The 72,089-nt window shown below is 39.2% G+C and overlaps 1 protein-coding gene across 1 annotated transcript; it reads right to left on the bottom strand.

Moving 5' to 3' along the window:
• Window positions 1-18,063: 18,063 nt before the first annotated feature.
• LOC129085333 (all-trans-retinol dehydrogenase [NAD(+)] ADH7-like) lies at window positions 18,064-38,970 on the bottom strand. Its single transcript, XM_054591697.1, has 9 exons — window positions 38,872-38,970; window positions 34,983-35,084; window positions 32,905-33,043; window positions 32,517-32,604; window positions 32,203-32,419; window positions 24,686-24,946; window positions 23,084-23,219; window positions 20,110-20,248; window positions 18,064-18,203 (listed from the first exon to the last, which is right to left on the bottom strand). The coding sequence occupies exons 1-9, from the start codon at window positions 38,887-38,889 to the stop codon at window positions 18,179-18,181; spliced, it is 1,125 nt and encodes a 374-aa protein (XP_054447672.1). The 5' UTR covers window positions 38,890-38,970; the 3' UTR covers window positions 18,064-18,178.
• Window positions 38,971-72,089: the final 33,119 nt, after the last annotated feature.

Raw genomic sequence — 72,089 nt, 5'->3', positions numbered from 1 at the left:
GTAAACATTCATGTGAGAATCAGATGTCCCTTCTTCCTTTCATATAGCACCTGGGAAGGCTTTGATTAAGCTCATAGGCTGTGTATGGAAACAATTTCACCACTAATGACTCAACCAGAAGTTGAGCCTGTGATCCAATTAAGGCCAAAATTTTATTATTTTAATATATATTTTATTGATTATGCTATTACAGTTGTCCCATTTGTTTCTCCCTTTTATTCCCCTCTGCCTGGCACCTCTCCCCAATCAGCATTCCCACCCCTCCTTAGTTCATGTTCATGGATCGTACATATAAGTTCTTTGGCTTCTCCATTTTCTATATTATTCTTAACCTCCTCCTGCCTATTTTGTACTTACTATTTATGCTTTTTATCCCCTGTACCTTTTCCTCTATTTCCCTCCTCTGATCTCCATTTCTGTGATTCTGTTCCCATTCTAGTTGTTTGATTAGTTTGTTTTTGTTTTTGGGTTCAGTTGTTGAAAGCTATGAGTTTGTTGTCACTTTACTGTTCGTAGTTTTTGATCTTATTTTTCTTAGATAAGTCCCTTAACATTTCATATAATAAGGGCTTGGTGATGATGAACTCCTTTAATTTGACCTTATCTGGGAAGCAATTTATCTGCCCTTCTATTCTAAATGAGAGCTTGCTGGATAGAGTAACCTTGGATGTAGGTTCTTCCCTTTCACGACTTTGAATACTTCTTGCCAGCCCCTTCTTGCCTGAAAGGTTTCTTTTGAGAAATCAGCTGATAATCTTACGGGAACTCCTTTGTAGGTTAACTGTCTCCTTTTCACCTGCTACTTTTAATATTCTCTCCTTATCTTTAATTTTGGGTAATTTAATTATGATGTGTCTTGGTGTGTGCTTCCTTGGGTCCAAATTCTTTGGGACTCTCTGGGCTTCCTGGATCTCCTGGAAGTCTATTTTCTTGGCCAGATTGGGGCAGTTCTCCTTTATTATCTTTTCAAATAAGTTTTCAATTTCTTGCTCTTCCTCTTCTCCTTCTGGCACCCCTCTGATTCAGATGTTGGATTGTTTAAAGTTGTCCCAGAGCCTCTCATTTCTTTGAATTCTTGTTTCTTCATTCTGTTCTGGTTGAATGTTTATTTCTTTCTTCTGCTCCAAATTGTTGATTTGAGGCCCAGGTTCCTTCCCTTTACTGCTGGTTCCCTGTATATTTTTCTTTATTTCACTCTGCAGAGCTTTCACTTTTTCCTCCATTTTGTGACCATACTCAGTCAATTCAGTGAGCATTGTGATTACCAGTCTTTTTGAACTGTGCATCTGATAGGTTGGCTATCTGTTCATCACTTAGTTCTGTTTTTGGAGCTTTGATGTGTTCTTTCATTTGGGCCATTTTTCTTTGTCTTGGTGTACCTGTTACATTGGAAGCAGTGGAGCCTTAAGTATTTGCCAGGGCAGGGCAACCCACGTCTTTGTGTTGTGACGCTATATGTGAAGGAAGGGTCCAAAAGGTAATAATGCCTCTTGCTTGGCTCTCTGCTGGCTTTCAGTAACTTTCCCCACTACCCACAAGCAAATTGGGCCCTTCTAGTTCTAGTATCCTGTGGATCTCTCCAACAGACTCTCTTGTGAGGCTGGGAGTTTCTCCTGCTGCTCTATCCCCCCTCAGATTTTTATTTCCAGAGGTTTTGACCTCTGGGTTGCATGGTCTGTCTTGCTCCCCAGCTGTTCCTCATGGTATATCTGCACTCAACTCTGGGACTGCCCAGCCTTCCAGCCACTACCTTGTTTCGCATCCTCTCCACCCTGGCTGCCCACCTCTGCCTCTCCTACCAGTCTGGATGAATGTTTCTTCTTTAACTCTTTGGTTGTTGGACTTCCATACAGTTTGTTTTTCTGGCAGTTCTGGTTATTTTTTGTTTTTAAATTTGTTGTTGTCCTTCTTTTGGTTGTGCAAGGAAGCAAAGTATATTTATCTATGCCTCCATCTTGGCTGGAAGTCTTATTTTGCCAAGGCCACAATTTTATTAAAAATGATATGAAGCCCACAGGGCTTTGTAGGGGAAGATCTAAAGAAGGAGACACCCTCCATCCTACACTCCTTCTCGCTGCTTCTCAGGACGTCTCTGTGGTTCTCTTTAGCATCTGTTGGAACCTCTTTCTGGCTCTGATCATAAAGATTCAGAGTCCGCTGATGGCCTAACTGTCCTCCCTAATTTTATCGTGCCCCGTCATCATCCTGGCAGGAGATAGGGCATGGAGCTATGCCCATTTTATAGACAGGAAACCGAGTGTCAAACTTAAGGAAAATGATCACTTGGACCTTTCCCCTTTTCTCTTTGGACCTCCCAAAGAGTAGATACTGATGAGTATCTACTGCCTGTGGATGAAAAGGGCCCACCACATACTAAAACTGACAAGCTTTGGGGAGGCCTGTGTGGTGGCCTCACAAACATAGAGACAAAAGTAACCACACAGGATTGTCTGAAATTAGAACTTTCTAACCAAAATCAGGTAATGGTAGACAGTCATGTCCTAGGCCAGAATCTTCCCTGACAACAGTCAGTGTTTACCTTAACTGAGCCTGTCCATCATTTTTTCACATCTATGATGACATATTTTTGGAATGTCAGAGTAATTTCATTTTTTTCAGGACCTCTCATAGCACAACCACTGCACCAGACTGATTTTTAATGTTCCTTGGACTAGAACAGGATTAACAAATCTAACTAAAGATTTCCCTGACCCTCTCAAGGATCCTGATGGGTTTGCAAAGAAAGGTAATTTAACTGTTAAAACATATAATCCTGGATATTCTGACCTATTCCAATTAATACACCTAATGGTTTCTGAGAGCAAGGCAACAGAATGGCTACATAATGTTCATTGGCATACTCCCATAGGGGAATTTTTAAAAAACAGAGAGAGATCAGGAAAAATGCAGGGAATTAGCTCACCAGCTTTACCAAGCCGTATCTGAGATTTCCCCCAGAAAATAGACTGGACCAAGATCCCATAATATAAAAGCAATCCTGATGAATGAGTGCTGGATTTCTTTGAAATTTTTGAAAAAAACTTTTAAACAATACTCAGGTCTGTCTCTAGACAGTTTTAAAGATCATCAAAATGATCTCTTGCTAAATTTGGCATTTTGAAAGGACTAGAGGTAGACCTTGTAACTTTAACCAAATAACACAAATTAAACTGGCAGGCCACATATACTGATGAACTGGATATTCTGGCTGATCAACTGTCAAAACTATTCATAGGAGAGAAAAAGATAAAGCTGCCAAAATTATGAATTTACAGCTCCACAAATTAAGCAATCAAGTCAGATCTACTCAGAGGTCTCTTAGACAAGGGGAAAGAGGAAGCTGTTTTCATTGTAAAAAGCCAGGGCATCATAAGAAGGATTAAAAAAAACAAACACCTCAAATGGGATTTATGAAGAGAAAACAAAGAGAGGCAAGCATAAGGATGCTCTGAGGACTATGAGAGGGTATTTCCCCTTCTCTTTACTAATTCTTTGGGAGAAACTGAAATTACCATAAAAGGAGAAATTACTAAGGCCCTTGTAGATGCTGGGGCTACTTTATCTGTTCTTAACCCTATCCAACGAAGTTGCCCTCTCCATCAGAGTAAAGCTTCTGTCTAAATGGTGGGGGTATCTAACCAACCAACCACTCTTTTAAAATCAGAACTTGTCCCCTTTCAACTAGGGAGTGTTAAAGGGAAACATATATTTTTACTGGTCAAATTGGCCATGATTAACCTGATAGAGAGACATTTTCTTGAAACACATGATGCCCACATATCCTTTTACTAGAAGGGTAAAATGTATGTAGAACTAAATGAATCAGATACTGAAGTAATTGGGAAAATAATAATTTTAAAGGAGCTTCCAGAAGAGGAAAACAATCTTGAAACTGAACAATTGTTGAAGGATGTTCCAATGCAAATTTGGGCCCTTTCCTGTAGATACTGGCAAGATCAAGTCAGCCACTTCTATGAAAATAACTACTGATAATAGTTTGCCTCTATCTAATATTCACCAATATCTATTAATACCTGATGCACTATCTGTAAGTAAGCCTATTATACAAGATTATTTAAAAAGGAGACTTATAATTCCATGTAAAAGCCTCTGTAATTCTCTTATCCTTCCAATAAATAAACCAAATGGAAAAGGATGAAAATTTGTAGGATCTCAGTTATAAATAAGACATTCCCAGACTTCCTGTGGTTCCAAAGCCATACACCTTATTAACAGCCATTCCTGTAGACTACCAAGAATTTTCAGTAATAAATTTATGTAGTGCCCTTTTCAGCATTCCAGAAGAAAAAAGCAATCAATATCTCTTTGTTTTCACCTGAGAAGATTGCTAGTTTCCTTGGACTGTAATGTCCCAGGGATATACAGAAAATCCCACCTATTTTTCCCAGATATTAAAAGCCAATTTAAATGATGTTAAATTTCTTAGAGTTCTACTCTTATCCAATATGTGAACAATTTAATACTAGACTCCCAAAAGGGCACAACTTACCTATTAAAACAGCCAGCCATAAAAAGGCACAAGGTCCCAAAGGATAAACTTCAATTTTGCTTACCTCAAGTAAAATATCTTGGTCATCTCATATCTAAAGATGGGCTACTGACAAACGCTGAAAGACTCAGAGGAATCCTATCTTTTTGTTTTCCCCAAAAGAGAAAGCAGCTTAGAGGATTCCTAACCTGACTGAATATTGTCACAATTGGGTTCCAAAATTTTCATTAATAGCCCAGCCTCTATATGTCCTATTAAAGTCAGATCAACCTGATCCAATTAAATGGAACACTGAAGGAAAACAAACTGTAGACTTTAAAGAAAGCATTATCCAAAGCTCCTGCTCTTGAACATCCTAGTTATAAACTTCCCTTCTTCCTTTTCATACATGAAAATAAAGGAAATGCTCTAGGAATTCTAACTCAGAAACATGGAGATCTTCGTAGACTTATAGCATATTATAGTCAGCAACTAGACTCAGTAGCAAAGGGACTCCCTCCCTGTATGAAAGCCCCCTCTGCTATAGCCATGTTATGTAAACAAACAGAATAGATAGTTATGGGCTGTTCTTTAACTATTTATGTTCCCCATTCTGTTGAATCTTTACTGAACTCTGATCATACTCAACACTTCTCTGTCAGTCGATTGGCTTCTTATGAAGCCCTCCTGATCTCTGCACCTAATATTACTTTAACTTGGTGTAATTGCTTAACCGTGCAACTTTGCTACCCCCTTTACAGGATGAAGACACCCACAAATGTGTTTTGCTTACTAACCACTTTCTTTTTCCGAGGAATGACTTACAGAAAACTATTTGTAATGGTGACTTAATTTGGTTTACAGATGGATCTTATTTGAAAGATGAATAGGGACATTACCAAGCTGGATATACAATAACTTCCATGTGCACATAATTGAAAGTTCTTATTACGTGAGGTAAAATCTGCCTGGCAAGCTGAACCAATTGCTCTATTTGGGCTTGTCAATTGTCCAAAAAACGAGTAGCCAATATGTGCATTGATAGTCACTATGCATTTGATGTAGTTCATGACTTTGAATGTTATGGAAGCAGCGAGGCTTCTTAAGTTCCTCAGGGAAGCCCATAAAAAAATGGAAAATTGGTCATGGAATTATTAGATGCCATACAGCAACCAAAACAATTGGCAGCAGGTGTTCTGTCTGTGAAATTATAACTCAGGAAGACCACTCCATGGATCTCAAGGACATTTTTCTATTTTCTTTCAGTCTATGTGAGTGTGGCAATTGGACTTTATCCAAATACCACCATTTCAGTGATACAAATACGTATTAGTTATGATTTATATGTTTTCTCACTGGGTTGAGGTATTCTCTTGCAGGAGAGCCACAGCCTTAACAGTTGATAAATTGTTTTAGAGGAAATAATTCCCAGTTTGGGAATTCCCTCTGCATTACATAGTGAACAAGGGACTCATTTCACTGAGCAAACAATAAAATCCATCAGTAACATTTGGCCTATTCTATAGCATTTTCATTGTGCCTATCATCCCCAGTCCTCTAGATTGGTGGAATATACCAATGGTACAATCAAAATTAAACTAGTCAAAATTTCAGAAGGCTTTACTCTCCCCTGAACAAAAACTCTCCCTATAGTCCTCCTCAACCTGAGATCTACTCCTTTTGGTAAACAAACTTGCTCCTTATGAAATAGTTACTGACCACCTTATGCATTTGGATGTAGGGGCATATGAACTGACTTTGCTAAAGCGAAGAAGACATTCTACATTATTGTCAAGGGCTCATTAACCAGCTTAAAGAAACTCATAAATTAGTAGCCAGTTCATTTCACAGTGTGCTCCTGAGAGACAAAGATTTCAAAGACCATGGCTTAGACCAGGAGATTTGGTCTATTGGAAAAGACTTCAAATAAAAGTATCTACAGCCTCATCAGAGCACACCTTACCAGGTATTAATAACTAACCCATGTGCAGCCAAAATCAAAGGAGTTAATGCATGGGCTCACATTTCTCATTTAAAGAAGGCACCTGAAGGCAAATGGGCATCTACTCCTTCCTGTCGCTGACACTCTCCTCTGTCTATAGCAGAAAGCAAAGACTTTTCAAGGACTAGAAGTTGCTGACATCAAAAGTAGACATTTATCCCAAGACATCAACAAGGCCTGTGTGCTCACAAGTTGATGTTGTTCAAACTTTGTTCTTATATTACCTAATTGTTATTGATTGAATATACACAGAATGATTTTATATTGTTATTATTCACCTTATGTTTTACTAATGGAAAGAATATCTGTTTCCCAGCCCCCCTCTCTTATTAGATATGAAATATTTAACTCGAGTGCCTGTTAATGTTTTCTGTTTACTAGACAATGATTTTCTGATTATCAGTTATAATAATGAAATTATTGCTTTGTTGTCCAAACATTGCTCTTCTCCTACTATTAATATAAGTTTTGGTACATCTTTTTCTGAATGTATCTATTACAAAAGACCCTCCTTGGGCAAATACCTCTAAGAAATTGCTCTGATAATTCCCCTTGTAGAATTATATATGGATCCAATCAATGTAGATGAGTATTTTTTAATGCAGATTTTATTTATTTATTTATTTTTAAATGTCAAGATCTGTTATAAAATATTAAAAAATTTAAATCCATTATAAATTCTCAGCAATTAAAACAACATGATGACAGCACAGAAATAATCAAGTAGGTCAATGAAATAAAATGAACATTCTAGAAACAAATGTATATATCTAACAATGTAATATGTAATTAAAATGATATTTCAAATAAATGGGGATAATAAGTCTTATTCAACAAATACGGTGCATGGACCACTATGACTTGAAATAAAACAACTATAGAGCCCTATTTCACATATTGTACAACAAGTATTCAGGTGAGTTAAAAATCAATATGTAAAATCTAAGGAGTTTTAGGAGAAAACACAAAATACTATTTTTCTTACCCTGAAGTAAAATATACAAACCCAGAAGCTATAAAGTAAAATATTGACAATATGACTATATTAAACATTTAAGACTATACAGTAATACGAATAAAACAGTTAAAGGACAAGTAATAGAATAGGAAAGTATTTGCAACGCATCTAAAAAAGGGTTAATAGTTTTTTGGGGGGCGGGGGGTGTAAATTCTACAAACATTTAGTCAAAAAATAGATAAAGAATGCCAAAAAGTCATTAAAAGCTTTTTAAAAATAGTACCTCTATTACTTGAAATAAAAGAAATGTAGAGCCCTATTTCACACAGTATACAAGAAATATTCAGGAGAGTTAAAAATCAATATGTAGAATCTAAAGAGTTGTATAAGAAAATAGAACTAGTATTTTTAATGACTTGAAGTAAAATATTCAACCCCAGAAGTGATAAAGTAAATATTGACAATATGATTATATTAAACATTTAACTATATAGTAATATACATATAAAAAAAGTTAAAGGACAAGGAATAGAATAGAAAAGTATTTGTAACACATCTAAAACATGGTTAATAGGTGTTTTTGTTTCTTGGTTTTTTTATGGAAAATAGTTCTACAAACCTTTAATCAATAAATGGGGAAAGAATACCAAAAAGTCATTTAAAAATTTTTTAAAAAAAATATAATAGAAATAGGCAAGAAATATACTAAAACAGGCTTAGTTTCAACAAATAGTAAAGGAACAATTAAGATAACACATCACTGTCACAGTCAGATTAATAAGTATTAAAAATCTTGGTAATATCAAGTATTGGTGACTGTGAAAGGAACTGGGTATTCCTAGAAACTTTTTCTTCATCTTCTTAAAGCAGTCCCCTTAGCATATTTTGCAGTGCTGGTTTGGTGGAGGTGTAGTCTTTTAGCCATCTTTTGTCAGGAAAACCCCTTATTTTGCCTTCCATTTTAATTGAGAACCCTGCTGGGTAGAGCAGTCTTTGTTGCAGGACCTTACTTTTCATGACTTGGAATATTTCTTGCCATTCCCTTCTGGCCTGCAGTGTTTCTGTTGAGAAGTCAGCTGCTAGCTGTACTGGGGCTCCCTTATACGTTACTATCTCTTTCTCTCTTGCTTCCTTTAGGATTCTCTGTTTGTCTTTATATTTGCCATTTTAATAATGATGTGTCTTGGAGTGCGTCTCAGTGAGTTTCTCTTGAATGGGACCCTCTGTGCTTCCTGGACTTGTGTGACTTTTTCTCTCCTCCAATTAGGGAAGTTTTCCATCATTACTTTTTCAAACAGGTTCTCTATCCCTTGCTTCTCTTCTTCTTCTGGTATCCCTATTATCCGGATATTATTATGTTGCAGGTTGTCCTGTATTTCTCTAAAAGTCTCTTCATTCTTTTTTAGTCTTTTTTCATTTTCTTGCTCTTTCTGGGAGCTTTTTTCTACCTTGTCCTCCAGCTCAAGGCGATACTTGAGGAGAGACTGGGGATGGAGACCTTGGGGAGAGAATGGAGAGAGTAGCCAGTGGGATCCCAGTGTGGACTCCTCCCCCTTATGGCAGCAGTGTGAGAGGACCCAATAACCCCGCCCCCAGGAGGGATTCTGCCCCATCCTGAGCTGTCTAAGGTGCCCTGCTGAGTGCAGAGTGAATAGATTAACAGCTGAAGGAGACAGCCACAAACAGTAAATTACTGGAAGTCTTGAACAGACTGCCTAAGGCCACACATGGTCAACATCTGACATCATCAGAGGCAGATCCAGAAAGAAAAAGACAGTGGTCTCCTACCTTAGAAGTTCACACCACAAAGATGGGAAATCAAGACAGATAAATTTAAGAAGCAGAAGCAAAAGAGGAGTCTCACAAATAATGGGAAGACAAAGAAACAACCCCCAGTTGAAGGGAAAGAGAGAATCCCCACAAAGAGAACTAAATGAAATAGAAGCAAGTCAACTATCAGATACTGAGTTTCAAACAACGGTTCTAAGGAAGCTCAATGAGCTCAGTGAGCTCAGAGAGAATTATCAAAAACTACAGGGAAACTATGAGGAACTTACTGCAAACTATATCAGCATGAGAAAGGACATAGAAACTATCAAAAAGAGACAAGAGGAAATGAAGAATACCATTTCTGAATTGAAGAACACAATAGAAGGAATCCAAAGCAGGCCGAATGAAGCTGAGGACCGAATCAGCGAGCTGGAGGACAAGGTAGAAAAAAGCTCCCAGAAAGAGCAAGAAAATGAAAAAAGACTAAAAAAGAATGAAGAGACTTTTAGAGAAATACAGGACAACCTGCAACATAATAATATCCGGATAATAGGGATACCAGAAGAAGAAGAGAAGCAAGGGATAGAGAACCTGTTTGAAAAAGTAATGATGGAAAACTTCCCTAATTGGAGGAGAGAAAAAGTCACACAAGTCCAGGAAGCACAGAGGGTCCCATTCAAGAGAAACTCACTGAGACGCACTCCAAGACACATCATTATTAAAATGGCAAATATAAAGACAAACAGAGAATCCTAAAGGAAGCAAGAGAGAAAGAGATAGTAACGTATAAGGGAGCCCCAGTACAGCTAGCAGCTGACTTCTCAACAGAAACACTGCAGGCCAGAAGGGAATGGCAAGAAATATTCCAAGTCATGAAAAGTAAGGTCCTGCAACAAAGACTGCTCTACCCAGCAGGGTTCTCAATTAAAATGGAAGGCAAAATAAGGGGTTTTCCTGACAAAAGATGGCTAAAAGACTACACCTCCACCAAACCAGCACTGCAAAATATGCTAAGGGGACTGCTTTAAGAAGATGAAGAAAAAGTTTCTAGGAATACCCAGTTCCTTTCACAGTCACCAATACTTGATATTACCAAGATTTTTAATACTTATTAATCTGACTGTGACAGTGATGTGTTATCTTAATTGTTCCTTTACTATTTGTTGAAACTAAGCCTGTTTTAGTATATTTCTTGCCTATTTCTATTATATTTTTTAAAAAAATTTTTAAATGACTTTTTGGTATTCTTTCCCCATTTATTGATTAAAGGTTTGTAGAACTATTTTCCATAAAAAAACCAAGAAACAAAAACACCTATTAACCATGTTTTAGATGTGTTACAAATACTTTTCTATTCTATTCCTTGTCCTTTAACTTTTTTTATATGTATATTACTATATAGTTAAATGTTTAATATAATCATATTGTCAATATTTACTTTATCACTTCTGGGGTTGAATATTTTACTTCAAGTCATTAAAAATACTAGTTCTATTTTCTTATACAACTCTTTAGATTCTACATATTGATTTTTAACTCTCCTGAATATTTCTTGTATACTGTGTGAAATAGGGCTCTACATTTCTTTTATTTCAAGTAATAGAGGTATTTCAAGTAATACCTTATTTGTTGAATAAGCCTCATTTTACCCATTGATTTGAAATATCAACTTAATCATACATATATTAATCAGATTTATACATTTGTCTCTAGAATGCTCATTATATTTCATTGATCTACTTGATTATTTCTGTGCTGGTGTCAGGTGGTTTAGTTGCTGAGACTTTATAATGGTTTTAAATTTTTTTAATATTTTATAATCAACTTTGACACTTAAAAAATAAATAAATAAAATCAATCTACACTTAAGAAAGAAAGAGAAAAAGATAGAACTCCTACCTTTTGCGACAACATGGATGGAAGCAGAGACTATTAAGCTAAGTGAAATAAGCCAGTTGGTGAAAGACTATTACCATATGATCTCACCTATAAGTGGACTCTATTTAACAAAATAAACTAATGAACAAAATAAACCACAGGCACAGAAACATGGAGCAGACTGAAAGTGACCAGAGGGGATGGGGAAAGAGGACAATGTTGGAAAGAAAGGGAAGGGACTAGACAAAGAACATGTATGAAAGACCCATGGACATGGACAACAGAGTGGGAATTGACTGTGGGAGTCAGGGGTGGGGGTGGGATGGGTGGAGGGGGCTAAAGGGGGAAAAATTGAGACAACTGTAATAGAATAAACATGATTTATAGATAAAAAATTAAAAAGATTAAAAAATAAATAAACAAAACAGTCATGTGACATTTAGGACTTGACCTACCATTACTATTAACATAGCAACTGGACATGTGGTAGGCAGTGAGTGGGTTAAATAAGATGGAGTGCTGAATGTATTGCACCAAGTGAGAGGGCAGCAGGAAAGAGAGTTTGGAATGTTTATTCCCTGTCTTCTTCATCACCTGCCCTGGTGTGGCAGTCACTGTTTCTTCTGCCTGTGGCCACTGCTCCTGTCAGGAAGCCCCTCTGCTATATCACTCCAGCTCCTGCTAGATTCTGATAACCCTCCCCTGCCCTTGACTCTCAGACCTTGGAGTGATCACAGTTTTCCACTGCAGTGAGACCTCAGATACTTCCTCACTCCTTGTTGGAGTGACCCAGCTGACACCTCTAAAAAACCCTGAATTAATCTTTCTTCAATTAAACTCTAAATTGATTAAATCTACTCTTCTCTGTTAGGATCCTGCCTGGTACAGAAACTGCCCTCAAATTGTTCACCAGACAATTCAAGATGCTATAACTACTCAGGGTGAGCAGAACTGTGATGAAAATTTTAGGTTCTGGCTAACTGGGTTAGAAGTTCACCAACATAAAGAACAAAGAGAAGAATATAAAATGAAAATTATCACAACCATCCAAGCAAACAGGGGTCACTGAGCTAAGCCATTCTTTCAGTCTACATTTATTTATCTAGAACTATAGCAGGCAAGGAATAGCGTGGGGAATTGGGAAATTTAACATGGGAGAATGAGATCAAGTCAGTGGGATTAAAAAGTAATAAATGTAAATTAAGTATAAACAGGAAGACTTGGAGTCCCAGTGGGGATATAAGTGCTCTCTCTAATAATCCCTCAGTCTATGAAGAAGTTTGTAAGCTAGAAGCTGATTTACATACTGAGTAACAGACCACTTTCTGTACATTTTCTTTCATTCCTAAAAGTAGTTCTGAGTCATGCATGGCAAAAGTGGGGGAGATGTGCTTTGTGTAAGTTGCACAACTGGTCCCTCATTGCAGATGTCTCCCTCAAGCACAAAATTTTCAGCTGTGGCTCCATTTTCCTTGACTCTATTTGAGAAAGAGAAACCGACAAGGCACTGAAAAAGTGTCCCAAGGCACATCCACTTATTTCTGAATCTCCTGCCTTAACTATGAACTGGCTCATAACTTTTTAGCTTAGCTAGATACTGCCACCTGCAGCCCTTTTCTAAGTTGTGAAGAGGAAACCAGTCTTCATGGCATCAAGAGCCTTTTACTTATGTATTTATTTCAGAAACATTATTGGACATCTACTCTTGTTAGCCTCTTGGCTGGCAGCTGGAGGTAAATGACGGAACAAACACTTAAGCAGAATACTGCGATATAAGGTATTGCACACAATGAGAGAATGATATCTCGGCAAGCAGAGAGAACACAGAGGGGCACTGAGATCAGAGATCTCCTGGGGAATAAGACTAACTGAATCCTAAAGAATGAGCGGGAATTTGTAGAGAGAAGGGGACATGATGGGAGAATATTCTAGGAAAAGGAATGCCAAGAGAGAAAGTAAGGAAGAAAAAGAGACCTGAGCACGGCAGGTGCAAGGGGAGTGCAAGCATTTTAGTATTGCATGAGCATGGTGGGGAGTTCAGGAGGCATTGAGAGGTCAGCTGACCCATCAAAAAGGGCCTTTGATTTATGGTCATATCCTGGGAAAGAAGAGGAGCCCTTGAGTGATTTTTAAGTTGAATGACATTATCAGATTTGCCTTCAGGATACCTCAACTGGGGACTGAGGAGGAGATAAGTCTGAGGGGAACAGGACAGGAGCAGGGTACATGGAATTTCTCAAAGTTCTCTTGGAGGAAAGTAATAGGATGGCAAAACTTCTCTTTAAGTAATGGGAATTTTCTAAAGAATAGGGAAAATTTAGTTAGTCATACAGATTATGTTTTTGGTGAGTACTGAGTAAACTTAACTTTAAAAACTCAGTAAATCTAAATAGAAGAATGTTGCTAAGTGTTACTAAGCATGTTTCTAATGGATGGTAAAGTAGTTAAATTCATGGCATTTAGACGCTGAATCCTTTGTCTAGGTTTTCAGGGGAAATAAGACCATGAAAGACAAATAGGCTTCTTCTTAAGGCAAAGGGCGCAATAAGAAAGGTTTCCTGTTCTGATGGAATGGAGGAGACCACATCAATAAGACCTCAGCCCTGGCCACAGAGTGCACCTGTGCTTGGCATTAATCTATCCTTTCAGGGGGTGGCCAAATCCTCTCACTCCCATGGGAAGAGCGACCCAAGTAGAACTGGTCCACCGTGCAAAGGGCATTCTTTGTCCATCCTGCATATTACACATCGTGTCCATGCCAGGATCCTGAGGGATCCTGCTCTGAGGCTTGAGGTGAGAGAATGGGCTACCAGGAAGTTAGTGTTACTTTCTACTTTGCTCTAAGAAGGTTTTTCTGCATTGTATTTTTTTAATTAAAAAAAATTTTTATTGTTGACATTATTGTAGATGTCTCAATTTACCTCCCCATTTCATCTTTTGCTCCCCACTTCTACATTTTAAATAACAACGAGTGCTGAATTTGGGCATTCTCATAGATGGGTTTTGAGGATTTGAATGAGTCAGTCCAAAGTTATGTACAATAAGCAGGGACATGTGCTAGACGTTTTTTGCAGAATTTGGGCAGGAGATGAGGGAACAGACCAGAGAGACCATACTAGCTAGGAAGAGGGAGAGGGAATTGATCATTTAAGTTTAAGAGGTAGAACCAAGAGGTCTTGATGATTCAGTAGATGTGGAAGCTGGTGCGGGGGAGGATTCCAGCATGATCGTCAGCTCTCCAGTTTGAGTGGCTGGTGGGGTCACAAACTAAAATGGAGAACCCAGGAAGCAGACCAACTTTGGAGGCAATGAAGAGTCTAGTTTGGTCATGTTAGTTTGAGTTACCTACCGAGCATCTAGGTGGTTATTCTTTGTAGTTGGAAAGTTAATTCATATGGGTAAGATCAAAATGCCAAGCTATTCATAGGGCAAAGTCGTAGAGCATGGACTCTGGAATATTTCCATGACATAATTTTTAAAAGGAGAAAAATATTATTGGTTAAAAGTAGAGAGACCTCATATGAGAGGTCTCCTGAGTGAGGTGGGGAGATATCAGGCAATGATTAGATATATCCCTTTTTAGGGACTCTCACTATTTCTACAAACATTACCTAATGCACTGATGTCAAAGTAATATGCCTCACCTCCTCCATAAAAATCTTTAGTCTGATAGCCCGGGGATAATTGAGCCTCTGAAATAGACCTTCAGTTTTGAGTCTTAGCCCAGTTTCTCCCTTTTACTCTTTCTACAATTAGAGGGAATAATTTCTATAAAATGAGATATTTCTAATGGCTTGATGACACAATAAAACAACTGGAAGGAAGAGATGAGCCTTAAATATATCTTCAATAAGATAAACCTCAAAATATGGGAAAATTTGGTTTTAAAAAAGTAACAGGTGTTGTGATGATAATTTTTTAAAGTTTCTGATGGAAAATAGACCAAATTAGATTATAATTCTGCCATACCAGGCTTCCTAAAAGCAGGTAGGGATGAAATAGGGCCTCCTCAATGTGCTAGAGCTAAGTCTTAGAGCCCAGTCCTCTCTCTTTCTCAATGAGTTAGTCCTCAATGAAGTTGACTCATTTGAGAGTTTCTCTTATCCAAGTGCTTTCTAGGACCTTGGTGGTGTCCTAGAGAGAGCAAATTTCTATTATTCTTGTTTGCCAGAATGAAAACTCTAGCACAGGTCCCCTATTTTGCAAAAATAAACTGTAAGTGCTTTAGCACCTTTTATTCTTAGGGAGAGACACCCCAATCTTCTTTTCCAAAGTAAAAAGAAATCGAGTTTATGAATGTTCAATAGCCTCCATTCCAATCAGAACCTTTGAAAGTTAAGGCTGGATGGGATCTCAGAAAAGCACTGCTGAGAGTTTTATTTTTTAAATATTTATTTATCTTTAGAGAGGGGAAAAGAGGGAGAAAGAGAGGAAGAGAAACATCATCAGTTGGTTGACTCTCTTACATGCTCAACCAGGACCCAGCCTGCAACCTAGACATGTGCCCTGACCGGGAAACAAACAGGCGATCTTTTACTTTGTAGGACAATGTCCAACCAAATGATCCACATTGGTCAGGGCAGGTGCTGTTTTAAATGCAAACCTTCTGAATCAGGCCACCACATTATGCTTTTGACTAAAATTGCGATCCACAATCAGAGTACAGTATTAACACTTTGTCTTTTTTGGTAGGAAAATTGGTTTAACAAAAGACTTTGTTGAATGAACAGTACTAAATTTCAGATAGTTAGATAAGTATATGATTCTCTCATGAGGCCTCCATTAGCTAATTATTACAGAGGAATATAAAAACTCCTAGATATAGAAAGGAGCAAGAGACAAAAAAGGACACTCTGGTGAAAGGAGCTTTTCAGACTGGAGTTGAGGTCGTGGGGAAAGAACATTCTTGGGAAAGCCGTGTAGTGTGTTTCTTCCTCTGGATAAAAATCATTTCATATTAGTCTTGGTGATAAGTAAAGCATGCTCTTTTCTGGACATATGTCTGAGGGAACTGACTACTGAGGTAGATACATGTAAAAAAAAAAATCTGTAAGGAATTAGTATTTTTCAGCTTCATAAACCTAAACAATTTTATTAATGTTCTGAGGCAAAGTGCTGGCCTTTTTACAATTCCCAGTAGGAGATGGTCATCTTTTCCAAAATTCTGGCCTTTGGGCATGTGGTTCCTTCAACTGGAAGAATTTTGCCCCTCTCTTCAGCAGGTCTGCTCCAGCTCACCCTTCGGATGTGAGCTTAAATTGACCTTCTCAGAGTGGCCTTCCAAGGCACCTTAGAGAAAGTTAAACACTCCTTCCCTTCTAGTCTTTTTTTTCCCCCGGCTAACATAATACCTGCCCTATTTAACACGTCATAAATTTAAGTGATACGTTTATATACAGGGTGGGCAAAAGTAGGTTTCCAGTTGAATACAAATAAATAATAAATAATAATACAAAAATAAACTCTGTTTTATGTGCTCATAATTGTAAACCTACTTTTGCCTCACCTCTGCTTTTGCTCACCCCTGTATTTGTTTACTGTCTTATTAAACGGGCCTGTTAGAACACAGTGTGCTCTGTGCAGGCAGAGGCTGTGTCAGTTTGATTCACCATGGTGAGCTAGGTGTGTACCTAACTCAGTGCTCAGTCCAAGGCTGAAATGGAAAACAAAGGTGCCAAATGAATGAATGTCTTTCACACATGATTTAAGTGATTAAATTCTAGATTATTTTTTAAACAAGCTAGATATTTTGTTTAACATTCCTTTAGCTATTTCTTGCTCATTTATCCTTTGATTTAACATTTAAGAACTCAGTTTGAAACTACTTCATGGTTTCCTTGACTACAAAAAAAAAAAAAAGTACACAAAAATTATTAGTTTCCTAATCTCTCCTGAGAACCAATGTTTTCAGATGATTTGGAAAACTTCATAGGCAGGTTTCCCTGGCAAGGTGCTGAATGAAGTTGTTTCTGTTCACTATTTGACCATGACAAACTCAGAAGTGAGAAATGATTCCTCAAAGTTTCACACTACATATTAAATATATAAAGTTGTGATATGTGTAACATTTATAAAAATAGAATTTACAGGAAGTTCTAGGCATAAAGTGGAGTTCATTTCAAAAACTGTGCTCTGTGAATATAAATGTTTATTCTTTCTTGGATTTATTTCTTTTGATATAACTATATCTGTATATAACTTTAGATATCCTTACTTAATATGCCTTTTGAAATATGAGATAAAATACATAAACATTAATTAACTTTACATATTTTTCTAGTAAACAATATTTTTTTTACAAGGCAGTTTTTCTATCATTAATTAAATCCTAGCTTCCTAGGGTCCTAACTATACATGTTGCTAATAGGTAATGGAAATGTCTCGCAATGATTCTTAAGTGGAGACTAAACATATATATGCATATATATGTATAATTTATCTATATATATGATATATATATTTATAAACTGTGACTCTTTGTAAATGCTTTGAAGATTGCCATAGTTAAATTTAGCTGATGTTGAAGGTACTTTACAAAATAATTTCACATACTTTTCAGGTATTTGAGCTACTTTTAGAAATAAACCTCAATTTAACAAACTGGTAAAAGCAAAAATAACTTTTACATATTGTGTTCAAACCACTTTTCATTGGGAAATGTTCATTGTGCAAAATGGCTTGAAATTACTTAGACATTTTTTAATCTCTCAAGGTAGGACTGTCCAAGCTATATTATATCCTTCTATCAAAATCACCAATTACTGCTATACTTACTTTCCTTATTTTTCTTATAAAGTACTTCATAAGTTTTCAGGTGCTTTAATACTTTATCCATAGACAATTAACAGTTCATTAACAATTGAAATTGTTCTCTTCAAACAAAATATATCACCGCAAAACATTTTGTAAAATATTGAAGTTTGAAACATTTTATTTATTTAATAAAGATTCTATATCTTCACCAAATCTTCTGTTCCTGCTTATATATATGAAGAAGCTCCACAGTCTCAGCAGAGGGATGTGTGAAAGGGCGGCTCCAGGTCACCATCACGCAACGGCAGACCGCCTGCCACTTAGAATTTCAAAACATCAGGATGACTCGAATGCTGAAATGTAAAATAATCATTTTTAGTGATTTGTGCCCATACTTTTCAAACAAGAACAGTTTAAGCAATTATCCATGCTACCTATTATAGAAAACTTCAGGTAAATTCTGTTGCTGGAAATCCTCCTGCACCAATTAATTTTCTTTCTCACGGGTCTATGATGAGAGTTTCTGAGCTGATTCTTGAAGCCTCAGCACAACTGCACCAGGTTGACTGGGGAAAGAGATTTTCTGGCCGTAGAGAAAGCATGAATAAGCCTGGGAAAGTGTGAACAGGAAAGGCAATCCATTGTGCTCAGACTTCTGGATGCCTAGAAGATTGTGGAAGTAGATGAGACCTACTCCCTGACTTTATCCTCACAGCCTGGCACTGAGGCTGCAGCCCAGTGGGTGCTAAATTCTCTGCTTTGGAATGACTGGCTATATTAACAAATGAAAAGTAAAGGCTTTCAAAACCATGTAAAGGCATTGATGTTTGGGACAACTTGAGTTTTAGTAGCTTAATGAAGGCCTGAGCACTTTGGTAAAGTACAGAAGGCAGGAGACCTTTTCCGCTACTGTATTAACATGCCCAGGGAAGAGATGATTGGACTGAACTAGGTAATGCTCTGGGCAATGAGAGGGAGGCAAGATGGAGGAGAGCCTGGGGGTTGCATCCTCAGGGCTCAGCATCAGTTTGCATGTGGTGGGCGAGAGTGAAGAAGTCAAATGCGATGCTCTGTCAGTAAAAGCAGAAACATGGCATTATTTGAGGTAATAATGTAGGAGGTACTGGTGGAAGACTTATCTGGGGCTAAGTTGGTGCAAGTGTAACACTCAAGTGAAGCCACGCAGGAAGTACATGTAAACCTAAGCTCTTTGTGTCCGAGGATAAAGGTCAGTTTGTGATACTAGAAGCAAAATTTCTGAGAGCAGAATTTCTGTTTCTTTGGACAACAGTTAATAAGTATGTTTCAAATTGGTCATACTGAGCTATTTGTTTAGCTTCACTGAGTAGAGGCTTGTTCTGACAGTTTAACCCATTGTTTTCTTGCTTAAAACAGGTTTAAATGTATGTTAAAAGTACACTAACCTGGTAGTCCAGGCCAGATGTAGAGACACAAGACAACATTGAAAAAGCACTTGGGGAAAACTTGTAAGAGTTTGGATCTCATGTTAACAGTTCCTTTTGCTAATGAAATCCAAATATTTGGTGTATGGTGGATGTCCAATAATATTTACAGACTCCAGTGAGTGAAATTTCATGTCATCTTTGTAGAAGGCTCTCTGACTGCTGTTGCAAACATCATAGTTAATGTTTGTGTGACTTTTTTGTATTCTACATCTGCTGTTGCCCAATCCTCAGAAGCAACAAGAGTAGTGACAATAACATCCATGTTTGCCAGGAACCTGCCAGTTCAGTCAGAGGAATTCACAGGCTCTGCATTGAGTTTACAGCCTGGTGCCGCCTCTACAAGGTACAGCAAGTTATTTACTTGTCTTTCACAATCTTAGTTTGTTCAACTACAAATGGTAGAAACAACATGGGACCTTCACGATTAGAAGAAAGCTCATTTGAAAGAGCACTTTGAAAATTGTAAAGGAAATTTTGTGGTATTACTTGAAAAAGCTAGCATCTTTATGATGAAATAAAAATAGCCATGATGAAGTCAGTCCACTGCAGAAAACAAAAGCCCAGTTTAAAAATTGTTTAATACAAGACAATGATATACTAAGTCTATAAAAAAAGTAATCAGCTATATCTTGCTAGTTAAAAAATTTAGAAATAGGGGAACAATGGGGGGCATCTGTAATAGTGTCAACAATAAAAAATCAGAAATAAAATATAAGAGAAACAGGTATATTTATAAACAGTAAAATTTAAAAGTAGCCTGTGTAAGACAAGATCACCATAAAAAGCCAAGTACCTTTGCCCTGAATAGAGCAGTTCAAATCCATCCTGGATTTTTTTAAAAGGTAAAACATGGGTTATCAACTGGTCCAGGTCATATTTCCCTTTCAGGAAGTCAGTCACTATTTTTGGAACATCATCCCTGCTTTTCCAACCTGTAAATAAGCACATATTTCTCTTCAGACTTTATTAAATAATATTTATATTTTATTATATTTGTAGCTTATCTCTTCTGCATTTTTACCTTTTCCCCATGCTGAACTCCTCAACATCACACAAATAGGCTATTCTTCCACCTTAGGAATCTGTTTTCAATTGCACACAAATAAACTATTCTCCCAAGGGCCAAAAAAAAAACCCCCACAGAAAACCTTTCATGACCCAACATCTCCTTCAAGCTGCCCCAAATCTCTGTTCCTTTTTCAGAAAAACTTCTTTATTTTACAGAAAAAAATCATCTCCAGTTCATTGCTTCCAGTTCCACCATCCCTCCTGCCATTCCCTCTTGAGCCCACTGGGCACCTGCAGTTGCAGCTCTCGTTAAGGCCACCATGACAGAGAAAAGGGTCAATGGGAGGCTGAAGCTTGTGCCCTCCCTCACCGTTATCTCGGGCACAAAAATGAGAGGCTGCTAGGTACATAGGTGGTTCTTTAGGGCTGGCCCCTTAGAGGAAATAAGACTTGAACTGACGAACAAACAACAAGAGATATGAGTTGAGCCACCTCATTTCAACTATTTGTGTGATATGGAGACATAATGAATTATTAGAAATAGAGTGAGTTATTTAGTGAATACCTGTTGGGTATACGCTAGTACCAGGCACCAGGCTGGGAATACAGCAAAGCAAAAAATACCAGGTTCCTGCTACCAGGAAGCATGGGAACCCTCACTCTTTACTTCAGAGAGACTGACAATGAACAACCAAAGGCAGAGGACATCTTCCAGTGACACAGACGAGAAGAAAAATAGAGCAAGGGCCATGGGCAGTGCTGCTGGGACCGAACAGGTGAGGGGCAGGGAGGGAATGCTATTTTATAAAGCTCAGGGAAGGCCTGCCTGATAAGGTGACATTCAGACCAAAACATAAAGGAAATGAGCTAGGCAGGAATCTTGGGAAAGAACATTTCAGGGAGAGGGCAGAGTAAATGCAAAGGCGTTGAGGTGGAGTGCTGGCAAGTGAGAACGGCAAGAAGGCCAGTGTGGCTGGAGCAGAGTGAGAACAGAAGAATAGCAGCACCTGGGGTCGGGGGGCAGATCATATGGACTCTGGCCATTGCATGTTTGGGGATTTTATTCTGAACAAGAAAAGAAGTCATTAGAGCAGCAATTTGCAAACTTTTTCCTATCATGGCACACATAAACCAATTACTAAAATTCTCCAGCACACCCAAAAATGCCAATCTAAGAAAAACAAGAGTTATAATTTTGATAGATTTACAAGAAAAAATAATAGTAATTACCTGCCCTTTTTGCTGTAAAGTGACTTTTTAGAAAATCAGGTGCCTATACTTGTATGTAGGATTTCTGGTACCAAAAAATAAAAAGTCAGATGCAACTTTATTATGCTGCGTGACCAATAAGATCCAGCTCTGTTACAGGACAACTATTGTTGTGTTGGCTATCGTCATTTTTCTGACAACCTAAGGGAAAAGAGGTCAGTGCCTCTGGCTACATAGTCAGGTATTGCATGTTTTAAAAATTCTTGCAGTGCACCAGTGTGCTATGCACACTGCTTGAAAATGGTTGCATTAGAGAATTTTGAGAGAGGCGTGGCCTGACCTCACTTCCTCTGAAACAGTTATGCTCTAGTTGTTCTGTGGGGAATGTTCTATGTAGGGGCCAAGGACAAGAGCAGGGAGACCATTTAAGAAGTTACTATGATGACGGAAGGAGCTGATGGTGACCTGGACAAGTGATGGTGAGAAATGGTCATGTCCTGGGTATACTTTGAAGAGAAAGCCAACAGGATTTGCTGAACTATTCACTGTGTGAAAGAAAGAGTGCAATCCAAGGTTTGGGCCTGATCAACAGGAACAATGGAGCTGTCATTCACTGAGATGGGAAGACTGGGGGAAGAGTAGGTTGGGGTCTAGGGTGGAGGTGGTGGCAGCAGGAGAGGTTTGGGGCAGGTTAGGTTTTCACATCTATCAAATATGCCAGTCAGGTGGGCAATTGGTTATATGAGTCTGTAGCTCAGCTGGAGGTCGAGGCAGAAGATATAAACTTAAATCCATGAGAGCAGAGGCAATTACCTTGAAAGTAGATGTAAATAGGAAAAGGTCTGAGGACTGAGCCTAGGACACACAAAAGTTGGAAATCTGAGGATGTGGAGGCTCCAGCAAATATTCCTGGAAGGAATGACCATGGAGGAGAAGGAACAGAACAAGAACAACAAACAACAAAGTAATATCTAGAAACGAAGTGAACAGAGTGAGAAAAAGGGAGCTACCAGCTGTACCAAATCATGCTGATAGCTCATATTAGACCAGGACTAAGAATTGAACATTTTTTTTGTCAGTAATTCTAGTGTGTATCTCAATTGTTCCTATAAAATGCAACAACTCCTTTTTGTTTATTTTGAATATGAGTCCAGAATTTTTTGTTGATGTTATTCTCAATTGAATAAATTCTATTTTTCATACATGTTCTTGCATACATGAGGAAATGGATTTATCCAGCACTTCCTTTTCCATAAAACCATTCCCATGGAAATATTGCCAGTGTCTCTCGTTCAGGCATTTGAGAAACTTGAGTTGCAAATGCTCATATTAAAAATGTGCCCACCAATATTAACACTATCTCCAGGTGAGGAGGGGTAGACAATGATCTTTTGTAACATTGTGGTCACAGCCTCATGTTAGATCACTTCATATCTATCTTTGGAACAAAGAACTTTAAGGGAGATATGATGAGACAATAGTTTCTCTCACTTGTTAAAGTGACAGAATTAAAGCCATCCCTCCTAGGACAGAGGCTCTGCCACTCTTACCTCCAAACACGCATCCCTTCCATGTGCGTCCAGAGAAGAGCAGGAATGGGTCATATGTAAGCTTGGTGTCTGATGGAGGAGCACCTACCACCACGCTAGTCCCATAGTTCTCATGGCAGGATGCGAGGGCATCAACCTGTTTAAAATGGAGACTATTTTTTTCTTCTGTCTCATAATATCTCACGGGCTCACAAGTGCCCAACATACTCTCACAGCTCCAGTAGTTGTAATAGTTTAAGTTTCCAAGTCATGGTGTTAAATTAGGCCCACATGCCTTTTGTTTTCTGCTCGTGTTATAAAATTCTCAAGACAATGCTAGTCTACATTTAGTCTTTCATACATTTGTGCTTTAAAGCAGACAGCAGAAATTCTTGTGGTCAGTGTTCATGGCATTTTCAGTGTGCCATGGGTCAAATCCAGGGGAAATCATTGTGATATTTTCCAATCAATATCACCATATCAGATAAGCCTTGGAAAGCATTTGGAACTAAACTAACTTCAATTAACTATACTGAAGTTATTTTTAAATGCTTATTTAAAAAGTTTACTGTGATAATTAAATAAAATACTAAAATGGGAGTTAAGGAAGTCTTTGGGTTTTTGTTTTTTGTTTTTTTGAGATTAATCCCACATTTTCTGATCATTTGCCTGTCTGGTTTTTCATTAATAATTTTTGAATACTTGCTAGATTGTAGCAATGGATGTTGAATTTTTCAGAGATCAATGTTCAGCAATACATTATCTGGAAACCAATAGCCCTTAACAATATAGCCAATATTTCATGTTGGCTCTGTAAACATACAACCTAGAATGCTATTTGTTGGTACAGAGTAATTCTAAGTGGCATTGCTCTTATGTAATGTCATGCTCCTAGTGACATTGTTAGGAAAGGAGCATGACAACAATGGTAAATTAAAGACTGATTATTCATAAACTGTCAATGGTATTAAAATGATTCAAATCTTCTACTCAGTCATGAGCAAGATTGGTTTTGTCTCACATTTCCAAGCGTCCTTTCCCTACCCCAGGCTGGGGCTTCCTTATCCAGAAGCTCCACACCTGCTCCTACATGGAGGCCGGTGCCGCTGGCTGCCACAATGGAGCCACGTTTGAGAAGTTGAAGGCTCCTAGTCTAAGGGAATTCAGACAAGAGAAAACAAAACCCAGCTGTGAAGAGAGAGAAGTTGGTTACATCATGGATTTTGGGGAAGAGACTGCCAAATTTGGAATAGCCTCTTCCTCGCCAGATCTCCTTATTTCTCCTCAGGAAGTCACTTTGTGCTGTTTGGCTTGCTAAAGTATCACAGATGGGATCACCTTTGCCAATAAATTCCCATACACAGACAAGGAAGAGAACACAAAAGGCTGTTGAAGTGGTTGATTACCTTGAACTCCAATCACATGAGAATAATGTGATGTGATACTTTGATCACTCAGAACTTCTCATAAGCTTTTGACTTTTGGGCAAAACTGCTTCATTACCAGTTTTTGCCTAACAGCTATTTCCATAGGTATTTGTTAATAAAGCTATGGAAAGTGAGTCTTACCTTGTGTGAGTAAATAACTTGTGTATTGTGTGGCTCCCTCAATCTTGGTTCTTACCATTGTATCAAGACGCCCAATTACTTCAAAACTGTAGCTCACGTTGTTGTCTGTCATTTCTGACAGCACCTCACTGATGGGCTTGGTAAAGTCCTTGGGACTGATGCACTCCGTGGCTCCAACAGCCTTGGCCTTCTCAAACTTGCTTTTGTTGAGGTCAATTCCAATGATCCTGGAAGCACCAGCTGACTTACAGCCCATAATGACTGAAAGGCCAACTCCTCCCAGGCCAAAAACAGCACAGGTGGAACCCGGAGTGACCTGCGGAGATAAAAGTTTTTGCAAATGCCAGTGGTATGATAAAAAATTTAAAGCTATAAAGTATCTCCACTATTAGGAACACAAAATTCAGAGGATGTTAGGATTAGATCACTTAGTCTGAAGATAATGCCACAAAGATTAGAAATGAAAGGTCTGAGAACAAAAAAGGAACAAAAATAGTATTTACTGGATAAGTGAAAATTCTTTATAAAAGCATACATCTTATAAAAGGCCTTTGTAATGCGAGTTTTTGCAGTCTTCTAACCTCATCTAGCCTCACAGCAGGATTAAATAAGCACTAAGATCTCCATTATCTCTTCTCCACAAAGCTATGCAAAATCAGTTTGAGATTCTGGTCTGACTAGCATTTTCTTAATAAACATAACTGAGACATTTTTAAATAATTTGGTTTTTCATCAGAGTCCAACCTCCATGTTTTAATTAGATGATCCATATGTAACTCCAGGAAGGAAATGTAAAGTCATTTTTGATCTTTTTACCTTGTACTGTCCTATATTACTGGAAGGTCTAGCCAAAAGTAACTTTCCTGCTAGAAGAGCCCTAATCACCATATTGCAGGAGACCTGAATACCGGAAAAGTACAGAATGGGTATGACACTCATTTTGGTACTTTCTTCTGCCTTCTTTCCTTTTTCTCCCTCCCACCTGTCCTTCCTTCCTTCCTTCCTTCCTTCCTTCCTTCCTTCCTTCCTTCCTTCCTTCCTTCCTTCCTTCCTTCTTTCCTTCCTTCCATCCTTCCCTCCCTCCTCCCTTCCTTCTCTCTGTCCCTCTCCTCCCACCTCCCTCTCCTTCTTTCTTCCCTCTTTTTTTTTTAAACCTCCTGGTTACTTAGCATTATCCTCTCTTACAGAAATTACCTGAAGAAGTAGCTTGTGTGTGTATATGTATGCATGTATTTTGAAATGTTTGCACCTATAAGCAGAGATTTATAGAGAACTGCAGCGGCGTTGTACCCACTCTCCATGAGTTATAATTTCAGCTACAGCATCCTAATTCTTCAATTTCATTCCCGATTTTCGAGCTTTGAAATCAGTGCAGTCATTCTCTCAAGTATCATTCAGTCATTTATTCATCCATTCAACAAACTTTATTGATGGATTCCTTGATGGCCAACATTTTATAATTTTACAACAGAAACTAAACCAGGAATTCTCGGTCTTTTCTTCTAGTTTTCTGCTAGCTTAATTATCTAGATTTGAGATGGAATCTGTTGTTTGTGGTTGAATTTTAGGTACAAAAGGTTATGATTCTAGCTTTGTTTGCTGGGAACTCATTCAACCCTCCTTATTAAATCTCTAGTAAACCTCAGAATCTGGTGGCCCCGGAGTACAGTCTTGCTGATAATTAAGGATTTGTAGCACTAAACACTTCTCCCTAAGTCCTTGATTCCTGACTTCCTTGCCACACTGCCTCTGAATCTTTAAGTGGATCATGGCCCCAGTGTCTGGTAATTTTAGATCGTTCCCTATACCCTCCTCCCCACTGATAAAACCAACAACAGCAAGCCAACAACTTATCTCCCCTTTCCAACTTTCCTGTTCTAAGGAATGGGGACTGGAGATTAGTATCTATAGTAAATCATCACATCATTACTATGGAAGAAAATAATAGTTTAAGATAACAATGTTAAATACAGGTTATTTTAAAATTTTTTAAAAATTTAAAGTATATAAGTTTCTACTTTTTGCTATTGTTTTTCTTCACTGTTCTGATCCATTTAGTGTTCTTTAATAATGGTCTGTGTTTCACCATGCCAAAGGTCTTTTGGACTGGTGCTGGATCGGCTCCTGGGAGATAACTGTTGACTCTTTGGAATATCCTGCCTGATGTGAGCGTCTTTGTGTGCCTGAGATCTGTGTTGTGCCAGATAATTTATGCTAACACTGAGGTTTGTGGTGAATGATTGTCTGTGGCTTTGAGCCACCAGCTTGACCTCTGGCGGTGCTGGGGTCCGAGTAACAGAGGTCAGTCATGTCAGTTCTGCATGGCTGCATCCCACAAAAGAAACCCTGACACCAAGACTAGAGTGAACTTCCCTGGCTGACAAACATGTGTTGTCACACATTGTTCCAGGGAGAATTAAGCTCTGTATCTGGACACCATTGGGAGAAGACAACTACAATCTTGCACCTGGTCTTTACTGGACACTATGTGCCATTTTCTTTGCTGGTTTCAACCTGTATCCTTTTTCTGTAATAACCTGAAACTTTGTGTACAATGAATTCTGAGTTACGTAAATTCTTCTTGTGAACCACTGAACTGAATTGCAGTTTGGGAGACTCCCAATTCACCCTCATATTACAACTTACATAAGTTTGAACTATTTTCAAATAGGCAAAGGCAAGTACATATGTCTCCTCAAGTGATTTGCCTTATGATATAGCTTCTAGGGGAAAAAAAAAACACCTAAAAGTAAAAGATGTATTGGTTAATAGTATATTCCTCATTAATAATATGGTATTAATATGCCATGTACTGTAAAAAAGGTATAAGTACTAATGTAAAACTATGTCCAATGTCTATTCTTTTACCTCTATCTTGGTAGAGAATTCTTTAGAAAAATTTTCAGAAAAATTCTTAAGGACAATCTCAAGGAGACCTTGGGAAGAAATGTTCCATCTTCAAGATTTTCCAAAGAAATCTAGAAGCAAGTGGGAACTAAAATATTCCACTGGTATATGCAGGCATGCCAATGTTATACATTTGTACACCTCAGACCTGTCTTGTACCCATGTCTGGGAAAAGCTACCTCCCTGGATTTTATCATCTAATCAGTAAAACTAAAGATATAACAAAACTTTGAGACTTGGGACACTCCCTGCACCTGAAGCAACATTCTGTTGAATTATGAGAAGAAGTTTTTGCTTAGATGGAATAGACAGAAAAATAAGATCTTCTCTGAGCAAGCAGGTAACTTTAAACTGAGAGTGATATTAAGGAACCAACCACATGAGAGCTTGGGAGAGGAGTGTTCAAACAGTCAGACTAGCATGTGTAGATGCCTTCATGTAGAAACAGCTCAGCAAGCTTGCGGATGCTAAAACAGGCAAGTGTGGCATGAAATGAAACTGTTTCAAGTGTGAAAACTACTGAAGGATTTTTGGACAAAACTAATGTGGTCCAGTTTATGTTTTATGAGATTACCTTGGCTTGTAAATGGAAAATTATTGGAAATGGTCAAGGAGAGTAATGAGGACAACAGAAGGGAGGCCATGGCATGGGTCCAGTCAAGATATAATAATGATATTACATTGAAGAAAATGGAGAGATTTAAAATATACCTTGTACATAAAGTTAACAGGACTTGCTCTTGGATTTCAGCTAAGATGGTGGGGAAGAAAGATAAAAAATGAAGAAATTGGAAAGGGCAAATATGTTTGAGGGACAGAGAGTAAAAAAGTTAAGAATTCAGTTTTATATCTATTCAGTTTGAAATATTTGTGAGACATGAACATGGAGGTGTCAGATAGGGAGTTGGATAAAAGAATTTGGAGAGAGTTTGAGTTATTTGGGATCAAAATACATAGTTTTACTAAAGACGTGGGAGTTGATGAGAACACCATAGTAAGGGAATTGCTTGGATTGCTTGTGGGAATGGCTGTCCTATTACAAATTACATGTTATTCTACTTATTTCTTGGACTTATTAATAGCTACATAAATTGAGTCCAAATATGCATTCTTAAAAACTCATTTGTATACAAAAGAGACAATAAACCAGAATTTCATTTTGCCAAGTTGTTCTAAAAAACAAACAAACAAAAAGAACACCTCATTTATACTTTCATATTATATACCAGCTATTATGGATTGAATTGTGTTCCATCCAAATTTGTATGTTGAAGTCTAAACCTCAGTACCTCAGACCGTGATCTCATTTGGACATAGGATCTTTGCAGAAGTAACCAAATTAAGATAAGCTCATTAGCGTGGGCCATAATTCAATATGACTTGTGTCCTTCTCAAAAGGGGAAATTTAGACACAAGGACTGGCATTACTGAAAGATGATGTGAAGGAGAGCCACCTGGCACAGATCCTTCACTCACAGCCCTCAGAGAACAACAATCCTGCCAGCACCTTGATTCTAGTCTCCAGAATGTAAGACAACATATTTCTGTTTAAGCCACTTAGTCTGTGGTACTTCACTAGGACAGCCATTAGCAAACTAACAAACCAGCATTGATACCTATATTGTGTAAGAAAAAAGATGAGTTTCAATAAACTCAAGGTGGATAAAAGACTTAAATATAAGTCATAACACCATCAAAGTCCTAGAGGAGAATATTGGCAGGAAACTCTCAGATATTCCATGCGGCAATTTTTTCACCGATATGTCTCCTAAAGCAAGGGACATAAAGGAAAGAATAAACAAGTGGGACCTCATCAAAATAAGAAACTTCTGCACAGCTAAAGAAAACATCAGCAAAACGAAAAGCGAGCCAACTCTATGGGAAAATATATTCGCTAATGATACATCAGACAGAGCTTTGATCTCCAAGATACATAAAGAACTCACTCGACTCCACTCCAAGAAGACAAACGATCCAAACAAAAAATGGGCAAAGGACCTGGGCAGACACTTTTCCAAGGAAGAGATACAGAGGGCCCAGAGACATTTGAAAGGATGCTTGGCATAACTAGCCATCAGAGAAATGCAGATCAAAACCACCATGAGGTACCACCTCACACCGGTCAGAATGGCCATCATAAACAGATCCACAAACAACAGGTGCTGGCGAGGCTGTGGAGAAAAGGGAACCCTAGTCCACTGTTGGTGGGAATGCAGACTGGTGTAGCCATTGTGGAAAGCAGTGTGGAATTTCCTCAAAAAGCTGAAAATGGAACTGCCTTTTGATCCAGTGATTCCCCTGCTGGGACTATACCCTAAGAACACCAAAACGCCAATACAAAAGAACCTATGCACCCCAATGTTCATAGCAGCACAACTGACAATAGTCAAGTGTTGGAAGCAACCTAAATGCCCATCAGTAGATGATTGGATCAAAAAACTATGGTACATTTACACAATGGGACACTACGCAGCAGAAAGGAAAAAAGAACTACTAAACTTCGCGACAGCATGGATGGAACTGGAGAGCATTATGCTAAGCGAAATAAGCCAGGGGGTGAAAGACAAATACCATATGATCTCACCTATAAGCGGAACCTAACCAACAATACAAAGATGCAAGGAAAATAAGACCCACAACCCTGAAAGGAAAAGAAACCAACAGAGACAAGAGGGAAAGAGGGAGGGGGGATAGGGGAAAAGGAAGGGAAGTAGAAAGTCAAGGAACATATAACAAGGACTCATGGACAAAATCAAAGGGGTAGAGTTGAGGGAGGGGGGGAGGGAGGGAGGGGGCAAGGGAAAGTGGTGGGGGGGAGGCAGAGACAAATGTAGTTGAAAAAATTAATTTATTAAAAAAGAAAAAAGGATGTAGCAAAAAGGCCTTTAAGTTTGTATTAACATGCTAAATTTTTTAATTTTTATCACTAATTTATTGTTATATTTTTAATCGGATGACAAATTTACACCTTTTTAAGATAACATTTAATTTTGAAGATATTTGCATTCAAAACATTAATAAAATATATTTTCTTTTAAAGTGGAAAGTATCATGCCATGTTATCCCTGTGAGGTCAAATATAAATGCTGAAGTGATCCCTTTCTTCCTCTCCTCTGGATGCCTGCATGCTTATTTTCTATATGGCTAGTTTTCACTTAATCACTACCTGATGATGTATCTTCAATTGCTGAACTAAAACTTTAAAAAAAGGTAAATAACCACACTGGATTTAAAGCATAAAGTAATATTTCTTTCTCCAAAATCCTTTGTTTCCTCTCCTTGACATATTTGCAAAGTTCTTAAAAGCATGGACATTTCTTATACCATGCTTATTTCATATACCCCAAAATGGGTAAAATGAACCCAGAAAGGACAGTGTCCATGGTAAAGCCATGGCATAAATATTGTTCATATTTCTTGTCAATTTTACTAAAAGACTTTTTGGAGAACTGGTTAAGTATTCCTTACCATTAACACTAGTAAGAATTTTTAAATGTGTTTATATTGTTTAAAGTCCAATGCAAAAATCACATATAAAATTAAAAAAAAAAAACTTGAGGGAATATGCTGGTAGGTTGTTTGGGCCTATTTCTCTAGAACCCTGAAAGTAAGAGATTTTTCAGTTCATGTGGGATTTTTTTGTAGAAAGGTTTTAGAATGTCTCAATATTGGCACAATGTGTCTTCCACAAAATGAAAGTTCAGTAAATAATTAGGTTGATTACATTTGAGTTGCCATTACATGTAATTTGGAAATCTTGAAAAGCTTACTTTGACATGTTAGACATCATATCAGAAGAAAGAGAAAAAGAAATAGAGAAACAGAATAAATTCAGTTAAGTGACTTCTTAAAACCTCTCACAAGACAATTGGAATTCTCTGTGGAAAACTGAGTTCTTCAAAGGCTGCATTAGCATTAATTAATTTCTCCACTGCTTGTGTAATAAAGTCCAAATTCTTTAGCCTGTCATGCAACCAGATTCCCAGCACATCCTGTGTCTCGTTTTTTCCCTGCTTTATTACTCCCTTTCAAGTCAATTTGCACTACTCCCAGTGCTCCATATACGCAAAAAATTTTCCTGTCTTTAGCTAATCTGTTCCCGCTAACTTGAATGCCTCCCTCTCCCCTGCCATTACCATTTATTATGCATAGTCCAAATGCCACCTCTTCCAGAAAGCCTCCTATGTCCTTTGACCCTGAGAAGTTATGCTTTTTCTGACCTGAATAAGAAACGTATTTATGCCTCTTTCATTGAATTTGTCTTCTGCCTTATATTGTATTTACATGTATGTCTTACTTTCCTTATTTTATTGTAAACTCTGAGTGAAGATAAAATATGTGTATAAAGGCCTAAAACAGTAAATAATAAATAGAAATATTAAAATTCTTCTTAAAAAAAAGAAAGAAGATGAGTTTCAGAATCTAAATTATAAAATTTAGAAATAAACCTGAAGGAAATGTAGAGGAAACAAAATTAAATATAGAAATTTTATTTTCACTTATTTAGAAGTAAAATGTCTAATCTGAATTTTTAATTTTTTCTTCAGTTGATTTGGCATTGTGTAGAAGCAGCCTGCATATTAAATATTTTCAAAAATCTTTAGGATTCTGAAAAATCATTAAGAAAAAAAAAAAAGGGAGAAACTAGCCCATCTGGTTTCTTACCTTGCCAGTTTTAATAGCAGCTCCATATCCCGTGGAAAATCCACACCCAATTAAACAGACTTTCTCAAGAGGAGCCGCGTCATCAATCTTAGCAATGGAAAATTCATCCAACACTGTGTACTCAGAAAATGTGCTGGTGCCTAAGAAGTGGTACACTGTTTTGCCTTTGCATGTAAATCTGCTAGTGCCATCAGCCAGTACTCCACGACCAGTAAAGCTATTTGATACACAAAATACGCATGTCAGTTAATTGATTAAAAAATTAGCACAGGAACAATTTAAATGGCATTAGAATAAAAATGACTGAAACCTACTCGGACTTAATGCAAGCGTTTCCATATGGGTTGAGGCAAACTTTGCATTCTCTGCATTGAGGCAGAAAGAGGGGAATGACTTTGTCACCTAGAGGGAAAACATCATGATATAAGATGTTGATCATTAACATTAAAATATGAAATAAACAAGTGTGAATCGATTCCATGACAAATTCAAGCATTCTAAAGTTTATAAACTTCATAGGGTTTACTTGCTAAAGACTGACTAATTAAACTTCACTCTGTGTCATACATTCATTCTCCTTGTACCCCTTTATTTTCCTAAATTGCATTAAGGTTCTCTCTAATAATCCCTAGTTGTGTTGTTTACTTTGATAGGATATATAGACCCTACTTATCTCAGACTTCTGACTTGACATCCACACACCTGGTTTCACTGTAGTCACTCCGTCTCCAATGCTTTCCACAACCCCAGCTCCTTCATGTCCCAAGATCACAGGAAATTTAGCCACCATTACTCCTTTAATCACATGGTCATCTGTGCCACAGATTCCTGTGGCAATAATCTGTGCTCAAAGACAAGAACATTGCTATAACCAGCACACTGCTCACTTCACAGCTGGGAGGATATTTAACTTATTCTTGAAAAGATTATAATCGTTTACTCAGTATGATTGACTAATATAATAGTGTTGACTCACAGGAGATTCTGACCCTAATACCAACCATCATTCATGATCCCTCTCATCAAGGGATTTACAATATTGCTGCCTCTGCTCCTATTTATAATCTCAGTGTCTGTCTATACTAAGTCAGTGTTCTTGTGAGGGATACAGATGTTACCATGTGGCCAGCACAGAAGTAGATTTTTATAGCCAGGCCCTCTTAAAACTCTCTTAATGAAAGGTTAAAGGGAATGGCTTGCACAAAAGTAAGTGTGGAGCAAAGCCTAACTGTTACTACAGTGCACAGGTAACAGGGAAAGGTCAAAGAAGGACTGGCAGCAACACCTATTCAGCAAGCTGGTAACCAAACCAACCAAAGGGGTTAGGCTGTGTCCAAGGGATTTGGGGAAGCACCCCAGGAAGCTGTCATTTCTCCAGGCATAAATGAGTTTCTCATTCTTTGAGAAAAGTAATCCCAATACTATCTGACTTCCAAAAGATGTCAAAAGAAGTCATTAGTCATGATTACTAACTTGGGAAATGCCCTGTCTGGTTTCAGGAACTGTGACCCTGCCAATACCCTGGAGGGTCCCAAGGCTGGAAATAATCAGGACGCCTTGGAGAAACAGGCTCCTCAGGAGATGCTACCTGTCCCCACTGGCAGGGGTATAGCGCCTGCCTCTCTGCTTTGCCATGGAGGATTGGGTATCAAGGACGAGTAAGTTATCTCGAGCTGAGGTACAACCTAAGATAGATGCCAATCAAATATTGGCAGCAGACAAGAAATTAGGAGGGCACAGAGAAAGGGCAAAAAGGCCCGTACCTCTCTGCTCAGCTTGGACATGGTCGAAGTCCTCATTTTAGCCGAAAGCAGTCTCCTTGTCTCTTGGTGGCTCCCTCCCCATGCCTGGCTCAGGCTTGAAGCAATACCAGAGTCAGCCCTAAACCAAATCTGGCGATTCCCAAGGAAATCAGGCCTAAAAGTAAATTCTTTAAAGTGTGCCTTGTTCTTCCCTAAAAAGCTCTAGCCAGCTCATGCTGGGAAGGAAATTTACATTATTCACAGATCCTAACCCTATACCCTTGGACACTCTTGTGTTTCCTATGCTCTCATATTTAGTTGTCTCTCTTGTTTACTAGTCTGCTCTCGGACCTATGTAAATGAGTGTGTTCCTGGCATTTGTTTTCTTCAAGACATCACCTATTCTCTGTAAACTTTAACACACAGATATAATGAGATAACCTGTGCATTCCTGTAACCTAGCCCCACTGATAACCTTTTCAATAAAAGCCTTTGTACAAAGGGGCTCAGGGTCTTCCCCACTGGGGGATGTGCCACGTCCCCTCTCCCCGCAAAAAGAGAAGTGTTTGCGATGACTCATGTTTAGTCCCCCCACATCTGTGACAGCTCTGGGACGGGCTCTGCTCCCATCTCAGCTGGCCCCGGACAGTAACCCTCAGATTCAGGGAGTGCCATGCTCCCTGCGGCACGCTCCATTCCCTCTATGTGGCAGTTGCTGCCCCACCTGGGAGGAGTGGGGACCTGAGTGGGGCTCCCCTGTGGTGGCACACACTGTCCCATTGCCACGCAGCGCAAGAACTAACCGTTTTTTAAAATCTGAATCATGTCAATACAAATTTAACAAATGAAAGTTTTAACAGAGCTGATTAGTACCATTGTTTTTAATGAATACCAATTTAAACAATAAACAAGAACCATAAGAGAATTAATATACAAAGTTTGAGAAACATCCTTATTTAAGAATCCAACCTCACAACAATGATATACTCAGTGTAGGTGTGATAACATTTTAGGCTTATCTACCCTAAGGGTCATTACCTTGATACGAACTTCTTTAGCCTTTGGTGGGGCAACTTCTATTTCCTCAATGCAAAGGGGTTTATTCAGCTCCCATAACACAGCTGCTTTGCATTTAATAACCTAAGAAATTGATGAGAGTTATAATGGTTTGTAGTTATGTCTTCGTAAATACAGATTTCTCAAATAATAAAAATATGGACAAAAGTTTTTCTATAACATTCTAATTTGACCACGATGATATTCATTGAAGACTAGAATTGTAATCCTTAGAGATCATCTTGTGTGCACCCGTGACTGACGTATGAGAAATGTAGCCCGAATGATTGATCCACAGTCACATAACAAATGAGAAGCAGCGCTGGACTAGACCTGAGCTACAACTCTTTGCTTTTTTTGCTTGTGGTCAAATAATATTACACTAAAATAGGTCCTTGTACTATAATTTCAAATTAACAAAACTGCCCTCTTTTATCACTTATCCACAAGGGCAAATTTATACAACTAAAAATGCTGCTGATTTTTCTGCAAGAATTTAAGCCAGTATTTAAGTGCTATATAATAGTGTAGCAATGGGGAAGGAATTAAAAATTAGCATAGTAGAGATGAAGGGAACCACAGATGTCATGAAGTGTATAGACTGGGAGTTCCTAGGTGACTCAGTCTAGAACTTCACATCTCTATCCCTTTTTTGCACCTTGGTCAGTTTTTGCATATCTTTGGGTCTTAAATGCTGCAAGCAAAAATGACAAAAGTAAACATTTTTGGTACATACAATGCTTAATCAAATTTATAAGGAAAGCATGAAGATGTCCACCCACTCCCACTATTCCTGCCCTCCCACATACCATACTCACACCCAGAGATACATGCAAAGGACAGAAGGAGGAAAATGTAACAAATTAATGAATATATAATACAATATTTTTTCTCCTCAGTTATAAAAAGGTGTTTTTTTGTTTTTGAGGGTTTTTTTGTTTGTTTTTTTGCTAATAGAAATGTAATTCTAAGCCCATAATAACTTTTTTTGTTTAATGAGAACACACAGTACTGTAGAAGGGGCAGTGAAATGGGCAATTCATTAATATCAATACCTTTTTTTTCTTGTAAATGATCACATTTTATTTTTTTGGTAACTTTATTGAGATATCTTTGATATACAAAATCTGGATATATTTAAGGACTATACCTTGATGTTATATGTATCACCACAATCAAACTAAATAACTTATCCATCATCTCTACATAGTTACTAGGATGTTTGTGTGTGTGTTGTGTGTGCATTGAAAAGATGTAACATCCATCCTTTTTAGAAAATTTCAACTATTCAATGGAATATTGTTAACTATCATCACCATGCTGTATATTACAACTCCAGAACTCATTCATCTTGCATAACTGAAACTTTGTACTCTACTTAAGAGTATGTTGACCTTAGACACAGAGATCAGACTGGTGGATGCCAGAGGGGAATGGGGTTTGGGGGTACTAGATGAAAAGGGTGAAGGGATTAAGAAATACAAATTGGTAGTAACAAAATAGTCATGGGGGTGTAAAGTAGAGCATAGCAAATATAGTCAGTAATGTTGCAATGACTGTGCGTGGTGCCCGGTGGGGGCTGGAGGTGTCGGGGTGGGGGAGAACTTGGTGAGGTATGTGATTGTCTGACCACTGTGCTGTACCCCTGAAACCAGCATGGAATAATGTTGAAGGTGGACTGTGGCTGGAAAAAAATTTAGAGTTATTGGTATTTCAAGCTAAGGAGAAGACAATGACAATGGTCACCTCATTTCTTGACAAAGGGTACTTCACTTTTTATATAAAAGTACAGTTTTTGTTGTTTAACAATACCAGTTTCACAGATTAACTAAAGAACTATTTAAAGTTTAAACAAGGGCTATTTTGACCTTTTACCCTATAATTTTATTTTTAAAATCTACCTTAAAAATGCTAAACTCATAAATATCATAATATATATTAGAGGTTAATACAGCACTACTTATAAAAGGAAATATATAACCAATGTATGTAAACAAATATGTAAGCAATAATAGAAAAATGGTGAAATAAATTGTGATAAATCTAGAAATTAGTTATAAATTTAAAACATGTTTACAAATTTAAGTAGGAAAAATAGGATAAAAATATTTATACTGTGAGTACAACTACATAAAATACAACTGAAAAATGTAAGGATGGAAGTACAAACAAAAATGATGGTAGTTTTTAGGATGTAAGAATATGGTTGATTTTCTTCTTCTCATATTTTCTGATCATTTCAATTTGCTAGGATAATTATTGTTATGGGCTGGATTGTGTTACCCAACATTCATATGTTGAAGTCCTGACCTGTAGTACCTCAGGATGTCTCTGTATTTGGAAATAGAGTCTTAAGAGATAATTAAGTTAAAATGAGGTTATTAAGGTGAGCCTTAATGCAATATGACTAGTGTCTGTATAAGGACTCAGACATGTGTAAAGAGAAGACCATGTGAAAACAAAAAGAAGATGGTCATTTACAAGACAAGGAGAGAGACCTCAGAAGAAACCAACTTTGCTGACATCTTGATCTCAGACTTTAGCTTGCAGAACTGTGAGAAAATAAACTTCTGCTGTTTAAGCCACCCAGTCTGTGGTACTTTGCTAAGGCAGCCCTAGCAGACTAAAACATTTATTATAAAAAGGGAAAAAAGTAATCCACAGTGTAAACAGAGCCCCCATTTTCATGAGCTACTGAAACACTAGAGCAACTTGGCATATATATAACCCTTATGCAAACTCTGCTATTGCATAACTATCTCCATATCAAAATTATTCAGGCTTTATGCTGTATCTTAAATTATACACTGCATTACTAACTATAATTAGAAAGTGTTTCCTCCAGCATTGGAAATATTCTAACAATGGTTAGATATCCAGTTTGTAGGACTTGAGCATCTGTTGGTTGGATGGAGTTACAAATTTTTTAGATACCTTTCAGCCATAAAGTTCATTAACTTCTGTGCATGGAGTTGCTAGCTTCTGTAGTGCAAAATTAATTCCCCAATTAATCTAGTTTTTCTGGGTTTCTGACCCAAACTGAAATGTTCTTATTCTACTTCTATTCAATTCCAGGAACAAAGATTCCTAATTCTAACATCATAGGGTCTCCTTATTCATCATATTACCTAGACTTCAAAGTCATCTTCACTTTTACAAACCTTAAGATAGGTTAAAGGCAAAGCTGTTTAAGTTAAAACAATCAAACAACTAAAACAAGAAAAAAGCACCTAACACTACAAAAAGATTGTCTACATTTAAAGCAAGGAACTATTCTGACCAACTGGCAAATGAACAGAAAATGCCAAAGCTATTTCAGAAGTTATTGCTGTTTTTAAAATAATAAATGTACTTTACTACAATGTATTCTTGTTTTTAAAGATTTTTAACTTATTTTTTTTATGAAAACAATGTCTTTAACAAAGCATAATACTCTGTTGTCTACTTTGCATCCCAGAATTAGCATTTTCCATAGTTAACAGCAGGAAAATCTTTTCCCAACAGCGGGGAATGAACCCTGGTCTCCCAATGAACTAGAGGTGAATGCAATGCAGGTCAATGAGACTATTGAAAGCCTCTTTATGGAAACACTTTGCTTTCCAGAGAAAATGCCTTACTTTCCTGAAATCAAGTTGCTATAATATCAGTAAAAGCCACATTTCTCCATTTTCCATCAATGTCTTACTAAAAAACCTTCCATATACTGTTTTCATTGGTATGCTGTTTCACTCTATCCAGTGTCTCCTCCCCAGGCATTTAATTCCTCAAGAAATAACCCCAAGTACTCAATTACTTTTATGTATTCAAAGTTCTAAAAACCAACCCCACAATATTAGATTGAGATCATGAGGTACAGAAATGTTCTGCTTACTTTTCCAGCAGTGCCCATCCTCTCTTGCTCCTGGTTCTGTAGTTCAGTAAACAGACTTTTTCTCACTGATGTTCAGCTCACTCTGCTATAAATAATAGCATCCAATACCCCTAGATAAATAGTCTTCCAAAAGGCCCGCTTTCAACAATGACTCACAGCTTCCGGGACTATCCAGCAGTACATGAACTCCACCCATTGCAGAGAAAGTCATGAATATAAATACAGAAATTTGTGATCAAACTAATGGTAGAGATCTAACAAGGACAAAATAATACAACCTATTGAAAAGAGCTGAAAGCATTCTTACCTCTTTATATTTGGGGATATAGAAACAAGTCAGGTTAGTTGAGTTCAACACAATACATTAAGAATGTATTGTGTGCTTCTTCAGCTGCTCTGCTCAGCACAGCTGATCATAGGGATATACATGTATACTTGTATTTGTGCTCTACTTCATTCTGCAAAAAGTTGATATAGTTTGTGGAAAACATAATTAAACATAAATGGCAATAGGGCCAAGGAAATATAATCAATTAGAGTAGAGGTACAGGTTGGGAAAGGAGAATTGGGGGTACATAGAACATAAGATGTGGACAACTATGGTTTCTAGGTGTTTGGGTGACAGAAAGAAAAGTAAAACTTGTTTCCCTTGCACATGGAAAGAGTACAATCTGGACCCAAATCACCATTGTGCCCAGAGTTGTCTAATTTGGTTGTGTAGCTTGTGCACAGCAGGAGGGTGCACAATGCAGACAGGAGGAAATTGAAATGCAGCCTGCTCACTGGCTCTCAGACGCCAAAGGGCTTTCACTTACTTAGGCAAGTGCCTAGTAGCTGACACAAATGCCCTGAATTTGTTGCCTATATTGATGGGAGAGTGTCCAAGACAGATTTCATTAATTACAGTGTTTGAGGCACACTGTCACACTCACCTATAGGTAAACTCATTCTATACAAAGGAGGTTTTTATGCTGTAAATTGAAAGGGTGGGGCAGGTTTTCTGTCTTCAGACAATGGTGTTTATAGAATATTTTTCAGGTAACAGCTATGAACAAAACTTTACTTTGAAAAACTGTTTTAACACAAATATCTCCTTTGATGTAATATAGCAAGTGTTGTAGGTCCAATTTAATGTATATTTATGCCTAATTCAGATCCAGCAATCAGGTTTAGTTGTTCTAACCCTTAGCCAAATTAAAAGTACCAGGTGAAAGTACAGCCAGTTGATAGGGCTTGAGTGTGAGTAATTGTTTTAGTTGCAAATGCTGGTGAAACCAGGTCCATCTTGCAGGTAAAATCAGACAAAGTTGAACTGGTGTGGACAAATAGTACTCTGAGTCTCAATTTTCAAACCAAAGCAACCAAACTTTATCTCTGCAATGAAAAGTTGTTTACTTATGAACAAGGCAAAAGTGTACCAATATGTGTGATGCCAGAACGAACACAAAAATACTCGTTAGTGAATTCATTCTTAGGGTCTTGGCACAACCTTTTAGTACATTAATCTAAAAAATAAAATTTTACAAAAAAATAGTGTTATGGGGTGAGGTTTAATATCTGTATAATCTTTATGATCCGTATCCCTTCTCAATGAGAACTGCCAGGATGATATGTCAAAAGCTGCATTTTGGAAGATAATGTATTAAAAAAAAAAGTTTAGGGAGAAGATGGCAGAGGAGTGAATGGGAGTCACGCTGACCTCCTCCCAAAACCAAACTGGAATTGCAACTGAATAAGGGAGTAATCACCTGGAAAGCAGTGGAGCGATAGTGGGAGAGGAGCCTTGGTGCCGCGGACAATGGATTCTACTCTCACACATCCCAATGGGTGAGAAGTGCGGTGGAGGCTCGAGAGGGTGGGCTGGGTGCCCACGGGCACTGGCACCAGAGGGACATTGAAATGGCCAGTTAGCTTCCCCCGAGAAGAACGGGGTCTGAATCATAAACAGGGACCCCTAAACTACAGCAGCTAAAGCCAAGAAAATACAGACAAAACGCAACCCCAAAAAGTTTAGGGGCGCTCTCTGCCAGAGACAGGTGGCTGGAGATGCAGAGACATTTAAAGGGCAAACGCAAAAGTTGCAGTGGCAGCCACCCTCCTTGATCGCTGGGTAGAGGCGGCAGCAGGGTGGGCTGATGCCTGGGAAAAGACTGGAGAGGAAAACTTTGTGAAGAGAACTGACACGGCGGCCGGTGGAGCCCTGGTGATAGCGCGCTTCCCACTCTGCAGCTACCATCTCGCTCAGGCATAAGGGAATCAATTAACCTGCCTTTTGTGCGCTCCACACACAGCTTGTTTGCATGCAGACTGGTTGGGAGAGCCTTGAGGAGAGACTGGAGACGGAGGCATTGGGGAAAGAACGGGAGGAGGAACCGGGGAGTCCCGACTCCCTCCCCGTTCTGTAGCCTCCATTGTGGGCTGGAAAGGCGCCACCCCAAAGAGGCAGAAGCGGGGGGCGCAGGAACCAGACTGCCTGCGATTGAAACGCAGTCCGCACAAGGTGTGGATCCTTGGCCAAAGGGGTCAGGGAACTGCCCGGAGGCCCCTGAGGAGAGTCTGGAAACGGAGGCATTGGGGAAAGAACGGGAGGAGGAACCGGGGAGTCCCGACTCCTCCTTGCCATAGTCTCCATTGCGCAGGAAGAGGCCACACCCCCAAAGAGCCAAAAGCTGAAAAGCACATACAGACACCCCCAAAACACCCAGTGCAGACGCGCACACTTGCGCCGAGTGACCGGCGAGGGTTGGCAAGCCTGTGTGTAAACTGCGTGGGCTGGCGAATGCTTGCACCGGCCGGCAAGGCCTCCCACAGATTGGCACTGATACGGCCTGCGAGGGAGTGCACAGAGCGGCAAGGGCAGGTGTAGACTGATCCGCCCGCCCACGATTGCTGAGCGGCCCACAAAATTAGTAGAGCTTCCCAGAGTCCCTGGAGGAGAGACCAGAGACAGGATTAACCGGAGAGTCCTGGAGCTGACTTCCTCCCATTTCCGTAGTCCCCATTTGGCGAGGGCAAGCAATGCACCCAAAGAGCCAAAAGCGGGGAAAATACACAATAGAAGACCCTAAACTGACCAGTGTCGTGGAGCTCGCCAGCCAGGGGGGCCAGATGAGTATGTGAGGTTGCGAATAAGCCCCCTGGTTTGGGGCAAGCACATGCGAGCCTAGGCAGGTGGGGGATCCTACCCTCACTGGGAGCGTGCTCAAGGAGCCCGCATGAGAGTGCAGAGAGATCCCAAAAAATAGCCCAGCCCTGACCGAAGGGGTCACAGAGCTGCTCCAAGCAGGAGTCAGACACAGACATTAGACTCCTGGAAGGCTCAAACAAAAACCCAAGGTCCTATAGGGTCGACAACTGACATCATCAGAGACAGGCCCAGAAAGAAAAGTAAAGGACAAAAATACTTAACAGACTCTCACAAAAATGGGAAGAAAAAGAAGTTCCCCCCAAATGAGTGGAAAAGGGGGCTCCCCACAGAGAGAGCTAAATGAAATAGAGGCAAGGGAACTATCAGATACTGAATTCAAAACAATGGTTCTAAGGAAGCTCAATGAGCTCAGCCAGCTCACAGAGAACTATGAGAAACTGCAGAGAAACTATCAGGATTTTACAGCAAACTATATCAGCCTGGAAAAGGACATAGAAACTATCAAGAAGACACAAGAGGATATGAAGAATACCATTTCTGAATTGAAGAACACAATAGAAGGGATCCAAAGCAGGCTGGATGAAGCCGAGGATCAAATCAGTGAGGTGGAGGACAAGGTAGAAAGATGCTCCCAGAAAGAACAAGAAATGGAAATCCGGCTGAAAAAGAATGAAGAGGCATTTAGGGAAATGCAGGACAACCTGAAACGCAATAATATCCGTATAATAGGGATCCCAGAAGGAGAAGAAGAGGAGCAAGGGATAGAGAACCTCCTCGAAAAAGTAATGATGGAAAATTTCCCTAATTTGAGGGGAGGAAGGCTCTCATGGATCCAGGAGGCACAGAGGACCCCACTCAAGAGGTACTCAAAGAGGTCCACTCCAAGACACATCATCATTAAAATGGCAAATGTCAAAGACAAAGAGAGACTCCTCAAGGCAGCAAGGGAGAAGGAGAAAGTAACATACAAGGGGGCCCCGATACACCTAGGAGCTGACTCCTCAACAGAAACACTACAAGCCAGAAGGGAATGGCAACAAATATTCCAAGCCATGAAAAACAAGGGCCTACAGCCAAGGCTGCTCTACCCAGCTAGGCTCTCCATTAAAATAGAAGGGGAAATACGGAGTTTCCCAGACAAGAGAAGACTAAAAGAAGACATCTCTACCAAACCAGCACTCAAAGATATGCTAAGGGGAATGGTAAGCAGATGAAGGAAAAGAATGAGACAGAGAGGAACACAGGTACAAAGAGAAAAGATGAGTAAGTTTCTATCAGTAATATCTCTCAATGTGAATGGACTAAATGCCTCAATCAAAAGACACAGGGTAGCTGAATGGATAAGAAAACATGACCTACACATATGCTGCCTACAAGAGACCCACCTCAGAGCAAGAGACCTACACAGATTGAAAGTAAACGGATGGAAAAAAATATTCCAAGCAAATGGGCATGAGAAAAAGGCTGGCGTTCCCATACTTGTATCAGACAAAGTAGATTTTAAAACAAAGGCCATAAAGAGAGACCCAGAGGGCACTTTATAATACTTAAAGGAAAAATCTATCAAGAAGACATCAACATTGTAAACTTATATGCTCCCAATATAGGAGCCCCCAAGTTTATAAGGAAATTGTTGGATGACTTCAAAAAAGATATAGACAGCAACACACTGATAGTAGGGGATTCCACCACCCCACTGTCAAAAATGGACAGAACTTCCAACCAAAACATTAATAAACATATTGTGGTGCTGAATGACACACTGAGTCAAAGAGAATTACCTGACATATATAGAACCTTACATCCCAAAGAAGAAACATACACATTCTTTTCAAATGCTCATGGCAGTTTTTCAAAGATAGACCACATGATAGGACACTAAGCAAGCCTCAGCAAATTCAGGAAAATTGAAATAATACCAAACTTTTTCTCAGACCACAAGGCCTTGAAACTCGAAATCAACCTCAAAGAGAAACTTCAAAAACTTGCAAACTCATGGAGACTGAACAGTACACTATTAAACAATGAATGGGTCAATAATGAGATAAGAGAAGAAATCAAAAAATTTCTGGAAGCAAATGAAAATGAACAAAGTCCAAAACCTATGGGACACAGCAAAGGCAGTCCTGAGAGGGAAGTTCATAGCAATACAGGCTTACCTTAAAAAGATAGAAACATTTCAAATAAAAGACCTAACACTACAACTTCAAGAACTGGAGAAAAAACAACAAATAAATCCCAGAGCAAGTAGAAGGAAGGAAATTGTTAAGATTAGAGTAGAACTGAATGACATAGAGACGAAAAGAACAATTCAGAGGATCAACCAATCCAGAAGCTGGTTCTTTGAAAAGACAAACAAAATTGACAAGCCTTTAAGCAGACTCATCAAGAAAATAAGGTAGAGGACCCAAATTAATAATATCAGAAATGAAAGAGGAGAAATAACAACTGATACCTCAGAAATACAAATGGTCATCAGAAACTACTATGAACAATTATATGCCAAGAAATTTGAAAATCTTGAGAAATGGACAAATTTTTAGAAAAGTATAATCTCCCAACACTGAAGGAGGAAGAAACAGAAAGCTTGAACAGACCGATAACAGCTGGGGAAATTGAAGCAGTCATCAAGAAACTCCCGGCTCACAAAAGCCCAGGGCCGGACGGTTTCACGGGAGAATTTTACAAAACATTTAAGGAAGAGCTAACCCCTGTCCTTCTCAGACTATTCCAAAAAATCCAAGAGGAGGGAAGACTCCCAGACTCTTTCTATTAGGCCAGCATCACCCTGATCCCAAAACCAGATAAAGACCCTACAAAGAAAGAAAACTACAGGCCAATTTCGCTGAGGAACATAGATGCTAAAATCCTCAACAAAATATTGGCAAGCCGCATCCAGCAATACATTCAAAAGATTATCCACCATGATCGAGTGGGATTCATCCCAGGGATGCAGGGATGGTTCAATATACGCAAATCAGTAAACGTGATACATCACATAAATAAAAGACAAGACAAAAACCACATGATCATCTCGATAGACGCAGAAAAAGCATTTGATAAGGTACAGCACCCATTTATGATCAAAGCACTCAGCAAAATGGGAATAAATGGGGCATTCCTCAACGTAATAAAGGCCATATATCAAAAACCTACAGCCAATATCATAGTCAACGGGCAAAAACTGAAAGCTTTCCCACTAAGATCGGGAACATGACAAGGATGTCCACTCTCACCGCTTCTTTTCAACATCGTACTGGAAGTCCTAACCACAGAGGTCAGACAAGAGAAAGAGATAAAAGGCATCCAAATAGGAAAGGACGAAGTAAAGCTATCATTGTTTGCAGATGACATGATAGTGTTCATAGAGAACCCTGTAGACTCTACCAAAAAAGTCCTCAACCTAATAAGTGAATTTGGCAAAACAGCAGGATACAAAGTCAACATTCAGATATCAAAGGCATTTTTCTATACCAGCAATGCAATAGAAGAAGAAGAAATCAAAAAAAAAATAAAATAAAATACCATTTGATATAGCAAGGAGAAAAATAAAGTACCTAGGCATAAATTTAACCAAAGACATAAGAGACCTGTATACAGAAAACTATACAACATTGAAAAACGAAATTAAGGAAGACACAAATAAATGGAAGCATATACCGTGCTCATGGATTGGAAGAATTAATATCATCAAAATGTCCATGCTACCCAAAGCAATTTATAGATTCAACACAATCCCTATTAAGATACCAATGACTTATTTCACAGAAATAGAACAGACATTTCAAAAATTGATATGGATCCATAAACGACCCCGAATAGCCTCAGCAATTTTGAGAAAGAAACACAAAGTAGGAGGGATCACAATACCAGACCTCAAACTCTACTACAAAGCCACTATACTCAAAACAATCTGGTACTGGCACAAGAACAGACCCATAGACCAGTGGAACAGAATAGAAAGCCCAGAAATAAGCCCAGCTCTATATGGGCATCTAATATTTGGCAAAGGCGGCAGAAGCATAAAATGGAGCAATAATAGCCTCTTCAACAAATGGTGTTGGGAGAGCTGGATGGCTACATGCAAAAAATTGAAATTGGATCATCGGCTGACACCATACACAAAAATAAACTCAAGAGGGGATAAAAGACTTAAATATACGTTGCAACACCATCAAAGTCCTAGAGGAGAACATTGGCAGGAAACTCAGATATCCCACGCAGCAATTTTTTCACTGATATGTCTCCTAAAGCAAGGGACATAAAGGAAAGAATAAACAAGTGGGACCTCATCAAAATAAGAAGCTTCTGCACAGCAAAAGAAAACATCAGCAAAATGAAAAGGGAGCCAACCCTATGGGAAAATATATTCGCTAATGATACATCAGATAGAGGTTTCATCTCCAAGATATATAAAGAACTCATTCAACTCCACTCCAAGAAGACAAACGATCCAATCAAAAAATGGGCAAAGCACCTGGGCAGATGCTTTTCCAAGGAGGAGATATAGAGGGCCCAGTGGCATTTGAAAGGATGCTCAGCATCACTAACCATCAGAGAAATGCAGATCAAAACCACTATGAAGTACCACCTCCCACCGGTCAGAATGGCCATCATAAACAGATCAGCAAACAACAGGTGCTGGCGAGGCTGTGGAGGAAAGGGAACCCTAGTACACTGTTGGTGGGAATGCAGACTGGTGCAGCCACTGTGGAAGGCAGTGTGGAGTTTCCTCAAAAAGCTAAAAATGGAACTGCCTATTGATCCATTGATTCCCCTGCTTGGACTATACCTATGCACCCCAATGTTCATAGCAGCACAATTGACAATAGCCAAGTTTTGGAAGCAACCTAAGTATCCATCAGTAGATGATTGGATCAAAAAACTATGGTACATTTACACAATGGGACACTATGCAGCAGAAAGGAAAAAAGAACTACTAAACTTCATGACAGCATGGATGGAACTAGAGAGCATTATGCTTAGCGAAATAAGCCAGGGGGCGAAAGACAAATACCATATGATCTCACCTATAAGCGGAACCTAACCAACAATACAAAGATGCAAGGAAAATATGACCAGAAACACTGAAAGGAAAGGAAATCAACAGAGACAAGAGGGAAGGAGGGAGGGACGGGCAGGGAAAGGGAAGGGAAGGGGAAAGTCAAGGAACATATAGCAAGGACTCATGGACAAAACGAAAGGGGAAGAGCTGAGGGAGGGAAGGAGTGAGGGGCAAGAGAAAGTGGTCGGGGGGAGGCAGAGACAAATGTATTTAAAAATAAAGAAAGAAAGAAAGAAATGCTTGAAAAAAAATTCAGCAATGTCATTACACATTTGTCAAAACTCATAGAATATACAATGCCAAGAATGAACTCTAATGTAAACTATGGACTTTGGGTAGTAATGATGTGTTAATGTAGTGTAGAGTAGTGTAGCATTACTATAAGTTCATAGATATAACAAATGTACCACTTCGATGCAGGATGTTTCTTAGTTGGGGAGGTAGGTATGGGGACAGAGGGTATATGGGAACTCTGTATTTTCTGCTCTATTTTGCTGTGAATCTAACACTACTCTAAAATAAAATCTAATATAAAAAATAAAAAAAATGAAAAATAAAAAACACATTTAGCTGAAAAAGTACATGGTCATGTTGGATAATAGAGCATGTCAGTCCTAATTTAGGGTTTGCAGAAGGTGCCCACTGACTCCTTCTTATAAACCTTTTCACAGTGTTCTATGAAATTCTGGGGCCAAGCTCTTAGAGTATTGAATCTCCTAAAGCTGTGAGCCTCATGCCACTCCAGAAGTTGACAAGAGTCTCCAAAGAAATGTGTGAATCTCAAAGTACCCATGTAGCTCTAATTTGCTTGGGACAGAATATACCAGGAAGGACTTTGAGAAGTATGCTGCAGGAGTAAAGGCTTTGGTGTCAGATACACCTGGTTCAGGACCTGGAATATATATGACCTCAGCTGCCATATTTGTAAAATGGGAATAACTATCAATACGTTGTATGCATGTCCTGGGGATCATGGTGAGGATCGTAAAGCACTTCCTATATTGCCTGAATCATAGTCAGTAGCAAATAGAATTATTGTTAACTTGCTTCCCATTGGTAATCAAAGGTTTAGATTTTTTAAAATATTTAAAATATAACAACTTGGGACAAAATGACCAGGCTAGTGGAACTGTCTTACAGAAATCAACTGTGTGCTCCCAGAGCCTCCAGGATTTCATAAGTGTTTGGGGCTAAGAATCTTTTGCACCTGCAGGTTCTACCAGAAATTCAGGTGGGATGAAAGGGGCAGAAGATGATCCACACATGTGTTTGCCCTCGATTAAGTGGGTTCCCAGGATGCAGGAAAGTCAGTGCTAAACCCAGGAAAGTCCCAAGCAAATGGGGACTGTCACCCCGCGCACACTCTGCTTCATCTCAACTCCGTGAGTACGTGTGGTCCACAGGGTCCTGTCAGCTTTGAGTGTCAGCCCTCCCCGCTCACAGCCCTGATCCTTCACCCTCAGTAACGGCCTTCTGTCATGGACACTGACTAGGACTCTGTTAGCCCTGGTCTCAGAGTGACAGTAAGGAAGAGAAAATGGTCACTGGAGTCGGAAGAACTAGGCGAAACATCAGCTCCAGCAGTGACTGGTAAGAGATAGTGGCCACACACTGAATGCTCTAAACTTCACAACGTCCAGGCTTCTCGTGAGCCTAAGTGAAGTCATGTGTGCGGACCTGCTTATTACACTGTCCAACAGTCAGAAAACAAAATTAGAATAAATGGTATCTCTAACGCTGAGGGAGTAAGAAAAGGACCTTTGTGTCACAGAGAAATGAACCTTTCTTTATTGCTGAATCATTCTGAGTTGCAGAAATACTTATGCAACTATAATACTGAACAACATGTAACTGATAGTTGCCCAGAACTGCCAGGAACACTAATAACTTTTGCTCTGCCTCAGGCGATGCCAAACATTCAGGGGAGGTTTCATTCTGACCTTTGTTCCTAGTTTTCTCTCCCCAAAAGGCAGCTCAAGTGGTTGCATGCTGAAACCCATCCTTTAATCCTTGAGCTCTGCCAAGCCCTGGGAGGATGGGGCCTTGCTGGAAAGCAGGGTTGGGGCGCGGTCTCCGCAGCTCAGCCCTGACAGGCAGAGATTTTGCGCCAGCTTTCAGAAATGCTGTGTGAGACTGTGCTGGGCAGTTTCAGAAAATTTCCTTGGCGCACACACACACCCTGCCCACAAAGAGAATCCAAAGTAGATTTTTCCTAAGTCAGAGAGCTCCACCTCTGCTGTGTAAACTCTCCATTGTGCTCAGCCCACCACCTGAGAGTGCTGGCTGATGAGCATTTCCATTCAAGGAAGTCAGAGTTGTGGGAAAATATAAATCCAGTTGTTTTGTTCCCCTCATGACCCCGCTTTTGACAACTCACAGACAAATCAGTTTTGTTATGTATCTGGCTGCAGAGAGAGGGAAAATAAGGTAAGGCAGCAGGGCTGGCCATTCGTTCTTCATTACAGAGAGGAGCCTTGGGGCTGTTCTTCCCAAAGAAGGTCAGGTCACAAATTGTCACAGCAACTGGAAGGAAGTGTGGCCTTGGAAGTGTGGCCTTAAGAACTGGAAAGCAGAAGCCTTGGGAAGAAGGCAGGCATGGCTCTGGAAGGCACCGCATGTATCACTCAAGTTCAGTGACCTGTTCTCTCTTGGCATCTATTTCCAGAGCTCCCCTCAGGGCTTGTCTCAGTAGAACACAGAGGAGGATTCCAGAAGGTCAGCTCAAAGTGGCAGGCCATGTCTCCACTGCAGAGGTCCCTGCATAGTCCGAGGGCACTTGCAGAAGTCCCTAGGGCTCAGCAGTGTGGTGGGTCAGGGCAGGCCAGTGGGCAGGCCTGTGCGGGGGGGCTCATCAGCCCCTACGCCATCTCAACTCCCAGAGTTTTGTTTTAACCTGTTTTGTATTCACAGGCCTTTGGGAAGAAGAGTTTTCTCTGGGCCTGTGCGGGAGGGGGAAAGAACTGCTTTGCACTTTCTAGAGCATAGAGGTAGAAACATGAGTGAAACTCTTAAACCTATTCAGTCTCAGTAGAAGGAAGAATTTTCCCATATTAAATGGGTTAACTTACAAAGTTTTTGAGCTGCTTATCATTAAAAGGGCAGGACCACCTGCTAGTAACAGTACAAAGCAAACTCCTGCATTGTTGGGGAGGTTAGACTACCCTTAGTTTCATCGAAGACGGGAACATAAGGACTGGTCATGGGGAATGCAAGGACCTGCAAAGACAGCACACACCTGGGCTCAAGCCCATGGAGGTCACTGTGAATTCCTTCCTTTGCTCCAATGCACTGCTGTTTCTGCTGCTAGAAATGGGAAGCCAAGCTTGGTTGAACATACCCCTCAGGTAAGCTGCAGGGTCCTTGGGGTGTAAGTCCTCTAAAACAAGCATATGACGTTAGCCTTGAAGGGTAGGCTTGTTTGCAAGGATGGGAGAGCAAAGTGAAAGAGAGGAAGATGAGGTACAAACAATCTTAAATTGCATGAAAACCACAGCGCTCTTGAACTTCTTGACCGTTTTCTTCCATCTCACGGAGCCAGTGAGAGCTTCCCTGGTCTTCCAGGCACAGCGTGAACACCACACTCATGATGAATCAGCTGTTTCTGCATTTGCAGCTCCACCCCGCTGCTCCTTGTGTTTCCTTTTATCTTCAGAAGGTTAGAGAGCAGATTCAGGATAATGTTGTATCCCATCTATATGGGAATCTGTAATATGATGAGGTCAGCTTGGGTCTATCTACGTCTCTACTTTGCAAGTCTAAAAACTTAATTTTGTTAGTATGCCTAAGTTTGATTAGATTCTGAAGGCTGGTTCACATGAATCACACTCATGAAAAATTGATAACTTAGATAGCAATTTATTAATGTATAATGCCAGGCATTACAACTTTGAATGGATTCTGCCCAAGAAACATAATGGACAGATGCAATATTCAAAATATTTCTCAGCATGAAAGACACAGGCATCAATTAATCAGAATGGGTCCACAATCTATGATAGTTGATGCCAGTTGATTTGCTATTTCAGGTCATATTAGGGAGATGTCAGCTCTGGAAATGGGGGCAAAAGTTAATATTTGAGTAACTCTACTACCTGCCAGACACAGCTATGTAATCAATTTATAAATTTTTCATTGAAAGCTCATAACGACCCTTTGAGGAAGGCATTTAAGAATCTAGGGCTCAGAGACTTTAGAGAATTTGTCCTTGGTCCCACAAGTAATAAACATCAAGTCTGGTTTTAAACAAAGGCCCATGTGTACCATATTGCAAAGGAAAATAATGCCCCCCCATCCCTGCCACCTGTCAGTAAATTCACATAAGAAACAAATTTGGATCAGGCGGTCAGTTAGTGTTGATACTATAAAAGGATACCATTATTTCTTAAGGAATTCTTTAAAATCATTTTTTATCGTCCAAATACATTTGTTTCATTTTCCTGCCACCACTTTCCCTTGCCCCCTCCCTAGGGTCCCTCCCTCAATCCTTTCCCACTTTGGCTTTGCCCATGGGTCCTTTATACATGTTCCTTGACTTGACCCCCATCTTCCCTTTCCTCCCTCACCCATTCCTTCCTGCTTGATTCTGGTTGGTTTCTTTTTTCTTTCAATGTTGCTGGTTATATTTTCCTTGCATGTTTTTTTGTTGATTAGGTTATACTTATAGGTGAGATTATATATGATATTTGTCTTACACCCCCAGGCTTATTTCACTTAGCATAATGTTCTCCAGTTCCAATCCATGTTGTCATGAAGGAGAGTAGCTCTTTCTTTCTTTCTGCTGCGTAGTAACCCACTGTGTAAATGTACCATAGTTTTTGACCCACTCATTTACTGATGGGCATTTAGGTTGCTTCCAGCACTTGGTTATTGTAAATTGTGCTGCTATGAATATTGGGGTGCATAGGTTCTTTTGAATTGGTGTTTTGTGATTCTTAGGGTATAATCCCAACAGGGGAATCACTGGAACAAAAGGCAGTTCCATTCTTTAGGTTTTTGAGGAAATTCCAAACTGTTTTCCACAGTGGCTGCACCAGTCTGGTCAGGCAGTTTTTGTCTTTCCTTTTGTTTATGTGATGTATGATGTTTATTGATTTGCAAATATTGAACATCCTTGCATCCCTGGGGTGAATCCCACTTGCTCATGGTGGATGATCCTTTTAATGTATTTGTGGATGAGATTTGCCAACATTTTGTTAAGGATTTTACCGTCTGTGTTCGTTAGTGGAATTGGCCTGTAGTTTTCCTTCTTTGTAGGGTCTCTATGTAGTTTTGGGATGAGGGTGATGCTGGCCTCATGAAAAGAGTCTGGGAGTCTTCCCTTCTCTTGGATTTTTTGGAATAGTCTGAGAAGGACAGGAGTTAGCTCTTCCTTAAATGTTCTGTAAAATTCTCCTTTGAAACCATCTGGTCCAGGGCTTTTGTGTGCTGGGAGTTTTTTGATTACTGATTCAATTTCACCAGCTGTTATCGGTCTGTTCAGGCTTTTTGCTTCTTCATTCAGTGTTGGAAGGTTTTGTTTTTCTAGAAATTTGTCCATTTCATCAAGGTTTTCAAATTTTTTTGGCATATAAGAACCAGCTCCTGGATTGGATGATCCTTTGAATTGTTCTTTTCGTCTCTATGTCATTCAATTCTGCTCTGATCTTCATTATTTCCTTCCTTTCTACTTGCTCTGGGATTTATTTGCTGCTCTTTCTCCAGTTCTTGAAGTTGTAGGGTTGGATCATTCATTTGAAATGTTTCTGTCTTTTTAGGTAGGCCTGTGTTGCTATGAACTTCCCTCTCAGGACTGCCTTTGCTGTGTCCCATAGGTTTTGGACTGTTGCATGTTCATTTTCATTTCCTTCCAGAAATTTTTTGATTTCTTCTCTTATCTCATTATTGACCCATTCATTGTTTAATAGTGTACTGTTCAGTGTCCATGAGTTTGCAAGTTTTTGAAGTTTCTCTTTGAGGTTGATTTCCAGTTTCAAGCCTTTGTGGTCCGAGGAAAAGTTTGGTATTATTTCAATTTTCCTGAATTTGCTGAGGCTTGTTTTGTGTCTTATCATGTAGTCTATCTTTGAAAATATTCTGAGTGCATTTGAAAAGAATGTGTATTTTGTTTCTTTGGGATGAAAATTTCTATATATGTCAGTTAAGTCTATTTGATCTAATGCATAGTTCAGTTCCACAATATCATTGTTGATATTTTGTTTGGGAGATCTATCCATTTTTGACAGTGGGGTGTTAAAATCCCCTACTATCAGTGTTTGCTCTCTATATCTTTCTTGAAGTCCTTCAAGATTTTCCTTATATATTTGGGTGCCCCTATGTTGAGTGCATATATGTTTACAATGTTTATGTCTTCTTGGTGGATTCTTCCTCTGAGTATTATAAAGTGTCCTCTTGGGTCTCTTTTTATGGCTTTAGTTTTAAAATCTATTTTGTCTCATATAAGTATTACTATGCTTGCTTTTTTATTCCTGTCCTTTGCTTGGAATATTTTTTTCCATTCCTTTACTGTAAGTCTGTGTGGGTCCTTTGTTCTAAGGTAAGTCTCTTTTAGGCAGCATATGTGTGGGTCATGTTTTCTTATCCATTCAGCCATCATGAGTCTTTGGGGCATTGAGTTCATTTACATTTAAAGTTATTATTGATAGGTACTTACTCATTTTTTTCCCTCTGTCCCTGTGTTCTCTTTCTCAATGTTTTCCTTCATCTTCTTAATGCAGTCCCTTAAGCATATCTTGTAGTGCTGGTTTGGTGGAGATCTATTCTTTTAGTCTTCCTTGGTCTGGGAAACTCCTCATTTCACCATCCATTTTAATTGAGAGCCCAGCTAGGAAGAGCAGTCTTGCTTGCAGGCCTTTGCTTTTCATGACTTGGAATGTTTCGTGCCATTCCCTTCTGCCTGTACTGTTTCTGTTGAGAAGGCAGCTGCTAGCTTTATCAGGGCTCCCTTGTATGTTACCACCTCTTTCTCCCTTGCAGCCTTTAGGATTCTCTGTTTTTCTTTGATATTTGCCATTTTAGTGATGATGTGTCTTGGAGGGGACCTCATTGGATTCCTCTTGAATGGGAACCTCTGTGCTTCCTTGACTTGTGTGGCTTTTTCTCTCCTCCAATTAGGGAAGTTTTCCATCATTACTTTTTCAAACAGCTTCTCTATCCCTTTGTCTTCTTCTTCTTCTGGTATCCCTATTATACGGATATGATTAGGTTTCAGGTGGTCCTGCGTTACCCTAAATGCCTCTTCATTCTCTCTGAGTCCTTTTTCATTTTCTTCGTCTTTCTGGGAGCTTTTTTCTACCTTGTCCTCCAGCTCGCTGATTCGATCCCCTGCTTCATCTAGCCTGCTCTTGATTCCTTCTACTTTGTTCTTCAGTTCAAAAATTGTATTCTTCATTTCCTCTTGTCTCTTTTTGATAGTTTCTATGTCCATTTTCATGTTGAGATAGTTTTCAGTAAGTTCCACACAGTTTTCCTGTAGTTTTTCATAATTCTCCCTGAGCTCACTGAGCTCAATGATTTCCTTAGAACTGTTATCTTAACTCAATATCTGATAGTTTACTTGTCTCTATTTCATTTAGTTCTCTTTGTGAGGATTCTTCCTTTCCATTTGACCGGGAGTGGTTCTTTGTCTCCCCATTATTTGTGAGACTCTTCTTTTTAGCTTCTGCTTCTTAAGTTGATCTGTCTTGATTCCCTGACTTTGTGGTGTGAACGTCTATGGTAGCGGACTGCTGTTTTCTCTTTTCTCAGCTCCTTCTTACCAATGTTATCTAGCCATTGTTGACTTACCAGGGTTTTCCTTATTGAAACAGTGTAAAAAAAATTAGAATTGAGTAATTCTACTTTCTGTATCTGCTCTTTTCCTTCCTTTGGTTTGAGACAAAGCATCAAAATATTAAAGGCCTTCTTATTTGTCCTTAGCTTTTTAAAAAAAAAATTTATATAAGCCTCAAGTTATTATTCTCCCCTTCAGCTTTGAGTCACACAGTTCTTATAGGTCCCAAGACTCACAGTTGGCCTCACCTCATTTGTTTTTCTGTTCTCTGATCAGGCTGTTTACAGCCAGTCGTGGTGGGAATGCAGACTGGCGCAACCACTGTGGAAAGCAGTATGGAGATACGTCAGAAAATTAAGAATGGATCTGTTTTATGACCCAGCAATTCCACTTCTGGGAGTTTAGCCAAAGAAATCTGAAATAGTAAATTGAGAGAAAATAAGCATATCTATGTTCATTACGGCATTATTGAAAATAGCCAAGATTTGGAAGCAGCCCAAGTGTCCATCAGTAGATGAGTGGATAAAACAGCTATGGTATATTTACACAATGGTATGCCGCTTGGCCATAAAAAAGAAGAAAGTTTTACCCTTTTTGACAGCATGGATGGACCTGGAGAACATTATGCTAAGTGAAATAAGCCAGTCAGAGAAAGATAAATATCATATGATTTTACTCATATGTGGAATTTAACGAACGAACTGAACTAACAAGTGAAACAGAGACAGAATCATAGACAGAGAGCAGGTTGAGAGCTCTGGGAAGGTGTGAGGGGTAGAGAGGTTGAGCAGAAAAGGAAAAGGGCTCGTGGACACAGACAACAGTGTGGTGACTGCTGTGGGGAGGGAGGTGGGTGGAGGTGGAAGAGGGTAAAGGGGGGATAAATGGTAACGGAAAAATACAATTCTTTTTTTTTAGAAAAGGATCCAGTAGGTCCACTTTGCATCTTATTCTTCCTCACAGAGCTCATTGTGAACTTCACTGTCAGAATTTTATGTTCATAACTTTCCTCCCCTCTTAAACATTTCTTCTGGCACGCGTAGCTATTGACTCTGTCGTATTATTTTGATCTAAAGGAGAATCCACCCTTCTAAAGCTTAATGTAAGTGTGACTGTGCTATGGTTCCTCTGGACCCCTCAGTCTTTCCCATTACCGTGTCACCAAATACCATATTTTGCCATGTATAATGCACATTTTTTGCCCAAACTTTTGAGGGAAAAAGTTATACATGGGTAGTACTAATATGTCACAGGTACATAAAATTTCTTGTACCATACTATGTTCAAAAATAAATGCTAAACTTCCTTTATAGTACAAAAAATAAGTATCTAAATAGAAATTAACAAAAAATTGAATTAAACAATTAAAATGAAAGATTTTTTTCCTGAAAGTTTGGGCCAAAAACGTGGGTCTGCATTATACATGGCAAAATACGGTGCCTTGTTTTCTTTAGCCAGAGTTAAGTCAAAAGAAATAATTCTCTTCATTGCTCTCCAAAAGAGGTGGAAAATATAACTGTTAGCAAAGTAACAGCAGAAAGAGACCTTTCAGTCTGTATCCGGGGAACCTAGTTTTCAGTGCCGCCCTTCATAATGTGAATCTTACCTCTACGGTTTCTTTTGCTCTTTGGTTCTTTGTCCAAGTGGTTTTCTCCGCCCTTGAGTCCAATCACTGAAGTTTTTAGAGGCATAGAACATTTATTGTATTTGTAAAGAATTTCTGATGCAAAGGGATCATATGAATGGAGGAACTCTAATGAAAAGAGATCATTTTCATTGGGGGTGGGGCTTGCCAGAGCTGGCTAAGAAGGAGCAAATCTGATCCCTATCTAAAGCTGTTTTTATGGAAAAGCATCTCGCCTCTACCTTTAACGTCTCTTCCTTGGAATCCTGCCAAAAGAATCATGGCAAATATGTGACCATGGGAACAGTTCCTTTTTGAACATGTTTTATTTCATCCAATGTTGCTCTTTTATGGACAAAAACGGGAAGGCTTTTTGTTTGGAGGTAAGGAAATGAGGAGACTCTAATGTTTGGTGTAAACGTGAACCTGGTCCTACGTAATTTATGTCTCTACAAAAAGCAGATGGTAGTTCTTTCTCACAAAAAGTAAAAACCAAAAACAGAACACGGTGAAGAGTGCAGGAGAGGTTTCAGTGGCTGAGTACCCCCAGCTTCACCCCAGGCTGCACTCAGAGTTCGGAGAATTCCTGATCAACCCTCATCTCCGTCACATGTCAATACAGAGGATTCCACAACCCTCCTAAACAATTAATTAAACAGCACCCCCCTAGAAATGAACTGGAGGGAAATAATTTATCAGCAGTCCAAGGGGGAACATAAAATCATTTTTGCATGTCTTAAACATCAAAGAGAGAAGCAAAAAAAGAGTAAACTTTCACACATGCTTTCTAAATCTCTTCGAGTCAGAGGGATTAGAGTTAATCATTTTCTTCCAGCCTTGAAAGTCTTGCAACCAATTTTCCGTTGGCAGGGCACCAGAGGATACATAACACAGACAGATGTAACACTTTCATACCAATGGAAGCAATAAAACCCCTCAACATAACAGGCATATTACATATAATCTATAACATGGAAAAAGCTCTGTAAGGAAAGCCTCCAAAATATTAAAAGGTTTTTTTTCTGAATATAGGAATGACAAGTGGCCTTGATCGATTTTTTTTTTCTTCTAGCGTTTACTTTCTAAACTTTCCTCAGCGAGTATATTAGCTTTTAATAATTTCATTTTCATACTGAGCAGCATAAACCACTTTTTCTTCTTCAATTTGTACACCTTTTATTCATTTTTTAAATAATGGTAATATAAGAATTCATTTTAGTTGTAAAAAATTCTAAAAACGCCTATTGAGAGTACAGAAACCATAGAGGTGTACTGTCCACTGTGGTAGCCACTAGCCACATGTGGCTATTGAACAACTTGAAACAGTCCATAACAAGATGTGCTGGATACCTAATGTGAAATATCCGGTTAATATTGTTTTTAACCTCAATTATTGAAATAATCTTTTGTATATATCTGGTTTGATCAAACATGCTATTAAAATTAATTTCACCTGTTCCTTTTTATTTTTCTTCATACAGGTGCTAGAAAATGAAAGATTGCATATTGTGCAAGGGTTGCATTTGTGGCTCACATTACAGATGTTACTCATCTGGCTACCGTCACATTCTGCTCCCCAGAAGTCATGACTATTAGTGGTGTAGTTGTGTTCTCTATTTTTTCTTTGCCTTTGGCTCCTTGAAACATACGGAAATATTCCCTTTTCTCATAAATGGGGATTATATTATCAATATTGTGGTGCAATCTGCTTCCTACACTCAATATCAGGTGTGATAGCATGTTTCGGTTATTTACTGCTACTTAACAAACTGCCCTAAAGCTTAGTGGCTTATAACAAGAACAGGTTTGTTGTTGTTGTTTTCATGATTCTGTGGGTTAACTGGGTGGTGGTGTTTTGTTGTTGCTGTTGTTTGTTTGTTTTCTTCCCATTTTATACTTAAATAAAAATCTTTTTCTATTTCCTCTAGATTGAGGTACTCTCATACAGAATGTTCAAGTTAAGGGGTCCAAGCCTAATAACTCTTCAGGTGAATATATTTGTATTCTCTACACGCACCATAAAATTATATAAACAATGCTTAGATACTCTTCTGTTCACTTGCTTCTTTAGTACCTTGAGATGCACCCTTTTTTTTTCTTTTTGCGTCTGCCTCTGATGATGACCGATGTTGACTCTGTCTGACCTTAGGCAGTCTGTACAAGATTTCCAGGAATCTACCGTCTGTGTTTGTCTCCTGCAATTGTTAACCTAGTCTCTCAGCCCTCAGCTGTCAGGCTTAGGCACCACAGGGCGGGGCAGTTCCTCCTGAGGGTGGGGCTATTGTGTCCTTACAGGCTGCTGCCACTCTGGGGAGTTGTCTGCCTGAGTAAGATGCACGATGAGGAGTCAGGGAGGACCAGCACTGGGATCCCCCCCTGGCTAGTCCCTCAGTTCTCTCCCCAATGCCTCAGTCTTCAGTCTCTCCTCAAGTGTCTCTAGGCAGCTCTGTGTCCCCTTTAGCCAGGGATCTACTATCTGTACAGGCTGCTTGGTACTAAGCACCCAGGCCTGCTTGCAACTCCTGGTCAGGGCAGAGTGTCCTGAGGGCAGGGCTATTGTTTCCCTTCTGCCTGAGTAAGATGGAAGCTGCAGAGTGGGAGGTGAGTCAGCACCAGGGCCCTACTGGCCACTGTCTCAGTTCTCTCCCCAAAACTTTCCTCTCCAATTTTTCCTCAGAAGGCTCCAGTCCACTCTGCCCTGCCTTTGCCCAGAGACCAAGGTAGGAAAATTTGCAGTAGGGCTGCCACTGCAAATTTTTGCATTGGCCCTTTCAACGTCTCTTTGCATCTCTAGCAACCGTTCTCTGGCAGAGAGCACCACTACACTTTTCACAGTTTTCTGTTGTCTGTGTGCTTTTCGGGCTCTGGTGCTGTAGGCTGGAGGTCCCTGCTTATGATTCAGACCCTGCTTTTCTCAGGGGGATCCAACTGGCTGGTTAAGTATCCCTCTGGAGCTACCACCCATGGGCGCCCAGCCCACATTCTCGAGCCTCTACTGCACTTCTTATCCGTTAGGTTGTGCAAAAACTGATTCCACTGTGTGTCCGAGGTTTTAAGGCTCCTATCTTACTATCATTCCATTGTTTTCCACCTGATTTCTCCACAATTTAGTTGTAATTCCAGTTTAGTCCTGGGAGGAGGTCAGTGTGACTTCCACTCACTCCTCCACCATATTGAAGTCCCCAGAATTCTTTAAATTCTTAAAGAGTTTTCCCTATGAATGCCAAGACTATTAGTAAAAAGAAGAGCTTTATTTTGGCAAAACTAAAACTTTGGGCTCAAATATCTAAGCTCTCTGGATTTTCAGTATTACTCCACATGTGGCTCAGCTTGCTGTTTGTCAGTTCTTGGCAGGAATGAAGCTGAAATAAAAGTGAGCCATTTTATTCCAGCGTAATGTTTCTCAACTTGGGTTGTACATTTGAAAGACCTGGGAAGCTTTTAAAAAACTCAATAGCAGAACATTGCCACACTTCCACCCCCTTCAATTAAAAACAAATTTGGGACATCTTCCCAGGTGATTCTAGTGTACCGTATGTATGGAATTACTTACTAGTCTACCAGCCTAGTGGTGTCACTCAAAGTGTGGTCCATGTCCCCATGTCAATCCTCTGTCAGTTACTCATCCATGATGAGGTCAATATCAATACTGAGAGTGTTTAGAAATTTATAGCAATTTTGCAATTTAAGAATATGTCTGTTGAATCTAATAATAAAAAATATGGGCTAGTATTTTATATGTTTTTAATCTTTATCTTTTTTTTTTTAGTAATTCATTTATATTTTCCAAAAGGATCAGTCCATGATAGAGTGGGGGAGGGGAGGAAGATGGTTTGGGAAGCACAGCTCAGCACCAGGTATTAGGATCATCTTGTTTCATCCTAAAGATCACACTTTGTGGGAAATGCCACATGCACCTGATGCCCTTCTAAGACTGCTATTGAATCCTTTATAATTTTTTTGTTTCATTATCAGGGTCAAATACAGCATCTTTAAGGGCTGGCTTATCTTTGCCAGTTTTTCTGAGAGGACACAGTTGCAGCACTTTCTCACTTTCATAAAGTATCTAAGAAAAATGGAAATGTGTGGGTGTAAAACACAAATTGCCTCTAAGTGATAACAGTGAAATGAAGAGTTCAGTTGCACTCTGAGATGAAGAAGTAGGTACCTGTCTTATAGTAAATACGAGGCTCCTCAGCCAAACACACTCAGGAGGGAAGAGCCCTGGGTGTTGTTGAAGACCTGTAGTCTGGGAGAATCGTAGCCTTGCTTTTCTTTTCCAGTCCTAGGAATGAAGTTATATGATAGGACCAAGCTCTATGGCAGTGCTCACAGAGGACAGGACGTGGGATTGCATACTGTGGGAAAGCTAGTGACTAAATTGAGGTCTGAGTTATAATCCTGCAGGAGATGACTAAATCGAGAACAAATCTGAGACTTGTACTTGATTACTTCAGCAACTTCTAATTTTTAAAAAAGGTTTAATTATGCTTAAAATATAGTGAATTTATTTTCCTAATTAAAAATCAACTGATAGTCTAATAAAGAATTTGGTTTTGATGTTGTTGATATTGCTTCTTTTCATAATTGAGAGGAAGCAATATACAAAATTACATTTTGTATATGTAATTTGGACACTCAAATCTTTGTGAAACATTTCAGTCCTTTATGGAAAAGGTGGAACAGAATATTTTATATTATAACATACTTGAAAATCAGAGATATGGCCAAATTTATGCCAATGTTAAAGATGGAGAGCAGAAAATACCTTGATCAAATCATGCTCTGAAATTTTCTCTTCATAACTGAATTAATAGTACCTAATATTTATTGGCTTATTCAATCATGATCTCATTTGCTGTTCATATAACCCCCACAAAGCAGATGGTAGTATTAAGCCCACTTTAGAGATGAGGGGTGAAGACACAATATAAATAATCCTCAAAGGTACTCTCAAAGGGGAAGTGACATGCTACTGAGTGACATGAGAACTATGAGTCGGTTGCGGAAGTGTTTATAAAATGTCTGAACAAGGGGGAAGGAGAAGAATAAGAGAAAACAGGGGGGAAGAAATGAGCTAGAAACAAAGCAAGTGGTCTGAGTCCTGAAACCAACTTGTATTTGCAGCCATCATTCACAGCATGAAGCACCTATGTGATCGTCTCCATAGCCCTGGATCCAAGGAGGAGAGAGTAGTATGAGCCCCTATTGTCTCCCCTCCCCCAACACCCATGTGCACAGAGCCAGCCTCAAGAAGGAAGAAAGGGCTCATGAATGCAAACCACCAGGTACAGCCAAGCTAGCCTACATGGAACAAACTCTTGAGTAAATACACTAGCTAATTATCTATGTGTCTACCCCCTTGTTTTTTGACCAACTGAATCCTCAAAGAACCAACTACCCTCCTTTTCCACTGCCATCATTACTTGGGCCCCTGTAGAGCCCAAACTGCCACATTTAATTTGAGGCAAAACAGGCTAGGATTTGTACTTCAGATTTATTGGCTAGGAGATTTTGGACAGATGACTTAATTCCTTGTACCCACCTGTTTCTCATCTGCCAAGTGCTAATGTTTTTTTTCCCCCCTTGGGAGACTACATTGAGCAGAGTTGAAGAGTTTAATCTCTGGACTCTGACGCTCATTTGAGAATGTGTTTACCTTTGATAAATAACTAATTTCTGCAAGCCTTAATTTTATTCATCTGTTTCACAGAATTGTTAGGACAATAGAATGATATATTATATATTAAATATGTGACATATTCCCTGACAAATAATTAATGATTAACTGTTAGCTTTTATTACTATGACTGAAGATTGGTGATAAATCCCATACAGTGTAGCTGCCCAATACATGGTAACTACCCTTATTAAGGTATACATGGCAGGCATTGACAAATTTATATGCACATTATATTCTTTGAGCTGCTACTCAAATGCATATTTGATGATGAAAGGCTAGTTGTCCAAGTCTTTTCTCTTTAGATAAATAAGCCTTCATGCAGAGATATAAATTCAAAAAGTGGGTAAAATCTCAACCAAGCTTGAATGTTGCCTCAAGCTCTTGCAAGATCCTAGCTGGGAAGAAAGGAATTGGTTGAGTGTTGCCCCTCAAAAGTCATGCCCAACAGAACCTCAGAATTTGAACTTATATGAGAATAGGGTCTTTTCAGATGTGATGTAAGTAGTTAATATGAGGTCATACTGGATTAGGGTGGGCCCTAAACCTGAAGAGTAGTGTCCTGATGAGAATGCCATGGGACCACAGAGACAGATTGGAGTGATGCAACTACAAACCAAGGAAATCCAGGGATTGATGGCAACCACCAGGAGCCAAGAGAGAGGCATGGCATAGATTTTACCTCAGAGACTCTAGAAAGACTCAACCATGCTAATACTTTCTGTAATTTTGAACTTCTAGCATCCAGAAACTGTGAGAGAATAAATATGTTGTTTAAAGCCACCATGTTTGTGTAATTTTTTAGGGTATCTCTAGGAAACTAATGCATGAGGGATCCCTAGCCAAAAGTGGGAGTAAGTGTTACAACATCTCTCCTTTTCAGGTAGGGTCAGAAAGGAGGTGTGAAGAGGGTATATGTATGGAGTCCTGAATATATCCAGAAAAACACAGGACCTCAAGTGGGTCTCAGCAGGGGGTGCAGCTACATGTTTGGCCATAGCCTACTGGACAACTGAGGGTAGTCCTATACCATCAAGAGTGGGTAGCAGGGCATGAAGGGACAAGAAAGCATAATTGTATTAAAAAGGGCCAGATAAGCAGAGATTGGACTGCTCAGGTGTTTTAAGCATGGTCCAACAGACAGATTCAGGGTCTGGGGTGCCTCAGGCCACACTAAGTCACAAATTATTTTAAGTACACAGTCAAAAGCTGATTTCCTTCTTAGGAGGTGAAAACAACACTGCTACTATACTGTATTAAAGCAAGTTTTGTCAGCCAGTTTCAAATCTAATGCTTACAGATCTTAATCCAAGGATAGGGTGTAAACTAAACAACTTTAAAACATTTTTAATGGAATGTTGTTTTATTTTAGATGTCCTTGGCCTCAGGATGGGGACCATCCAGATATGCTTTACCAAGACTTCATTTTAGCACTACCTGGTAAAACTTCCTTGTCAAACTAAAACAGGAAATCTATTCAGCAAGTAGGTTAACAAACAAGCCTTGAAAAAAAGCTAACTCATGGTGACAGTGGAAATTCTCTCTGGCATCTGCAAGAAGCTAAAAGGTGTGAACACCTATTTGACTAGTTCTCCAGTATCAAAGGTCACATGATTAAGAAAACCTGACTGGGTATATGAAAAAGGAAAGAACTGACTCAGATCAGAATATGAGAAACTCAGTTCAACTGTATCTCCTAAAAGTCATGAATGTTACTAGTGTAAGTGCTCATCCATTTATTCAGTCACTCAGTGAATCTTCCATTGATTCTACAAGATTTTATTAGTGTCTACTGTGGGTATAGGTACTATGATATTGGTGGTAAGGTCAGGTACTAAAATGATTATGAGGTAGCTTCTGTTACAAGAAATTTGGGACATAACATTCTCAATCATCTTTTGTCTCAGCTAAATAACATTAATAGTTTTTCAAAAGAAAGATAAAGATAAAATTTGAGCAACAATTCATGGTCACCCTGTAATCATGTCTGAGCATGCATGTTTGCACACATTCACACACATACATGCATACAACATAAACACCAAAAAACATTGTCCAAATAACAAAAAGAAAAAACATCCTGCTTTTCTATATGGTGTCTTAAAAAATATGTCCATGTATAGAATCTTACATCCCAAAGAGGCAAAATACACATTCTTTTCAAATGCGCATGGAAGTTTTTCAAAGATAAACCACATGACAGGACACAAAGCAAGCCTCAGAAAATTCAGGAAAATTGAAATAATACCAAACTTTTCCTTGGACCATAAAGCCTTGAAACTCGTAATCAACCTCAAAGAGAAACTTCAAAAACTTGCAAACTCATGGAGACTGAACAGTACACTATTAAACAATGAATGGGTCCATAATGAGTTAAGAGAAGAAATCAAAAAATTTCTGGAAGCAAATGAAAATGAACATGCAACAGTCTAAAACCTATGGGACACAGCAAAGGCGGTCCTGAGAGGGAAGTTCATAGCAATACAGGCTTACCTAAAAAAGACAGAAACATTTCAAATAAAAGACCTAACACTACAACTTCAAGAACTGGAGAAACAACAAATAAATCCCAGAGCAAGTAGAAGGAAGGAAATAGTTAAGATTAGAGCAGAACTGAATGACATAGAGACAAAAAGAACAATTCAGGGACCAACCAATCCAGAAGCTGGTTCTATGAAAAGATAAATAAAATTGACAAGCCTTTAAGCAGACTCATCAAGAACAAAAGGGAGAGGAACCAAATAAATAATATCAGAAACGAAAGAGGAGAAATAACAACTGATACCACAGAAATACAAAGGATCGTCAGAAACTACTATGAACAATTATATGCCAAGAAATTTGAAAATCTTCATGAAATGGACAAAGTTTTAGAAAAGTATAATCTTCCAACACTGAATGAGGAAGAAACAGAAAGCTTGAACAGACCGATAACAGTTGGGGAAATTGAAGCAGTCATCAAGAAACTCCCGGCTCACAAAAGCCCAGGGCCGGACGGTTTCACGGGAGAATTTTACAAAACATTTAAGGAAGAGCTAACCCCTGTCCTTCTCAGACTATTCCAAAAAATCCAAGAGGAGGGAAGACTCCCAGACTCTTTCTATGAGGCCAGCATCACCCTGATCCCAAAACCAGATAAAGACCCTACAAAGAAAGAAAACTACAGGCCAATATCGCTGAGGAACATAGATGTTAAAATCCTCAACAAAATATTGGCAAACCACATCCAGCAATACTTTCAAAAGATTATCCACCATGATCGAGTGGGATTCATCCCAGGGATGCAGGGATGGTTCAATATATGCAAGTCAATAAACATAATAAATCACATAAATAAAAGAAAAGACAAAACCACATGATCATCTCGATAGATGCAATAAAAGCATTTGATAAAGTACAGCACCCATTTATGATCAAAACACTCAGCAAAATGGGAAGAAATGGGGCATTCCTCAACGTAATAAAGGCCATACATTAAAAACCTACAGCCAATATCATACTCAATGGGCAAAAACTAAAAGCTTACCCACTAAGATCAGGAACACAAGGATGTCCACTTTCACCACTTCTTTTCAACATCGTATTGGAAGTCCTAGCCACAGCGGTCAGACAATAAAAAGAAATAAAAGGCACCCAAATAGGAAAGGAGGAAGTAAAACTATCATTGTTTGCAGATGACATGATAGTGTACATAGAGAACCCTGTAGACTCTACCAAAAAAGTCCTCAACCTAATAAGTGAATGTGGCAAAACAGCAGGATACAAAGTCAATATTTAGAAATCAAAAGCATTTTTGTACACCAGCAATTAAATAGAAGAAGAAGAAGTCAGAAAAAAAATACCATTCGATATAGCAACAAGAAAAATAAAGTACCAAGGAATAAATTTAACCAAGGAGGTAAAACACCTGTATGCAGAAAACTATACAACATTGAAGAAAGAAATTAAAGAAGACACAAATAAATGGGAGCATATACCATGCTCATGGATTGGAAGAATTAATATCATCAAAATGTCCATACTACCCAAAGCAATTTATAGATTCAACACAATCCCTATTAAGATACCAATGATGTATTTCACAGAAATAGAACAGATATTTCTAAAATTTATATGGAAGCATAAACAACCCTGAATCACCGCAGCAATTTTGAGAAAGAAAAACAAAGTAGGAGGGATCACAATACCAGACCTCAAACTCTACTACAAAGCCACTATACTGAAAACAATCTGGTACTGGCACAAGAACAGACCCATAGACCAGTGGAACAGAATAGAAAGCCCAGAAATAAGCCCAGCTCTATATGGGCATCTAATATTTGACAAAGGTGGCAGAAGCATAAAATGGAGCAATAATAGCCTCTTCAACAAATGGTGTTGGGAGAGCTGGACAGCTACATGCAAAAAATTGAAATTGGATCATCGGCTGACACCATACACAAAAATAAACTCAAGAGGGGATAAAAGACTTAAATATATGTTGCAACACCATCAAAGTCCTAGAGGAGAATATTGGCAGGAAACTCTCAGATATCCCATGCAGCAATTTTTTCACTGATATGTCTCCTAAAGCAAGGGACATAAAGGAAAGAATAAACAAGTGGGACCTCATCAAAATAAGAAGCTTCTGCACAGCTAAAGAAAACATCAGCAAAATGAAAAGGGAGCCAACCGTATGGGAAAATATATTCGCTAATGATACATCAGATAGAGGTTTCATCTCCAAGATATATAAAGAACTCACTTGACTCCACTACAGGAAGAGAAACGATCCAATGAAAAAATGGGCAAAGGACCTGGTCAGATGCTTTTCCAAGGAAGAGATACAGAGGGCCTAGAGACATTTGAAAGGATGCTCAGCATCACTAACCATCAGAGAAATGCAGATCAAAACCACCATGAAGTACCACCTCCCACCGGTCAGAATGGCCATCCTAAACAGATCAGCAAACAACAGGTGCTGGCAAGGCTGTGGAGAAAAGGGAACCCTAGTACACTGCTGGTGGGAATGCAGACTGGTGTAGCCATTGTGGAAAGCAGTGTGGAATTTCCTCAAAAAGCTGAAAATGGAACTGCCTTTTGATCCAGTGATTCCCCTGCCAGGACTATACCTTAAGGATCACCAAATGCCAATTCAAAAGAACCTATGCACCCTAATGTTCATAGCAGCACAATTGACAATAGCCAAGTGTTGGAAGCAACCTAAATGCCCATCAGTAGATGACTGGATCAAAAAACTATGGTACATTTACACAATGGAATACTGCACAGCAGAAAGAAAAGAAGAAGTACTAAACTTCACGACATCATGGATAGATCAAGAGAGCATTATGCTAAGTGGTGGGGGGAAGGCAGAGACAAATGTTTGAAAAAATAAATTAAAAAAATAAAAAATAAAATTAAAAAAAATATGTCCATAATTTTTTGGGTATTCTTCACTTCTCCCTGAGTTGGCTGGACTTGAATCTAATGAAGAAAATAAGGGGGAGGTATGATCTGTAGTTCTGAGACTAGATCTTAAAAGCCATTGGAACTTATTCCTTCCATGTTCTCTATGTCTCGGATCACTCATACTGACGTAAGTTATGTCCTGAACATCTCTGTGGAGAGAAACTTAAGCCTCCTGCCAACAGCCATGGGAGTGAGATTGGAAGTTAAAACTTTGGCTCCAATCAAGTCCTTGGGAATTGCAGTCCTAGCTGACAGCTTGAATGAAACCTCTCAAGAGATGCCGAGCCAGGACCACCAACCTCAGTCTTCCTTGATTCATGCCCCTCAGAAACTGTGCAAACTTCCAGTAAAAATGGTGGCAAAAGAAAACACAGCTCTTCTCCTCACATAACCACATCAAAATTACAACTAAAGTATAGAACAACCATCATTCAGAACCATCAAAAATTGAGTTGAATGGAAGTCTAACAACTATGGAATTAAGAAACCATGTTCATCCAGACTGGAGAATGGGCTGGTCCCACATCCATATGTGGTGGATTAAAATTTAAGAGGGGTATCTCAGGAGAAAGGAGTCCCAGCCCCACACCAGGCCCCCCAAACTAGGGTTCCAGTGCTGGAAAGATAAGTCCCTATAACTTCTGGCTGCAAAAACTGGTGGGGATTGAATCGGTGGAAGAAACTTCTGGAGTCCCAAGTGGTTCCTTTTAAAGAACCCACACATGGACTTACTCAGACTCACTCCCTCTGAGATCCAGCACTAAGGCTGCTTGAAAGGCATCAGCAGCATATAGGGAGGAACTGAAATGTCTGGCATCAAAGTGAGGGCTAAGGGACAGTTTTCTCCCAGACAGAAAGGTGGGCCAGAGGCATTGTCCTTTTTCTGAACCCTTCACCCAGAGAGCCAGAGAGCTGAAAGACAGGTGCCATATCTGAGACTCCATCAACATGGGAACACTCTTTGCCCCACCCAGGAGATCACCTGAGACTCTGTCCCGCCCAACTTACAGGTCCATCCAAGCTGTTAACAGTGACTTTTCCATATGAATGGTTGGTCATGGCTCATGATTTACAACTTCCTAAATCCTCTCAAATAAGCAACAGGCAGCTTCAGTGATCTTCTAGTCCCCATACCTCTTGCTTAGTTGCCCCAGGCCTGACACTAGCAGTAGCCAGCTAGATTCACAGCTTGGCTTCACCTGGGAATCTCCAAGCTCAGCACAAGTAGCAGCCATCTCAGTTTGCTTTATAGCTCAGCAGGGTGGCCCCAGGCAAAACACAGGGGGGAGATGACTTTAGTCTGGACCGCCTGGGGAACCCCAGAGCCTGCACACCCAGTGGACAGCTGCAGACCATGTCAGAGGACCACCACTCTGCCCCTGCGCAGCTGATCTTCCACAGAGTGTGGAGGTTAGTGGTCAGTGGTCACAGCCAGTCACTGCAGCTGACTGGCCATGGTAAATCTCTCTCATTGACATGCCAGCAGTAATCAAGGCTCAACTACAAGAGAAGGGTACACTGAGCCACACAATAGGCACACCCCGAGTACCCAGCTTGGGTGATAGGAGAGGCTGTGCCACTAGACCCTATAGGACACCTATTACATTAGGCCATGCTACCAAGACAGGGAGTCATAGCAGCTCTACCTAAGACATAGAAATAAACACAGAGAGGCTGCCAAAATGAGGAAGCAAAGAAACATGGCCCAAATGAAAGAGCAGATCAAAACTCCAGAAAAAGAACTAAATTAAATAGAGATAAGAAATCTATCAGATGCAGAGTCCAAAACAGTGGTTATAAGGATACTCAAGGAACTTATGAAGACCTCAAAAGCATAAAAAAGATCTAGTCAGAATCAAAAGATACATTAATTAAAATAAAGAACAATTTACAGGGAAATCACAGTAGAGTGGATGAAGCTGAGAATCAGATAAATGATTTGGTACATCAGGAAGCAAAAAAAAAAAAATCCAATCAGAACAACAAGAAAAAATAATCCAAAAAAAGCAGGATAGTGTAATGTGAGGGGACCTCGACCCACGAAGTTCCCCAGAGCTGCAGATGAAATAAATCTACCAACACATGATCTGCATGGGGAGAAAAGGCTGGCTAATCCCTCAGAAGAGAGGGGCCCTAATCTCCTTTTCCCATAGGCTTTTGTTGAGCTCAGCAGGGAAGGGAGCACAAGGCATGCCTGTATAGCTCATCAATTAAAGTCACATAGTGTTAACCAAAGGTGAATAGATATTGTTCAGAAGTAACAATTGCAAGAACATAGGGGTCTCTTTAAATCAGGGTCTGTTAGGCATGATGCTAGGTGGTCAGGACAACCTTGTGCTTGGAAACTAAACATCCAGTGTATGTTAAGTAGCTTAACTAGAATACATTATTAGCAGGACAGGCTTCAAAGGAAATAATGCATTATTTTTCTTCAGGCTTGATTTCTCCGGAGGATCGCCTGTACCTGTATCGATTCATGCCTGCCAGCCAGCATTCCTGATTTTCCAGTTGAGACTTACAGGTAAGCCCTTGCTCACATGGGGCTACAGTCCCTGATACCAGGCAGGGCAGTTCCCCATAGTGTAAGCAGCATCTGGGACAACTTCAAGCATTCCAACATTATAGGGGTGCCATAAGGAGAAGAAAAAGAGCAAGAAATTGAAAATCTGTTTGAAAAAAGAGTGAAAGAAAAGTTCTCTAATTTGGTGAAGGAAAGAGACATGCAAGTCCTGGAAGCACAGAGAGTTCCAAACAAGATGGATGCAAAGAAACACACAAGAAGTACTCCAAGACACATCCTAATCGAAATGCCAAAGGTTAAAGATAAAGAGGGAATCTAAAAAGCAGCAAGAGAAAAGAAGTTAGTTACCTACAGGGGAACTCCCTTAAGTCTGTCAGCTGATTTCTCAAAAGGAACTTTGCAGGCTAGATGGGATTGGTAAAAATATTTAAAGCCGTTTAAAGCAAGGGCCTACAGCCAAGATTGCTCTACGTAGCAAAGCTATCATTTAGAACTGAAGGGCGGATAAAGAGCTTCCAAAACAAGAAAAAACTAAAAGAGTTCATCATCACCAAACCATTATTATATGAAATGTTAAAGGGGCTTATTTAAGAAAAAGAAGAAGACCAAAACTATGAACAATAAAATGGCAATAAATATATATCTATCAATAATTGAATCTAAAACAACAAACTAAGCAAACAAGAAGAATAGAGACAGAGAATCATAGATATGAAGAACGTTTTGATGGTTGCCAGATGGGAGGGGGTTGCGGGGGGAATGGGTGAAGAGGTAAAAAGATTAAGAAGTACAGATAGGTCGTTAGCAACATAGCCATAAGTAGCCAAAGAACTTATATGCATGACCCATGGACATAAACAATGTGTGGGGATTGTCTGAGGGATTGGAGTATGCTGGGTGGAAGGAGGCAAAGGGGGAAAATTGGGATAACGATAATAGCATAATCAATAAAATATAATTAAAAAGAAATTGTGCATAATAAATCATAGTTGTTTTTTTAAACTGCTAAATTCTGAGACAATTTATTATGCAGCAAAGATAACTGAGACACCTGGTTAAAATGGGTAATTACTGTTCCTTTAATGTAATTACAAGTTCATTCCTCTTTCCTCCTTGATAAATTTTATCTTGATATATATTATTCTTGATGAATGTTATTAAAATTCAGTCTGATTTGTCTCTGCTTCCTGACAGTATTCAAGCCCCACTTGCATAAACCCTTCCTTGACTCACCTAACGCAAGTGCAAATGTCATAGTTTTTTCTCACATCCTTTTATTGAGATGGCTCATGGTTCCTGATGTGCTCTCTCAATGTAACAGGAAAATGATCCGAAACTTTTACTACACATGCATTTTTAGTGGATTTGAACTAAAGATGTCAACAATAGTTTGAAGCTGTATTGGGCAGTAGACTTCCTGTACTGTGCATGGACAGAAACTGATTTAAGTTGTTAATAGATATAATTACAAAAACATTAGCTAATATTTATTGAATGTTCATCACATGCCACATACAGTGTTTAGTGCTTTACATATATTATATCATTTTATTCTAGTAAATTAAATTTATAAAATAACTTTGTCTCCATATTAGAGATAATAAACTGAGGTGTTGATAGGTTAAGTAAGTCAAAGTCACACAGCTAGGAAGCAGTGGAATTTGAATGCACACTTCATCCAGACCAACACTCCTATCATTCATGGTTTACCCCAATCAGTGTGAGCCATAACATCTACTTAATTCTAAAAGCCAGTGATTATAAATATCTCTTTCAGCCTAGTTGCCAGATATCCCACTCTCTGGCACTGTGACTGGAATCCTACCTTTTCCAATCATCTAAAACAGATTTCGAATGTTCTTTATTACGTCCTCTTAGGGACAGCCAAAGGGAAGCTGGAGGGAGTGTTCTATGGCTTAAAAACAATTTGGAAACCATAAATATAACCTTCTTCTCAATAA

Source organism: Pteronotus mesoamericanus, unplaced genomic scaffold (genome assembly GCF_021234165.1).
Source record: "Pteronotus mesoamericanus isolate MK-2021 breed Mesoamerican mustached bat unplaced genomic scaffold, CSHL_Meso_final scaffold_232, whole genome shotgun sequence".
Lineage (NCBI taxonomy): Eukaryota > Metazoa > Chordata > Mammalia > Chiroptera > Mormoopidae > Pteronotus > Pteronotus mesoamericanus.
This window is presented reverse-complemented; position numbering and strand designations above follow the sequence as displayed.

What these genes read in the sequence shown, in the direction of transcription:
- LOC129085333 (XM_054591697.1), bottom strand. An exon ending in GAAGGGATGCGTGTTTGGAG is followed by an intron (nt 20,249 to 23,083) that starts GTAAGAGTGGCA and finishes GCTTATTTACAG; the next exon opens with GTTGGAAAAGCAGGGATGAT. An exon ending in CTGCTCTATTCAGGGCAAAG is followed by an intron (nt 18,204 to 20,109) that starts GTACTTGGCTTT and finishes TTTACATTTCAG; the next exon opens with CATTCGAGTCATCCTGATGT.